Raw genomic sequence first — 70,447 nt, 5'->3', positions numbered from 1 at the left:
TTTTGCGTCGGACTCCCATCAGCAAACGTGCGCCTGTGGAACTGTTTGACGCCTATACCCTTCATCGCCTTTTTACTCGTTGCGATTGCGCCTTTACTTCGCTTGTTTTTACCGTTTTTTATTGTTATTCTGACCTGATACAGCACAATTGTGAAAAGCTCGTCAAACTTCAAAATACAATTTGTCAACAGTTCCACTTGTTTTCAGTTATTAGTTATTGCCAGTTTGAAACTTGGTAAACAAAAGAAAAACTTTCGACTTACTCTGGCACTTGTCACCGAAGCCTCGTCTTCTTGTGCAACGTACTGAGACGCCATTCGCGAGTGATTCTGCAGTTTGTCCTACAATTCTAGTTCGTTTTTTAACCTACAAACGCAGATTTGTGTTATAAAACACATTTTGTGTTATAAAAACAAAGAAGTTAATCCATCGCGCTCATTATGGCAGACGGCCAATTGAAACGTTTATCATTAAAATACGTTTGCCTTCTTGTAAATTCGTTTTCTTTGTTTCGAAAAACAAACGTTTTTCGGCAAACTGGTATCCAAGTATTTCTGACTCGCAAAGGGGTTTAAACTAATATCAGGGAAACACCGACAAGTTTCCTCTATCCGATATGGATAGCCCGATTTCAGCTTATCGCACGCTATTTCTGTTTTTAGGGTTCGTACAGATTTCGTCACGTGCGCGGTAAAAAAACAATTCTACTATTCCTTGAGTCTTGTTTGCCTTTCTGCTAAAATTGAATCAAACGTTTTTATATTTGAAAGTAAGCTGATAGCAACACTATACTCTGGGTTTTAAGGCACATTAAACTAATGGTGTTTAACTTTTCTACTTTGCCGTTTAAACTCCCTTTACCACGCTTCGCAAAATAAACCCTAGCCTACCAGGAGTCCACATCGCGTAAACAGTTCAACCACCTTTAACAACAATCCAAGATGTCACACAGTAATGTGATAAAAAGGTTGAATTTTACAACTCTGCGATTGTCGTTAAAGGTGGCCCGACTAAGACAATTTCAGCATTTTTCAGGCGATCTGAGTTCACGTAAACATGTAGCTAATTCTCCGAAACTGATGGCAGGCATTAGGCGGACCGGCTTCCCTCCTTTTGCTTGCCAACATTTCGATTGACGCTGTAAAATTGGCAGATTGGCAGCAGGGAAACGAAAATCGTGATCTGACGTTACCGCTTTTAACTGCAGTTCATTTACAGATTTACGATTTGAGCAATACGCGACTATTCAAATAACTGTGTAAATATTCGTAACTTGGCATCGATTTGTGTTCAGTTATAATCAAGAATTTTTAAACCCGTGAGTGCAGTTCTCCTAAAGAAATAACCTTCGGTCTTTACCCATTAATATATAGTAATACCGTTTATAAGATTTGGCGACTTTAATTTCTCTTATTATTTATCGTATGATGCGGAGGCGTCCATAAGTAATGGGTAAAGGTTCGCACTACAAAAAACACTTAAAAATCAAAGGGTTCTTGCATACTAGAAATTTGCCTTGACTTGTTCGTTTATAGTCACTTACATTAACCTGTTGGACATTTGGAATGAACAAACAACTCATAACAAAGACCGATCAATTAGAACACGAAAAAAAAATACAAAGTTAACCTACATAAATTGCGTTTGGGGTGGAGTCACAGGAGACACAAAACTTTCAACGTGACGTAGAAAAAAGTTCCCAGGTCATACAAACAACAAGTCAATCTCAAATACTAGTTAAAGTTAGCACACTGCTACCTTTTAACGTCAGAAATGGTGAAATGGTATGGCATACGTAGCACTAAATTCAACTTAAAACCGCTCTGTCGTTGCAAATGATCAGGTACCCCTGTTGTGTAAAACTTTTTTGAAAAGTTGAACACTTCTATTGCTGAAAACAGGTCTGAGCTGCGCTTGATAACTCATTCGATAAAGCATTTCATTATACCTACTGTTAAGTAGACTACGCGAATGTTGTGTAACCTCAAAGTAAATACGGCAAACAACCCGGATGTTATTCGAATATATTTTGTCTCTTTTGGGAGAAAGTGTTTACTTTGTAAAACATACCACGACTTAACTGTGAACCCCTTGACCCGGTATGCAAACATATAAGGCATAGGCCTTCATAATGTAAATATGGAATGTCAACCCAAAATAGTTTAGATAAGTTTCTTACGCTGTCTGTTCACAGATATCCTTAGCTTCTACAGTTGCTAACCTTAGCGAATACAGCAATCTCCTACGAGTGGCTCAAAATGACGTGTTCTTAAACTCCAATTTTTCAAGCTAAACGAATCTTTTTGGGGCATAAAACGCACAAAGCTAGTGCTTCTAAGCGAGGTGTACAGATAATGAACCAGTAAAACACAGCAGTGAAACACATGGAAAAAAGAGCAACGCCTTTTTGGAAAACACTAAATAAGACGGACCTGTAATATCTTGTTCTGTGATTTATTCGCTGGCTTTTATCTGATCAGTCAAAAACTTTAATCTTCTCCACTTACGATGCTGCACTTTCGAAATGTTTACGGTATTTTGCCGGGCTGTTAGTTATACGTGACAGTGTCAATTTTTTATCATTTTTGCTCATGCTTTTGCTGCCTTGCAAGCGCGGAAACCGTTCAAACGGAAATCCCTCACACGAAAATTAGATATAACTTTGATGAATTGTTTGTAAAAAGTGAAACGTGCCGCCCTACCGGACTCGTGAGAACACGAATTGAAATCAACGCGCTTTATCAGAAAACAGGACTTCGCGTTCAAAAACTCTTTACAAAGGATTATATGGAAGCACTACAGGCTCGTATAAACCTGAAGACGACTCTTTGTCCATGGTAAGCTACACCACCACACAGACAGTTGGAAATTTCATTCTGGTAAAAAAGCTCTACAAGTAGGCCAGTAAAAACATGTGTTGGAAAACCGCCACAAAACTGCTGTTACACTTTGCAACTGAAATGAAATTCCATGAATGCTCTTGTTTATGGGAGCGGCGTAAAAATCCAAATAGCCCGAGGCAACAACTACGGATTAAAATAGGTCAATAGTAGAAGCTTTCAAATAGTAAGGGTACCTTTAAATTCGCTTAGGCTAGTGGTTCTCAAACTTTTGTTAAAAAAATACGCAACGGTCCCCCAGCAATTTTTTAATTGCTCACGGTCCTTAAAAATATACATAAATAAACTCAAAATAACACGTTGTTTTTAATTGTATCAATGGGACGGGTGCACTTGCTTCTTTGCTATCAGCTATGTTAAACTCTAATTAACGAATCACTTTATTTAAGTCTAGCAATCACGAACAGTTTTAAAACCGTGCCCACAGTGGCAGCGCAGCAAGCTGTAAAAACGTAATTCTCACTAGCACAACGCAACACTATGACGTCACAATGGACAATTCAACTTCAAGCGTGCAATCACGTTAATGAACAACTAATGAGCTTGCTTTGGAAAGGTAAGTTGCCTGAAAATTTTATTGCACAAAAATGTTTCTTCTTCAGGAGCGTCGTGTTGAATTTTTTTATTAGGTGCTTCGTGGTCCCAGAAGATTGTCTCGCGGACCCCAGTTTAAGAACCACTGGCTTAGACTTACAATAGTGTGTTTTTGAATATTTTCTGTTTAATCTAATTTTACACTTCTACAACTTTAAAAGCACGTCGCTACCCACTCTATAACATTAGATAACCCATCTGCCAATAGTGCCAAAGCTTATTTATCCTAGCGAGTTTCATGGTTTTTCAGGCTGCCACTGGGACAAAAATCAAACGTCACAAAACTGCTATTTTCGATGCCGACACAGAAAAATTAATCTCGCTGTTAACGTTTCTCACCAACGCCTACTGATCGTTTAAAAGGCTTTGTGTCCAAGCGTGTTATAGATAGGCGTTGTTCTCAATGCCTGTAAATATTTGTTTCAAATGAAGGTTTACCAGTTTTTGAGCAAATAGTACAAATCCATAGCATTTCTTTCTGAAAACGGTTTTACCGTAAGCCTCTGGCAAAAAAGAAATTGTTTAGCCTCCGGTTAAAACGAAATTATCCAATTATTTTTAATTTAGCGCAGTTGTTTCCTTCTGTAAAGAAACGACGCATGTCTGTTTGTGCTTGTAATTATAACATGTTCGCCTGTTAAAGTGTTAAATATTTCACCTCAATACCCCTTTCCTTTCCTGGCCGTTCTGGCAAATCCAGCCGGCATTTCGGCTTAGGTAATCCCCAACGCAGTCGCTCTTGTGCTATATAGTGTCACGCGGCTGCTTGATTAAAAACTACAGTCAACGATGCACTCCTTACTGGCTACACATGTTTTTACTGCGCTGTAAGCCATTTTATTGAAAACGAGCTCAACTGAATTATGTGGATGTATAATAAATCTATAAGCGACATGACAGTATGCTACGACAGTTTGTTTAGTTTCGATTTAGTGGAGTTCAGATAGCACGGTGGTCATGTTTCCCCTGTTGAAATATACACTACCGATCAAAATCGCTGTTTTACGTGGCCCACGACCGCCACCAGATGACAAATTATAAATTAAAGCTTTTCATTAAAAAGTTGGGAGTAGAGGTAAAAACATAAAACCATCAGTACAGCGAAATAAAAAAATATTGCAATGCGGTTACTAAACGAACTGTTGAAACTCTAGTTTCTAACTACATACGTATTTTTGGAATATGCGGATTACAAAAGTTCTTTATTGAATTTCGAAACCTGAACGTTTTTTAATTAGCTTCTACAGGCCACCATGTTTTCGCCGTTCAGTTTATGGAAAATTCGGCGCCCCTTATGTAAGAACAACGAGCATTCACACACCAGGAAATAAAATAATAAACCTCGTACACTTTCCGGACTACAGTAAAGCAACAAAAAAAGAGAGAACAATGTCCGCTAAAATAAAATCTGTCTTGTCATTATTTCTCCGGCTGGGCGTGTCCTGGATGGAAATTTTTAGACAACCAAAGCTAATGGGTTTTTGGGCCGCTTCGGCACGTATTTCTCCGCCAGCAAATACAAAACAAATGTAAAATGAGACTTTTATTGTTGGGCGTCACGATACGGCCGATCCATAAAACAAAAACAAGGAAAATGCGAATGAAAAGTACAAAGCCAAGAAAAGCAAGCTTTAGGAGCGGCGTGTTGACCATTTTGTAGGGTGGCAGCAGGTGATTTACACTTTTTCCTTTAGCTGCAAAAAATAACGTAAATTAGTAATGACGTCATAACAACATACGATTCGTGAAAAGGCTGCGATTAGTTCAATGCCATCCATGGTTCGAATTATACTTGTCGGTTTGGACAAGTTGCTGTAACAAGTAAATAATGGATTATAAGTTTATCTTGATTTAATTTGTGATAGTAGATCTACAATGATCCGCACGTTGAAATACAGGCATTTGGCTAGTTATTCTAACTTAGAGCATGGAATAATTTACTCTACTAAACGTTTTATAAGTTAGTCGCTTAACTGTTACCGTAAAAAGATTTTTTTTTGATGGTCTTTTAATTTTTCGCTTTCACAGCCTTTTCATGTCGAACAAGATTAAACACCTTTTACAAATTGTCAATAGTCACTGTTACAAATCTGCTAAACACTGTTAACAGAATCGGTCAGTTAATCTGCTATATTCGTTTTTCGGTTTACCACATTTGACGACTTTCACGATCCCAATGAATCTTGATCCACGACAGACGATGTGGTATTCGGCATTCCGGATGACAGTTTATTATATTTTATGTTTTTATATCAAACATATAGTTCCTTACAGCTTACATTATTACCAAACTCTTAACTACATATTTCTTAACTACATATTACTTTTACCCACTACATAGTGTTTTGGCTTTAAGACACTACCAACTGCTTAAAATTTTACCAAGATAGGTAGGTTTAGGATTAAAAATTTAGTATAGTTTTGGCAACACATTCGTACCATGACCTTCGCGTTTCAATGGTGGTAAAAGAGATATGCCAACTGGCCATCAAAGGACCTAATCAAACCAACGGAAAAAATGTGTAAGTGGAAAATCGTTGGGCTGATAGCTTATCTACAACTGTTACACTCATACTAGTCACTACACACTATAAACCTGTCATAAAAATAGGTTTGCACACTATAATACATCAACTGATTGCAAGGGCTGAAAGCAATGTTAAATTAGAAAGTTTTACAAAGCCCAATTAAGGCGAAGTGGCATTGATTTTGACCCTTGCATCACTTGTAGATTTAAAGAATGGTTATTTATAGAATACAGGCTCCATACTCTAGTTAATATCCAGAGCTAATGAAGTACCTGAACAGTTCAGTAAGGTTTGTAGTTGTTCTGGCTGCCTCTTCCTGCACTTTTAGTTTTGCCACCAGAGTTTTGCTGGGCAGCTGCTGCTCCTGCACCTGCTCCTTGGCCACCTCCACCGGATTGCATTTGGCTGTAATCTAAAACACAAACAAAATGTTTTTAATGGCAAGTAGGTTGAATCTTAATAAAATTTAAGATAACAGCAATCCAAATGAGGTTGTTGCATATTTAGTCCGGGAATATTTTTCAGGGCCATATTTTTTCAGGAAGAGAAATTGGGTCATTATAAAAAGGGTTATCTACCAGGTTAATTCTTATCTACCAGGGTTAATTTCTTTTGGTTTGTTGGTTTTGGGGTATTATATTAACTTGTACTTTTCTTTGAATGGTCTCTAGGATGCATTTTCTGTTATAGTTTTTTTTGTAAAGACTGTGCAAAAATAATTTGTTTCAGTCTAACCAACCCCGCCCCCTAAAAACCTTCTTTAACAGACAAATACATATTTCAACAAAACCTTTTCTTAGCTTGTTTCTGCTTGTAAACAAACAGATATGGGCAGAAAAATTCCTACTTAGACTTATGGCTTGGATTCAAAAGGGATCCCGAAAATAAATTTTTGGCTCATAATAACGGCAAATATCCAATATTAGGTACCACATCACAAAAAACTTAAATAATTTGTTATACAACAAAACTTGTTCAGTAATATTACATCTGTAAGTGTTTGTCTGATAAGGAAAGCCAAGATTATACATTAGAGGTGTAAACACTGTACACAATTTGATAAAACAAATTAAAATATTACAGTAAAATTGTCACTAAAGCTTTTACCTAGTTTGAACAATAGAATAAAAGCTAGTTTAAAAAAATAATTGAACTAAAACTGATTTTAACTATTAGTTTTATGAGGTGTAAAAAGTGTTGTAGGCTGCAAGTCAACTAAAATTAACTAAAAAAAACATCTAACTATACAAAGAAGAATTCGGTTATACAAAAAATGGTTTTACCTCCTCCACTGTAGCCTCCATAACCACCATAGCCGCCATATCCAGTGTAGCCACCATACCCTCCATAGCCACTGTTGTATCCTCCGTAGCCACCATAGCCTCCGTAACCTCCATACCCACTACCATAGTCGTAGCCTGCAAATAAAACCAAAAAGTAACAAACTGCAAAAGAAGAAAATCAGATGCTTAATTGCTGATATACTGTATAATGCAGTGAATCCCAAACTATGTGCCGGGTGTGCCGCAAAACTTTTTGTAATTTCGGAAAATAGAGTATTTGTAATACCAATAGGCGACCATGCAAGCATTTTGAACCTAAATCAGCACTATTCACTACAAATCATTAATTTTTAAGCATTTACATATCGCTTGTCGTGTGCGATAGTCAAATTACTCCATTGTTGTTCTGTTAAAAGTGTGCCACGAAATGGTTACAATTTTTTAATGTGCCACAAACCAAAAAAGTTTGGGAATCACTGGTATAATGAGATAAAGCAAACTGACTTTGTCTGATAAACTCTACATATACAAAACAATTAGTATGCACTATACATTATACAAGTTTAAATAAAAATTAACAGGCATGTTGTGTATACCTCCTCCATAACCAGGAGCAGCTCCATACCAGCCAGCCTGCTGTGATTGTGACCAGGCTCCACCACCACCATAGCCACCTTGAGAATATCCTTTTAAAATAATCAGCTAGTGAACATGGAAGAGTACCAGTTATAAAATCCTCAAGTTAAACTATTTTTTGCAACAATCTAATCACTTCAATAGTGAATTCATACTAATGTTAAAAAAAAGTAAAAAGTGTTAACATTACATCAATAGAACACAGTGGCTTTGCAAGTGCTACAACACAACTATATGGCATTATCAACTAACTTAAAATACTCAAAACAAATGAACTCACCATCTTGGCCACCTGCTCCACCTCTTCCCCTGCCTCCTTGCTTCTTGGGATCACCATCCTTGCATTCGCACTGCAAACAAAATATTGTTGTTAAGAAAGTTAAGGAATTCTGAAGAGGCAAAGGTGCAACTTTACCCAACTTATAGTTCATTTTTGTTTGTCCTATAGACTATAGAGACAGTTATTGGCTGGTCTTCGTTTGTTTCAAGTGAATGGATTTATTTTAGAATTAATTTTCAGAATAATGAGTGAATCCAAAATACTAATTCAAATTATCAAAACTTGGATTGACACCTTAAATATGGAGTAAATATTGGAAACAGTGAAGCAACAAACTGAACGGGTTATACCACATGCACTATGAAGTGTTTCATGTTTCTGATTTACACCAATTTGTTTTCTGGTAATAAAAAAATGGCAATTGACAAAGCAGGCCAGTGATGCCGTAAAAGGCAGTAAAATCAAGTACATTTTTCGCTTCACCTAAAAAAAAATAAAATAAATAACATTATGGATAATGCGGTGCAAGCACAAGATCTCCCAATAAAAGCCAAAAGTTTATTCAGCAAATAACATTTTTTTGTAATTTTAGAAACCAATAATATTCGGGGTAAGTGCAACTTACATACTCCCATCTATTAAAGTCCTGTAGATTTAACAACTTAAACCTGCACAAGCAAAGGAATCCTGAATTTTAAAGTCTAACTTTTCTCTGTTTTAATGATCAGCATTTCATAACACACAAAAATGAAGTGCTTCCTGTAGTACAACTTTTTTTCAATTTGCTACAACTATTTAATAAAAAATGATAAGACCTCTGCTTGTCAATTGAAGGGTTGTTTTACAGTGCTATAAAGTCTGGTTGTGTTGGTCAATAATGCAGTATAAGAGCTTTGACTTAAATACAATGGTTAAAAATGGTAATAAAACTATTTTGAGACCTGTCTTCCATCAATGGTGTGGAACTTTCCATGAGAGATAACATCATGAATGACACCATCTTTGACGAAAGAAATAAAACAGAAACCCCTGTGCTTGTTTGTGTTTCTATCCATTGGCCTTTCAATGGAATCAATCTAATCGAAAATTAGAAAATGTTTTTACTGCACAAGTGAATAAAATTGGTCAAATTAGTAACAAATGAATATAGGAGCAATCATCACTAATCAACTTCATTCTTAAGTTGATAATACTAAGTTTTATCTACCTCGCCAAATGAAGAGAAATGATTTCGGATTGTTTCCTCTGTTGTATCCGGGTTCAGTCCACCAACAAAAAGCTTGGTGTCTTTCTTTAAGGCCTTTGCTCGTTTTGGGTCTATGTGCCTGCCATCAAGCTCATGATGTTCCCCTGGAGAGAGCACCTTAAACAGAAACAAAGAAAAAATATTAGAAAAAGATTAATACCACAATCACTTTAAATGCAAAACCTCAACAGCTTTCTTCACTTTACAAAATAAAAAATGGAGAAATTATAAACCTTATCAACGGAAGAAGGGTCTGCAAATAGAATGAAGCCAAATCCTCTGGAACGTTGAGTTTCAGAATCTCGCTTTATAACACAATCCCGCAATTCGCCATAATTTTCAAAGTACTTTCTGAGTTTGTCTGTAAACAAATGTACATGACACCGTAAGTTACAATCCAAGTTTATTTGCATATTAAAGCTGATTATTTTGTGCAGGCAAATATTTTTTTTGACAAAATTTCTTTAAAACTATATGATCAAAATAGAGTATGGTGATCCCATTTCACCAGCCCAACTGTGTTCCATAATTTGTGGCTGCTGAACATTCCCGGCCATTTTTTTTACAAAAATTGCCAAAAATTCTGCAATATTCACACATTAGAGCCTATTTGGTTTGGGCTACATTTTATAATCCAGTGCTACTGTTTTGTAATGTAGGGCATATAAAAAAATGGCTTTGCACGAACTTAATTAGATGGATTAAATATATAGTATAGCTATACCCCAGTCTGGAAAGTATGGCAGATCTTGTGAGTGCACGGGTGCAACAAAGGTGAAAAAAGTGTAGATACACTTTCAAATTTCCGGGTGCACTTTTACAAGGTTGAAAAAAACTTGTGGGTGCACTTGGCATGTGGGCTATACCTCAATATTTCATTTAAAAAAAAAGTTTATATACAAAACACGATAAAAATATTCGGCGCTGGTCTAGAATCCTACCACAACGTTGAAATGATTATTAAGCAATGCATAATTTGTGGGTTAGGGTGTCGGTTAGTGTTTGGGTGTGGGTAGGTCAAGTAATATTGTTTAACACTATTACTGGACTCACCCAAACCCAAACGCTAACCGGCACCCTAACCCTAATAATGTTCGTTGTGGTAGGATTCTAGACGAGCGCCAAATATTCTTATAACTGGAATTTTAAAATATTAGGGCATTAAAAATTTCATTGCTTTACTTTTTTTATAAGAAAACAAAATTACAATGCAACTACTATAAACATGTAGGCACTCGTCTAGAATCTTATGGACACTTTTTTCACAGTAACAAAACAAGTTGTAAAAATTGAAGTTGCAGACAAGAAATAAATAAAAGAGAATAAAAATAATAGTAATACTAGACCCACCCAACCTAAATGTTGACTCTAGCCCAAACCTAAATAATGCTAGCAATATAACTCTCCTAGACGAAAGTGTGGAATGATTCTAAATCAGCCAAAAATGTATCATCTAAGATTCTAAGGTAATAGAGGGTATAGTTATTTAGTAGTGCATACCTTCAGTTGTTTCCCAGGAAAGACCACCAACAAACATTTTACTGCAAATTTTAAAACGAAAAAGGTGAATGTTTTGTCAATCTTTTATAATACAATAATAAATAAACTACATATAATTGTATCATTTTATGCGGTAAATCAGTGAAAACAAACAAAGATTAAATATAGAAGAATAAATCACATATAATGCAGGCGTTTAATAGTTTAATTAACAGTCAACAAAAACAATATTACTCCTAAATTTATCATTTTAGTTACCCATCGTCATCGGCAGCGTTTTTAATTATGCTTCCGTCGTTAACAGCTCTTTTGCCGGAGCCGTCGTGTTGCATTTCACTTCCGTTTTCGTACATGTTTTTTAGCGTTTCGACAAATTTCTATTTGACACTAAAATTTGCTTCTTCATACAAATCTGAAAAACACGCAAGGAAAGCTGTCGCGTTGCACTGTGGGTAGCATCACGTGACCAATTGAAAATTATCCATTGATTAAATAGATTATAAATAACCCACTCAACCGAAAGTTGCTCATTGGTCCGATGTTATCCCGATAACTGGGTAAGTTAATTTACTCTTAAAAATAATAAATTGAAAATACGAAACAGGTTTTTTATCGTTATCAGATACCGTATATATATATAGTGATCCATTTGCAATAGAAATCAGCCTACTTTATTTTGTCAAAATGAATTTTCGGCCCATTTTAGCGCATAAAACTGCCGAATTTTACAAAATAACCCTGGCGGCTACATAATTAGCATGGCAGTGGAAAAACTGAAATTCGTTACTGTTTTATAGGTGCAGTCAAATGTCACAAAGCAGTGTAAAAACTCATTTCTTATAATTTAGGGCTACCATATTTTCACCACCGAAAAAGAGGACATTTTCTTGCCTGCAAGTAAAACAAAACTAGAATTGTTATGTTTGAGAAAAACGTGCCATATCCACAAGTATTGTATTCAGCTTCGAAATAAATACATCCTTTTCTGAAACAAGGGTAGCCTACTTCTGGCCAAAGAGATTATAACCATGAGGACAAACTGTGACGTAGCCCATTGTTCTACTTTCGACAGCGTTCCGCTCTAGTGCATAATAGTAAAACGTAAACAACTGGGCTTGACTTGTATGTTGGTGAGCTAAAATGTTGGAGCAACCGGCTTATATATATTAAGGTTCGACATTTCTGACAGGTTAAAAGTTATGTTTGAATTAGGTGTCAAACTTTCATTGCCGAGTTTCGTGTAAACACACTTAAAAATGCCCGTAGGGCATACAATATCAGTTGACCATAAGTAGGCCTACTATATAATATGGTTAACACACTCGTTGGCGCGCCAACGTCGTCCAGTTAATGACTGCGGAAACGTACAACGCGTTGCTGTAGAGTAGACCAGTGGTTCCAAACCGGGGTGCCGGAGAGGAATTTACATTTTTTTATTATTACTAGTAAGCCTTTTGGTACAACTTTTTGTGTTTGCTTATATAGTACAATAAACAAAATATTACAATGTTGTTTAAAGTTATTTTTATTGCCCCAGTTTCGTTTATTTTAGCATTACAGTAAAAAACTTAAAGAAAATTAGAGTAGGGATCTTGTAATATATTCAATTATTCTTTATTTTTGGTGTAAAGGAATATTACCATTACACATTTTGGTACTGGATAGGGTTCGGTGAACACAAACTTAGTGTGTAATATTGTTCATTTGACAAAGGAAAGCACTAGATTATGCAGCTTTGTAATCTGCTGAAATTAAATGTAACAATAACCTTTATTCTTTTACTACCAGTTATCCAATCAAGTTATATATATATTTAAGCTGTTTACAATATGTCACCTACTTCTATACATAGGCTTTGATATTCATTCAACTACATCCTCCAGCAGTTAAGCTCCAAACTTTTGTTATCAGCTATTAGGGAGAAAAGAGATGAGAAGCACTCAAGGTAAGAAATACTTTTCGCAAACTTACATTGAAAATGACAAAAAATATCTATTTCAAACAGGGCTGCGGAGTCGGTTAAAAATAACCCGAGTCCGACTCCGGTTAAATGTGGCATTTCATTGAGTCCCGAGTCTGGCCCTGACTAAACAGCCTGTTTAACAATGGATATTCAGCTGTACACTTATAGGGGTGTCATATAATTCATTCACTCATAATACATGGTTGGAAAATATTCCACCACATGCTATATTCCACCTTTACAATTTTCAGTTGGCTATTATATCAGTTTACTGCGCATGTCAGACTTTGGAGTCGGGTAGTGAGTAATATAAGGCAGTGGTTCGCAAACTTTTTTTTTTAAGAATTTTGATTTGCGGCACACTATCAAATTTCGAATTCTACAATCTTTACTAAAATTGGTACACTAAAGCAAATTCATTTATGGGTTTGGTTTACCAAAAGTTTCTTTTTCTGTAATACGCTCTGTAGTGTACAGTGTACAATGCAAAATACCTATATCATTTACATTAAGAAGCTAACAATTAACACCGCCATACAGTTAAGTTTAATGAGTTCGGCACGTTGAGATTAACAACTAAGTGATATTAATTTAATTTATACGCCAATTCGTCGCATAAATCTTAACGTAGAAAGTAACGCAAAAAACGGTCAACAAATACCGCATACCGCAACGGGTTACGGTGGGGTTTGAGTTTAGGTTGGTAGAGCATTATTATTAATAATAAAATAATGATGTGCGTTGCGTTATGCGGCATTTGTAGACCGTTTTTTGCGTTACTTTCTTCGTACCAAATGGAAAGAGCCCCGAAATCAACGACATAGCTCAATCGCGTACATTTTAACAGTAACACGCCTTTCAAAAAAGTACAGTAGGGTCCTAAGAAAGTGTCACGCAACTTGTGATAACCTTGCCTGTCCTACCAAGTCAATTTTGTAAACAGAAAACGGTTTAAATTAGGACTAGGGGTCATTAAACAACAAATTACGCCAAAAGCGTACATTTTTATAACAGGCTTAAATGGGAAAGATGATGTTTTTCTTATTGTTAATCAGACCGTGACGGCTGTCGAAAGTAGAATGCATTGCTTAAAGGCAAAAGAAAAAAGGCAAAAGTGAGAGTTTGTCCTCATGGTTATAATCTCTTTGTTCTGGCGTAGCTCATCAGTAAGATTCCTATTCAGCATTACAATGTATAGCTTATTTTGCTTTATTGTTGTCTAAATTCAAAGAATAATAGTGAAAAATGAAAGCATCCGAGAACCACCTGTATGCTATAGACCAGTGGTTCTTAACCTTTTTTCAGCCGCGCCCCTCTTGGTAATTTTTCTATGTCTTGCCCCCCTCCCTCTCTGCGAAAAGCAAATTGGCATTTTCAATAAATATCACTGAGACAGCTTGGAAATAGTAAATTTAGTCGTCGGTCACGCGAAGCGCGAAAAAAATTGGGTTTTGTTGGCGCTATAAACTGTAAATTCAGGAGGCTTAGCGTTGGACACACAATAAATTGCCCGTGTACTACGAGCTGATTTTTACAAACGTGTTATGAGGGCATTTACTCCACAGTTGTAAGGCTGCGATATCGAGCACAAATAAAAATGTAAGCGCAAAAATTAAACTTTGCGTTATCGCGTTTCAAAAGATCTGATGACACACAATACATCGGCCATATTGCAAAAACATTATCGATTCGCGCAAAAAAGAGTCCCCCTGTTGCTAGCCTGTTACCGTATCCTATTACATAAAACATGGATACAAAATAGTTCGAACGGTGGATGAATTTTATCGTTTATCTATAAGTTAGAAAAATTTTAATTAAATAGGGCCGTTATACCTTCAATGATATGAAAACATGCAATGACACAGGAGATTTTGTGCTAAAAAAAGTTCACATATGTAGAAAACAGAAGATTCTCGCGGATCACGAAATTTTTTTGCCGTTTTATTGTTAAAGTTGGCAAAAACAAAGTTTGCACATCGCTGTAGAAGTGGTGTACAACACAACGAAACCATTAGAATCGCAAAAAAATTAAATATTAACTTAATTGGCGCTAGGGCCAACTTGTGAAAATATCCCTTAAAAATTGTATGCGCCTCTTATAAAAAAATCCTTGATCCGGAATTTTCACGCAACAAGGCAATTTAAATTATGTTATATTAGTGAGGTCCGTTTTGCCCCGCCATGGGTCCCTATCATTCCTAGAGTAACAGTGATTTATTGATTTCTACCAGCACACCATAGGCATGCGCAGCAATTGGCGTTTTAGCTTTAAACGCTGTTTAGATGTACACTGAAAGCCATTGCAGATTCACCGAATCTGTCGATCATTGATGCAAGCAGGGCAGACTAGACAAACAACTAGCCTGCAGTGAGGTTCGAACTCACGACCTCCGGTCAAGCCGGGACCGTCGCTCTACCAACCGAGCTCAGAAGGGAACGAGTCGAGAAACAACCATACGCCAATGCTTTCTACAAGCAGTACTAACAGAGTGAGATTCGGTAAATCTGCAATGGCTTTCGGTGTACTATTGCTATGTAAGCCGTAATCGTTGGTCAAAAAGCAGCTTCAGAAGAGCTAGATCTCAGTTGTTAACACTCATATGTATGTACTTATGTTTCATTGTATGTATCTGTTTAGATGTACCTAGTTATTTTGTTTCTCGTCATAAATGTTGGAAACGATTTATTTAAATTATTGTTACCAAAAATCGTTAAAGTGCCACGAAAATTAACTTGCTTGCGTACACCCGAAATGTCCCTAACCCTGGTTTGAGAACCCTTGCTTTGAATATTAGACTAAGATTTCAGTTTCGTATTACCTCAGGTTTATTTGGGTTAGCCTACGAAAACTTTCACGTTCAAAAAATTATTATACGTTTACACCTGCTTTCAACTTATAGGCTATCCCAAACAGCCACTCGCGTATATAAACGATTTGCAGTGGAGACCTCTTTTAGTAGTTCCACTTGCTCGAACAGTAGAATTGGACGAACAGTAGAATTTTTTTGCGTACCTCGGGATTCGATAATCTTTTCTGAACATCCCTACTTTTCGGAAACTAAATGCCATGGTAACGCTGCATTTTTCTTCTTTTAAATATGCTGCGAATGCGAGCGCTTTAACTACTATTATGGCATATATAACCAAGGAGTGGTCAAATTAATAAATATATTTTAGTCAAGTAGACCTACACTTGCATTTCCTATTTTGCCAAGAGCACCTTATATTCACTTGAAGTCCACGATTGATCTACTGAGCTACAAAGGCCGGCCATATTTTGAAATCTCACCGTTTTTTAGGCTTCCCTGCAGACATGGACATTGGACAAGTACAAGATTTTTTTTTCAATAAGATTATAATAACCGGATTTGCGACAACTAGAATTTAAAACTCTACCTTGACTATACCGGGACAGTCGCTCTACCAACTAAGCCACACATCTTTAAAAGGGGAGCAAGTCGTGAAATAACCATGAAACCATGGCTCTATATTGAAGGGGATTTACACTCCACAATATCCAGGGTAGCTACGGAGAGATACAAGACTCTACTAAAGTCGTTTGATTCATGATAACATACCATAGTACACCGCAAGCTTTTTATTGAAATGCATGGTTATCCAAAATAAATTCAGGAAATATATGGTTGTGTTGCTAAGTCTAAGTATAACTAAAACCTTCGTTAAGTTATGTGAATAAATGTTTCAGTTGTTCTTCTGCAACCCAACTGTTCAATATCTAAACTTGGCTAGCTCTTTAACTTCCATAAATATTTGATACCGAACAGACTGCTGTTTTGTTACGTAATAATAATTCTTGCTTTTAATAGTTTTGGGAGATGAATCTCCGAAATTAGGCGCGCAGGCCGCGATTCAAAACCAAAGGGGGAATTACCGCAATAACAATAATATGCTCGCTTATGTACAAGGCAAAGAGACGCAAAAAGCGCGAGGGAAGAAACGAACAAACGAACGCGCGCGCACACACACGAGTAGGTCGGGTGAAAATGCGGGAACAACAAAAGGTGAAAGAGACGTCGTGCCGAAAAAGTGCGACGTTTCTTGGGTTTTCACTTGAAAGTCCTGGCACGAGTTGAGAAACAAAAATGGGTTGTTTTGCCATTCGGCCACGCGTTTCGCATGTGGCGTAATCACGCAATGCAAAATGACCCCCCAAACAGTTATTTAAGCAGACAGGATACTTTAAACATTAGACGGGCTGGCGTGAAAGGTTTACGTCACAATACAGTGTCGACCCTTTTCGGATTTTATGGACACCCAATTAAAGGAGCATATAGATCTTGGCGTTCTGGGGACCTGGGTTTGCCGCGCTTCGCAGTAAAGCCGTCGCAACGACATTGCCAGGTGTGTACCGGGAGGGCAGGTCTCCTCGAGTGGAATATGTGCGGGTCACCAAACAGGAGCTGCAAATAAAATATCGGGGTACGATTTAAGCGAAAAATGTGCGGACAGCATATTGGGGAAACTGTTTTCGAAGAAATTGCGCAAATACAACGCCGGGGATGTGGAAAAGGGGCTGGAAAACGTTTCGAGCAAAAATGTGCGGATGCCACATCGGTTCTGCAGGGAAGAATCGGGAAACTTGACAGGCACGAACAAAAGAAAACAAATGTACAACAGGTGTCGTTTTACAAATACAAGAATCGTGATGTTGACCGCTTGACGGAAGAAAAAAAGTAATAATTAAAGGTACTAAAGGTATCTCTGAAGCCAGCCTCACTGACAGAAAAAAAAAATAAATTACATGATTTTGGCAACACGGTACTTCCGTTGAAAAAGATGATGGGTGATGATTGGATGAGAATCATGGCTAAAGAAATGGGAAAACACCTGCTGCAGAGAGCACCCTTGGCCGAAATATGAAATCTATGCCAAAGCGCTACTACTGAGCAAAAAACGTAACGTTTTGGAAAGTATGGTGAACGCGAAATGGCGCTTATAAAGCCTACTGAAGAATTTTCGACACGATCGAACGGGTAGCTTAAACGCTGAATATAATTTTGGAAAATCTATTACGGTCGCGGTTTTAACGCTACAGTGAATATTCGCGAACACGGTGGCGTATCGTACGGTTTCAGGAAACTGCATGAAAAAATTGCCTGTGGTTTGAAATTAAATGCTGAGGACAAAAGCTAACATAAAAAGCTGTTCCGATCAGAAAGGGGTGCGGTGGGTGGCATTTTCAATTACAAAAGTGCGAACATCTAGAGTTGATACTCGGCGAAATCACAATACGGCACGACCAAGACGCGTGCTGATCTGTGCAAAAACATCGGCCAGACGGAACAAAATGCAAAAACGCAGACCCGTCCAAAAAGATATCCCGAAGCTATACGCGAAAGAAATCTTGTGGCAAAACTAAAAAATCCGACAAATAATTTTGTTTTTTGAGAGATTTCTCATTCGCGTGGCTGTTTGGTCTAGGTGGCGAAAAACGACAACAAAAAGAATACCACAAGAAAACGGAAGAAACGAGACGGGATTTGCTGCAAGCGGCTTGCCGGGCGGCGTTTTCTCGAGGTTGTATGTACACTACTGTCGATTCTCGTCCGAGTCGAAAGTGCGATGCAAGACGCGGGATGTGGTAAACGAGGAACGGGAGTTTTCGGGCTAGGAGAGAGCAGAGGAAATAGGTTGGAATGCGACGGCGACTTAACGCATCGACTCCTGAAAAACAACGTTACTATGGTTATCTCTATACTTTTCGTTTTTCCAATATTAAGCAGGTGCTTGACTTGGCCACGTGAGTGATATCACGCAATCGCTCGTGGAGTAAGGCGAGCATGACGTCGTTTGTTGATTTATTTTCCAGGAACTTGCATTTAATTGATAGTTTTTCAAATAAAGAAAAAAAAAATTATACAACGTTGCGAAACTGAGTGACAAATTTTCTTTTCGATAGTTGATAGAACACCGCGATGCTAATTCCTAGGCTGAGATCGGAAAATTACCATGCCTTTAGAATATAAATAAGCTTAAAGGTATATACCTAAAGTTAACGTAACCAAATAATCACTAAGTAAAAAAAATAATCACTAATTTTAGCTATTTGTATTAAAAGTAAAAAAGCGCCCTCAAAAGCATTTACTTCAAATTATTTTACCCCGTTGGCAAATGACTTTTAAAATGCATATGCCTACACTACTGTATATTGCGCGACTACAAACAGGCTTTTTGGTATTTTCGAGTACCCACGCATTGACACAACAATGGTCACCTCGCAGCGGACGGTGAAAATGAGCTCCTTAAGCTTCTCTTTGGGCAGATCGTCAAACTCGGCCTCAAAAGTGAAGGGTCGCTCGGCGACCGGCTCGTCGGCCGGGTCGTAGTACTGCTCAAGGTAGGGATGGGCCAATGCGTCTTCGACGTTGATGCGCTTCGATGGGTTGAAAGTCAGCATCTTGTCAAGCAGGTCCAGGGCTAGTGAGAAAAATCGATGATAATTTGGGCGAAACTTTTATACTGATTTAGGGTGGAGTATAGAAATATTCAACAGCTTTGAACTTTTTTTAAACTTGGAAAGCCAAAAAAGTTCACTCCAATCTGGGTCCTATTTCGTATTGGATTCGTAAAAGTTTTTCGTAAAAGTTTTGTCCTTCAAACAAACAGTATATTACCAAAAAGTTTATATTAATTGAACGACTGGGGTTCTTGAAAAGCGAAGGTATTCGAGCCTGTCACGCATGTTACACAGTAGCGAAAACCTATGACCGGTAGTACAAAAACAAAACAGAAAAGCTGTCGATAGTCTATTTATAGTCATTGAACTGTAAGATCTACGTGTTTTTTTAAAGATGTATGGTATGTTGGCCGATAATTTTAGGGCAGATGAGATAAGGGTTGCCTTCTACAGATAGTAGTATATTTTTATAATAAACCACTGAACAAGGCCAAGAGGCAGTGCAGGGTACTCATAAAAATACATTGCATCGCAACTCGCGCGATGTAAAGGGGACGAACACTGCTCGTGCGAAAAAGGAAGTCTGTGCTACCCACGCGGTCAATGACAGCGTTGTCGAATTTGATGTACGCTGGAGAAGCATTTGTTGTTTTAGGTAGTGAAAGTGTCCTCGGTGATTGCGATGTGCTGATTTTATTGTTTTAACTGGGGGAGTGCACACGAAGAAAAAACGTCCGCTTTTAGGTGATGTAAACCGATTTGGTTGGAAAATTTGCTTACAGATTTTTACTTTCTTTTTGACGTTTGGAGGCTTCCAGAAGGCTTGTTATTTAGGAATTACATAGTCAATTTGTCTATATTTTATATAAACTGTCCGTGTACTACTATGCATAAAAAATTAAGAAAACAAAAATATATATATAATAATAATAAATATATGTTATGTTTCTTCAAACATTTGCAAAAGAAAATAACCATGTAAACTAGGATAAATTGTTAAATAACATTATAGTTTATAGCAGAGGAATTTCACGAATTAAGTAATAAATTGTTAGGGTTATGCAGCAGTTAAACTGATAAAAATCAGTAAATATCAAACCGTAAACTGGGCAATGATGCGTCATATAGCCAGGTTGTAAAACATGTTAAAAAGAAAAATCAGGGCGCAATTAATTTTAGCTGCCTGACCATTTTTGTGACGCATATGACGGGAAGTTAAAACGGCAGGTTAATGGCTTTTTATTGGTCGCCAAACGTTAGACGCGTTTTGCACATAAAACCAAGATGCGGTTGCGTGGCATGAGTTTGCAATTAAAATTTCAGCAGAGATCAGTACAACTCAAACGCACAATTTCTCGGTTCCAATGCTCTGTGTAGAGAACATCACTCTTAGCCTATACGTTTGACAACAATAACGCCACTGTGTGTATTTTGTTTTTGGTTAAGGCGTAATCCTTGCATCCCAATTGGACTTTGAATAGTCCGAAAATTAAAAATCAGCATATGAAACAATAAAACAAGGCGATGTGCCATGCTGTGTTGCGGCTTCGTAAAACGGGGTAAGTTATGTACGTTTATCTTGTTGTCAATGAGAAAAAATATTAGACAAAAAGTGAAAAAAATCACAACATCTTTAAATCACATTGCCATTGGGTAACAATCAGAAACTACTTTATGAATGTGTTTTAAAGTATAGGCTAGGTGAGTTGATTTACCAGTTTAAATACAAAAACGATTTTCATATAAATATTTTGAGAAAATTGCGGCATGTGAAAAGCCGAAATAGGTCATCCATGTGAAAAGGTAAAAACAGTATTTTGCAAAACATCCTGACAGTCGGCTAAAGTAGTGCTTTGTCGCCTTGCAACTAGCGCATTTGTCTATTAATTACTTATATGACATTCCTTATTTTATTAAAATGCCGACAATAAAATATTGTACAGATGCCTCAGATAAGATTTTTTAACATTTATAACAAAACAAGGTATGATGAAATTTCCAATGCTGGATGTATATTGCTACTAAATAAACTGCTGTTTTTTTCTTGCAAAATATAACTATTTGTCCCACCTTTTGGATCACCCTTGGGATATAGTTTCGACCAGGCCAGTCGAGGTTTGGCTGGCAGTGAGACCAGGTAGGCTCGGGCCTTTTCGTTGATGATGCATTTCAAGTCGGCATCTGATGGAGAACCAAGGCAGCCTAGAAAGCGTGCACACACTCGTTATTTTTGCAATGCATATTTAGTCAATGTGTGAATTCAATTCTGGCCCATGGTAATGTTATTATGTAGTAAGGTTGAACATAAAATATAGCTTGTCACTCATCTTCAAAAAAAGAAATAGTTTATAGCTTACTGCAAATAATCCTACTACCTAATCCTAATGTGCACTCAACCATGCACAAATCAACACATACATAAATATATATAAGAGTAAAGCTGTGCGTTCATGTAAGAGTCCAGCTGTGTCTTGGTTAGCTAGATGTAGACACATGCTTTGGTGGGAAGTTTAATGTGTTGTCAATACAATTAAAATACTTTTGTTCAGAAGATAGTTTTTAAATAATACAATCTTAACAGAATGATATTCCAATTTGCCAGTGCTCAACTACAGAAAGAGATGACAAACTTCTTACAAATATAAATACCAAATTGAAAAAGAAACAAATAATAATTTTGTGTACTAACACTAAACTCACCAAGAATAAGATTTAGCTGATCCAGATAATGTTTGCCAGGAAATATTGGCTTGTTACTGATCATCTCTGCCAAAATGCATCCCACTGACCAGATGTCAATTGACTTGGTATAACCTTTCGAGTTTAGCATAATCTCCGGCGCTCTATACCACCGGGTGGCAACATACTCTGTAAGAAAGCCGGTGTGATCATGTTCCGGGTCAGCAACTCTTGCCAGACCAAAGTCGCAAATCTGCAAAAAAAGGGGAACAAAATTCTGTAAACATTTTTTTGTTTACAGGGATAGTGCAACTAATAATTTAACAAGAATTGATGAAATATCAAAAAATGACAATCACCAATATGTAGCTCTTGTATAATCTAACTATCACACTTTTCTCTGAGTGAAGTATAAAAGTGTTACTTTCAATGTTGTTGTCAGACTAGAAGCAGGAAATTACAATACAGTTTGACAAAACATTAACTTAACAGAAGATCATATGTATTTAGTGGTTTACAAAGCGTTGTTAAGCAAACACAATTTTACAGCACCTCTACAATAAGCAAAGCACCCCTACAGTAAGCAAGTACGGCAACTTTTAAAAACTATGGCGGTTAAAATTTATAAGACTTATAACAGACCTGGGCAACATACGGCCCGCCAAGCAGTTTAATCCGGCCCGCGGCTTATTTTCAATAAAAAACATAGGCTAAGCGAAAACCAGGGCAAGTTTGACAGATCTTGTCAAGACCCGTCAAATTCAATTTTTGGCCTGTTCTAAATGCTGAAACGGAAATTCTTTTCGCGCTTCGCGTGAATCTCTTTTGTGTTGCTCGTATGTTCCTCGCGATTTTTTGTCAATTTTACAGAAAAATAGCGTCCTCTGCTCAGTGACACTCTCTCCAACGAAAGTATAACAAACTTAGCCTAATATTTAAAATATATATAAATATTAGGCTAAGCTTGTTAAACTTTGTAAAACATCGGTAACTTAAAAGTTTTAAAAAAGAAGAAAAAACATATAGGCAAGTTTTTCGTACAAAATTTTTACGTATTTTAATCTTAAGTTTTGGGTCAACGCGCCCCACAACTTAATAAACGACTTAATAAACCTGAAGCAATATACATTTTTAGTTGGTGCTCAATGCTTCACGTACCATCTAAATTCTAAATCTAAATTAAAGTTTGCATTTTCAAACAAACATAGTTGCAAATTTTTTGTGCTTCGCGTGACGTTTCGTGACCTTCTTTAAATCCGACTTAAATTGCACATTTTCGCACAACTCTAAACGTAATAACAAATTGGTTGATTTTATTTGTTTTACACCGTCAGAGTATGACGTCATATTGTATGTATTTTAGATCCTATATTTGACCCAGGCCACCACAATATTTTAGGTTTCTCATGCGGCCTGCGGCTCAAAATAATTGCCCACCCCTGACTTATAATGTGCTTTACATGCAATTGTTACACAGCACCAGAATGAAATATTATTAGCCCAAGACCAAAACAATCTTAGAAATAGAATATGCTGTGTTGGATCAGATTAGGCATGTATACATCTATACAGTGACTTACTATTGCCTCTTATCTAAATCAAGATACAACAATATTTAAATGTGTATAGAGAGAAGGATGTAAAGGCCAAGAAAAAATATAAATGACACTTTTTAAATACCACAAGAGCACCATAAAAAAGCAAATATGGCGTTCAAAAAACAAAACAATGGAACAATGTAAACCTGCTTGTTCCTAAATGTAACAGCAGGTTGACAGTATGATAGCATAGTTTACAATGATAGATGCATCACTGCACGCACACATAGTTGATATCCCACAGGAAGTATGCAGCAGGCAACACAAACAACAAGACACTCCAGCCCAGTCATCAATTCAAATCATCTTATTTATATAAAAAATCTTGCCGGTAATTACCCTAATATACAAGTCATGTTTTTTTTAACAACCCACATTAATGCTTTATTGCATTGCCAAAAAAAAGTTCATCAAATTCTATAATTTTTATAAACTAATTCCAGTCTAAGGTTCAATTTAGAAAAGTTACCATATAGAATAAAGGTTAACTCTCATATCTTACCATACAAAAAAAGTTATACTTTGTCACATTTGCATCATTACTTTGAGAGAAAAATGTGACAGCATTGTACAGTCTTTCTAAAGCATTGTACAGTCTTTCTAATTTTTACATTATAGAAAAATATTTATATTTCATACAAAATAAACACACCAACAATTTAACATGTTATATATAGAGGGACCAATATAGACATGTTCAAAAGCTCTTTTTTTGTCAATTAGAACCCTACAAACAATTCACCTGCTATACATTGGTGGTATTGCAAGCTTAAATTCGCCTTAAATCTTGAGTTTTTAATGCAAAAAAAAAAACAATTCAATTTTAATAGATTTCATTGATCGTCCCCTGTCAATGTTGACAAGCATCTTGTAGCAAATGGGGAGAGGTTTGATAAACTAAAAGTGAATGTCTTATTTGATATTTAAATCAGTTGTTTCAAAAAGGAGTTGTCATCACTATATTTCTCCTTTTAACTGTTCAAGTTTAACATAATATATGTATTTTGACACTCATCGTTGTGGATAACTGAATACAATAAGCAAAACAAGAAGATACTTCTAATATTAAATTGCATCCGTATAGCAAATGCTTATGGTAGGGTAATGAAGCATCACATGCACTACAATTAATATTTTAATTATTGAAGTAGTAGGAGTAATAAAACTGAGATTTACAAATATAACAGTGTTGTGGCCAGCGTTATCTGATTTTAACTGTTAAGATCTGGTAAAACTAAAAAATATAACCAAGGTTTTTTCTTAGCATCTAGAAATAGATATAAAACAATAGATATATATGGTCTAAGTTCAAAAAGTATAAGAGTTGTTAGGTAAAATCTTGTAATTGGTAACTTAACTTGAGAAAGCTAGACATATAAATGTTTAATTGTTCGCCAACACAAAACAAAATTAGTATAAAATTGAGGCAATAAAAAAAACGGTTTTACCTTTTTAGATAAATCCAATGCTTAAATTTAATCACTATTATAAAGAAATAAAACCCAGTGAACAAAATTTAGCGAAGAATTTTTTGACAACATCAATATCGCAGAATAATAGCAAATGTGATCCAATCGCATGAAATTTCCATGAGTGAATCACTGTGGGTAGGAGAATTTAAATTGTTTCTAACGTACATGCATAGATATAGTTTCCGACACCCACCCACTAAAAGTAAGCAACACTCTCAGATAGTGATTCAACATTTCAGCCATAGAGGACACAAATCACAGCAATTAGTTTTAAGCAATGACATGTTGCAGCTGCAGCATGCAATGCAGACTATTCTTTTATTGTGCAGTAAACCCATTTGCACTTTCACTCTAATGACATGCTATTTTATTTTAGATAACAGCACTGTAATATAGCTGTACAGTGCACTCAAATGAACAACAACATGAAATATACAGCAAGTTGCCCACGACAATGTAAATAATTTAGATCAAATTAGGAAACATCAAATTATTATGTATGCCACTTAATTAGATAAAAACAAAAAATAAAAAAAAACTAAGAAATTTTGTGTTATCATTTTACTGTACGAATGTAAGGTAATCACACTTTAAACTGTGGTAAATTTGCTATGATGTGAGTTAGTTGTCAAACCTAGTTCTTGCTTTTGTTTCTTTTAAAACAAAACACAATATGGGTATTTTGCAAGAGTAAGCAAAGAACACAGGTTACAAATTTTAAACAAATATTTATAAACACGTATAGATTATATAGTACAACATATTCTTATCACATGAATGTGACGCCTTTAACTGCTTAGGTAATATAATGCTTGCATATCACGGAAATTATTTTAAATGTAAGTAATTTACTCAATTTCACCTTTAAATCACAAGTTGTATTGAGCAACAGGTTGCTTGGTTTAAGATCTCTGTGAATGACGTGGGCCGAATGAATGTACTTAAGGCCACGCAGGATCTGATAGAGAAAGTAGCAAATGTGATCATTGCTCAGATGCTGGGTTTTGAGCAGTTTGTAGAGATCTGTTTCCATCAGGTCTTGAACAATGTAGCTATTTTTTTGTTTATAAATGTTAAGAAAAACTTGCGGGGCATAGTTCATGCAAAAATTAAGCATATTTAAAAATGGCGTTAGGCTTGCAACAAACATTTTTTAAAATACTTAAATATCTCTGCGGTTTGTAATGTTATTTGATTAACCAGTTAAAAAACAAGTTTAAACAAACATTTTCTAAGTTTAAAAATTACCAAAAAGTTAGGCCCATTATCTAACATACATGATTCAAATTAAATGATAGTTTAGCCAGAAAATGTGTCAAGGATACACATCGCGCATCATATCAAGGGTGGGTGCACGAAGTATGTCTTTGATTGAAATGATATTCTCATGATTGAAGTTAAGAAGAATTTTTATTTCTCTGAGGGTGCGCTGGCAGTATGTCTGATGCTCGAATGGACTAATCTTCTTAATTGCAACTTTCTGATTAGTTTCTTTATCCATAGCACAACTGCAACAACAGTTAAACATCATTATAAAAAAACAATTTATTGATTTGGTGTTAAAGAACACCCCTTTTGGCCAATAAAAAACATACATTTGACTACGCTTTGGAGTTTGAATTTGTAAATACACATTTTTTTATATATGTTTGGATTTGGAGTTCCAACATTTGATTGGAGTTTGGAAAACATTAATTAATTTTAGAGAATTCAAAAATAAAACAAGAAGGCAAAGGTTTACAACTTCATTTTCCTGATCATCTCTGGTGATATACTTCAAACATGTGTTAGTGTTTGTAAAAGACCAGATATTTTTTCTAAAGAAGTTCTGGATTAACATATTGTGCACATAATTTTCGAAAAAAAATCTAAATTGGGAAAATTGCTGAGGTAGAATTCTAGACCAGCCCCCTAAATTGTGGTAGGTTTTCCAACCCCCGGTTAAAAGTAAGGCCGCAAACAAATAACGTTAATACAGCCAGGCAAATTTGGACGTAAATGTTATTACAGCTGCGCAATTTCAAGCAGCAAAATCATCTAAAAATCCAAAGTTTAAAATCTGGTTGCAACCCAAGGTGTCCAAAAAACATAATTGCACACCTTAAAATTTGGTTTGGTACACCCAAGATCTTGGTGTTAAGTGCCATGATAGGCAGACTAGGGTTTCTCTCCGAGAATGTTTCGCCGGGAAATTTTTGGGATCTCAGTTATTCGGCAACATAGCAAAACTTTAAAAAAGCTTGTCGTTTTGACTGATAAAAAGATAAAAAATATTACCAAACCTATTACAGTCATTGCCTGGGTTGAAAAAACTTATTAAATTTATTATAGCAATAAAAATGCGCCCTGTATGCATTTGTTTTCTAAATTAAAATAAATATGTAAGGGTGCAGCCTTTAATACAAGGTCTTAAGATTGCAGAAGCAATATACAGAACATAAATGGGCGCTGGTCTAGAATCCTACCACAGTTATTAAATCAATGCACAATATTTTGGTTTGGAGCAAGAGACTAGTTCCAAAATTATTTAAACAGCTTGCCAGCTCTTTATGCACAATCTATTTCAAAATGTAACTTACGCCACCATTCCATAGGCACCCTCGCCAATGTAGCTTAGATTGGTATATCGTGGCCCAACATCAAATGCTTGTCCTCTTATCATCTCTGGAGGTGGTTTACCGTCAGACATCGTGCACGTTTCAGTTACAAATCACACAAAGGCAATTTGAAAAACAGCAGGTTGAATATCGATTGAAATTGCACAGAATCAGCTTTAATTTATAGATTAGGCAATCGTTTTAACACAAAGCAAAAATTTATATAAACGACTCTACAAATGGAAACAGATAACGTTAAATAGGGAACTACAGGCCTCTTGACATCCTGCAAATTTAAGTTTTGTGATCAACTTGAAAGTTTTTCGCCTTTTTGCAGAGAAGAGATTTATTTATTTTTATTCACAACGTTTCATGTTAATTTATTTTTTGACTTAAGGTTGTTTATTACACTGATATAAGGGCATCATGATTTTTTTATTAACACTACCTTATTAAAACCAAATCACATAATTTAACAATTAACTCGCTAAAACAACCTATTTGTAAATTATATAGAAACTGTTTCTTTTTACTACAATTTAAAAAAAGGAACTATTTCGAGTTCCTTGTTAGTCGATGAAGTATTCACTGGCTGAAAACTTACAGAATTTTTTTACTGAAACTTACGCCAAATTATACAACTGTTTTTTTATTGCAAATTTAGGTAAACCAATCCGTTAAAAAATTGGTCATGGGCCTAGTGTAACCAAATTTAAAAACATTTTTTTAAATCCTATTTTTGGGAGTCAATTTAATTACTGCAATGGGAGCATATGTCTAATTAACAAATTTAATATACGAATAAAAAAAACATATTGGCTGCTTACATTAAATTGTACATTGTATGGGGAGGTGTACCCTTTTATGGCCAATAGGTCTTAATGGTAACCCAATTAAAGGTTAGATGCTCATTTTGTTTTAAATGGTATAGATCAGTGACATAAAGGACATTTTCTGAAGCAGAACTTTCCAAACGCGAATAGTTTAAAAATAAGTAAGTATACCACAGTGTTGTAAACAAGTCATTTTGAAATAACTTAAGTCCCAGTCAAGTCATTCGTAAAATAACTTAAGTCCTAGTCAAGTCTTTTTGAATAAATAACAAGCCAAGTCCCAGTCCAAGTCATCGGTTGCCCAAGTCAAGTCATAGTTAGAGCAAGTCAACTTCAAGTCTAGCCACAAAAAAATAAAACTTTAAATTATGAAAACGGGAAACTTCTCCAAATATGAGCAACTCAAGTCAAAAATAACGTAAAAGCAGCATATTACAAACAAATTTTTTATGTGCAAAGATTGGGATAAATAACGCAATTTTATAAATAATTGCTTAATTAAAACAATTTATTTTAACCCAAGTCATTTGTCCAAATGTCCAAATGACTTAAGTCAAGTCAATTCATTTGCCCGAAAGACTTAAGTCAAGTCAAGTCATTTTGCTCAAAAGACTCAAGTCAAGTCATTTAAAAACAGTGACTTAAGTCAAGTCATTGACTTCAGTCATTACAACACTGGTATATCAAGCCTACTATTGTTTCGAGGTTTTTATATCGACCATTTTTTAGCTGAACGTTTCGCGGAGCACATTTTCTATGGTACTATCCCACTATTCCACAAATAACGCTATTGAAATACCCAGTGTTGTAAACAAGTCATTTCAAAAAGGACTTAAGTCCCAGTCAAGCTTTTTGTAAAATAAAGTCCAAGTCAAGTCTTTTTGAATAAATAACAAGTCAAGTCCCAGTCATCAGTTGCGCAAGTCAAGTCATAATTAGAAGTCAACTTCAAGTCCTGTCCCATAAAAATAAAACGTTAAACTATTAGAATTTTTAAACTCGCATGAATACGAACAATAACTGAACTAAAAAAAAATAAGGAAAACGGAACATATAGCAAGTAATTTGTTTTTTGGGCCAAAATTTGGACATATAGCTCACTTTTATCAATAAAATACTTAAAGAAATGCTTTATTTCAACCCAAGTCATTTGTTCAAAAAACTTAAGTCAAGTCATTTGTCCGAAAGACTTAAGTCAAGTCAAGTCATTTTGCCAAAATGACTTGAGTCAAGTCAAGTCATTTAAAAACAGTGACTTAAGTCAAGTCATTTCTATTAATACAATTTTGGGCAATAAAACAAAATAGTTTTATTGATTTAGTTTTTTTTGGTAGTTTTATTGATTAGTCGAAGGCGCTTTTCAAGTAACTTTCTGACAGACATAACGCCCCCAAAAGAACCAGAAACGCCACCCAGACTATATTGAACGAAATTTGAGTCCAGACTATATTGAACGAAATTTAGCAATTCTACACCGGGTAGTTTATTGTCGCAAAATTTCCTAGCATCGACACAGAAAACTGGAAAAACGACCGAACATCAACTACAGCATTATCATAGCGATAAGAATTAAGTGAAATCCTTGACACAATAAAAATGTTATGCCAAAAGTATACATTCAAAGTATTATAAATCTGTAGGTTTAACGATTTAAATCTTATTTTCAATTGAAAACTTTACTGAATATAAGAAATGTTTTTGGCTTGGATGGCCGTTGTTTACTGCCAACAAGATCGCAGTCTAGTAATGCGTAATCGTTATCCTTTCGTTCAGTGTTTCCGCTTGGAAGAGGATCCCTTATCGCTCTTGGCGAGCGCCTTGTAGATCTTCTTCTTGCTCTCCTTGTTCCGGAAGCGCTGTTCGATCTCGAGCTTATCCATCTTGCGGCGATGCTCCTGGACCTTTTTCTTTTTCTCTTCCACGGTCCGGATGCGCCGGTCGCGGTGGATCGTGTGAAGAGCGCTCATCAGCGCCGCGATCTGCAAACAAACGAGTGTTCAATGCACACATTACACAGAAACACACAATCAAGACCTAACCTAAAAAGCAACACTACCTAAAGCAGAAAAATCTATAAAACCATAGAATTAAAAAAAGAAGATCGAAATCGTCTGAATAAAACCTGAATCTGCCGGAATACGCCCTAAACTGATTCGGATAAGGCCTAAATGGTCAAAATAACACCTGAAACCATAGGTAGAGGGTATGGGTCGATCGGGGGCAGTCGGTCTGACATCGGCCGTTTTAGTGACGACGTTTGGACGCCCAAGTTTAACCGGCGCCGTTTTGGCACCAGAATTTTGGTCCTGTTTAGGGTTATTGGTGGGTAATGGGTGGCGTTAAATGGTTTAAAATGGGTTATACGGTTGAACTTATTAGGGGAGTTAATGGCGTACTTCGGGGTGGGGTTTAGGGTAACTAAAGTGTTGTTTAGGCCTGATCTGACCATTTAGGTCTCATTCCGACGGATTTCGGATTATTCCGATTTAGACCGTACTAATACCATTAGATATTAGTCCTAATATTTCCATATTCAAAACTGTGTTTTATTCCGACATTGATGTTGTTCTTATCTCGAGTCCCATTGCACAAATGGATGCCACAAGATAAAGCGATCGGCAAACTTAGGCCTGTGGGTTTACTTCTTCTGGCCAGCGGCACATTTCTTTAAAGCAATTAAACTATACGGTCGACGGTCGTTAATATTTATTAAGATGAATGTTTGTCAGATAAAAATATCAACTAAGTTTTAATAAAATTCGAAAGTAAACGATAGTTTTACAAAAGCTTACTACCACTGTACATTTTCCACAAAATGTTTTATTTTCTTCAATAATATTCAATTTGATGAACTGGACAAAATACTGTATATCCGGTAAGCGATCTTCGGACCTTGCAGTTATACAGCTCGCGAACATCGCTCTTTTAGGTAAGCGGCCATTTAAGCAAACAGTTTTGTGACGCCTTAAAATTCTTAAGTACGGGCCTTCAACAAGAAAGATCTGCTTTTTGGTTCAAGTAGTTGACGTTAACGTGAACACACTGAACAGCAACGCTGCGTTACCTTTTCCGTAATTTAAATAAAAATATTTCTTTATATAACAGAACGATTTTCTGGACATCAAATAAGGGAACGTTTAATTTGCAAAAATTTCTCTATTAATTGGGCAATTTGGATAGATTGGCCAAGATGAAAATATAGAAAATGAGTAAAATATAGAATTTTTGAAAAGAAAAGGGTCAGTTATTATTTCATAGTTACAGTTGAAACATTTTAAGAAAAGGGTCCACATCATTTAAATATTATTCTGCACTTCCTTGGTGCATAATTTCTCTTTGTTACAAAAGCAAAGCTGTTAGGCAATTATTTCAAATTTATTAAGGATTTCATTCAGACTTAGTCTATTGCTGTCAAGCGTGTAAAGGGACTGTGAATGACTAATAGCCAACAAGATTAACAAATTATATAAGCTAACGTACAGGGTTAAAAATGATCAACCATTTTTCGGTGATAAAAAATAATGTTGTAAAGCTAAGCCAGCTTTTAAAAACTTTTAAATTTTTCATCATTCCTTGGAAGTTGAAGAAGATTGTACTTTGCCAGCTCTCAAAACTCTAAATAAATCAACACCAACTTTGCCTTAAACGCTATATACCTGTCTGTCCTTAGGCTCTCGCACGACGGCCTTCTTCATCAGCTTATCCTTCTTGCCCAGCTTCTTGGCCCGCTCGAACTTCGGCTTGGACTTAAAGGGCAAGGCCTTCTGCAAGGCTCCTGGAACTGTCAAGCCAGTGAACTGTCGGCCCTGGGGCCGCACGATTGGCTACAAAAAGAATAGTGAACCAGGTCAAGCCGTTTCACTTACAGGTACGAACCACAAAGAACAGTATCTGAGTTAATAAATAACTATTACATTTAAAATTGTTTTCTAAATGGAGCGAAGCCTATAAGATTTCAAACAAGTTATTACGAAAGAAAGCGGTGGGGTCTATTACAAAGCTCAATTGCTTTTCAGTAGGTTCTTGTCGTCAAAAAAAGGACACAATAAAGGCATAATGTCTTAAAAATCAGGGAGTACTCTTGCGTTAAACTAGATCAGTGTTCCTCAGCCTTTTATGGCTTGAGGCACCCCCTCGGAAATAAAAAATAGATTGCGGAACCCCTATAGAAATTTTCCGTATAGGTAATTTAACAGAATGTCACAATAGACGGAACTTGAACAACACACATCAACTCTACACAACGTAGGAGGTTATAGTTGAACTCTACCACTCTAACCTTACACAAAAAGTTGTAAGAGTTGAGCAAAAATCAGATTCTGAAAGATTTCAAATATGTTTTGGCCCCCTTGAGGATTAGAACCCCAGGGTGCCGCGGCATCGCTGAACTAGACAAAGTCATTAAGGGAATAGGAGTCCTTCTCGAGTCGAACGTTAAAGTTTGTCAGTATAGCCTTGACACAAATGTCTAAACATATCCAACTTCAGGGAGCACTTTTGCATTTAAATAAGCAGTAAAATGTTCTTACTAAATATTCGCGATAATAGGAATCAACCACCTCCTTTTCCAATCCATATGTTTTATGCTTTGAAGGGTTTGTTAAACCACCGAACATATTAAACTTAAACTTAAAAAATTCAAGAAACGCTGGTATGGGACCACCAAGAGGTTGTAACACTTTTAATATACAAAGTTGACGCTTGACAAACCAACCTAATTTTGATTTGACGTCCTACCTTATAGAGCGAGTCGCTTTCCACTGGCGGTTTTATGTTCTTTTCGAATCGCAGTTGCCCGACCGTCTTCATTCCGCACCAGGAGTCCTTTACTTTCAGTAGCAGGTTGTTGACCACGATCTGAACCTTAGGAATCTGAAGTAAAGGTAAATTTTCAGCAGAAACTGAAATATCTAACGAAAAACAATGAATGTGTAAAACGTAGGAATATACACGTGTGAACTAGCAGTTGTTGTGAAAAGATCAATGCTCTTCAAATTATTTGGCGGCGCAAACAAAAAACAAACAATAAAAACCCAATAAGCTAATCGAAGTGTAAGATACATAAAGGGAGGAAGCCAGACCACTCAACCTCAAGCTATAATTTTTGCCAAGTTTTACCACGTAAAGAAATCGAATTTTGTGAGAAATTCTATCCGTTTTACGAACTTGTGAGAATTTCTATCCGTTTTGGCCGTTTTTAGAAAATCTATTTATCCCTAAGGCGGTATGTATATTTTGGCATGTTGCGCAGATTGAATAAACTCGTTAAACTAACATTTCTGTTAATTTAGACTATTATTCCCCTTATTTATCGCAAAATACGGATCTCGTTAGTGTTCTTAATGCGTTACGTGTCCTTTTAAATAATATTTAGCCAATTTAAACCAACTAAACGCATTTTTTTTGCTTCGTGTGATTCGAACCCCTTTCGGTGGACTTTTGTGCACGAAATTGCTTAACAACAATTGTATTGTAGAATACCAATCTGAAAAAAAAAAAAAAAATAGAAAAAAGACACCGTAAAACAACCTACCGGGACCGGGTACCACGTGCGGCAGAAGATGACGTCACTCATTCGCACTTTGTCCTCAAACATGGCGCGGAAGGCGCCGGGCGGCCCGTGGTTGCCCTCGCTGTTGGTGCCGGTGACGGCTTTCTTGACCTGGCCCCGGATCCCGCTCACTGTGCGAATGGCGGCGCCCTCAAATTTGGCCACTTCCAGTGGACTGTTGAACATATCCTGGATGACAGAGGGGAGGGTTGGACGTGTGTATAAAAATGTGGTTATACTTTTGTTGTACACGCGGTAGGATGACAATTTACAACTAAGATTTGCGTTTAAGCTTTTGTTTTGTTCGAAGAAATATTAATTAAACAAACTGGTATATTTCGAGGAGTTTTGGGGAATGTGAATTCGCTGATTTCGTGCTATGTTTTTATGTGTCTCGCTCTACTTAAAGCCTCACTAGTATCCTAATAGAGCGACGGCTGTTAGTGTTTAATTATGTCTTTGCCATTTCTGCAGATCGCAGTAATAGTTCCGTGTAGTTTAGCGTTATAAATCCAATTCTAGTCCTTTTTTATCGTCCTTTTTCTGCCTTAAGCTATTTACCAACAGGTATTAAAAAAACCTTAATATCAAGAATCATTTTTGTTTGCTTTGTAGCATAATATTTGAATGTTTTGGCTTGAGTTAGTAGCACTATCTAATCCCATATAGAATAGGTAACATTTTAAACGTTACAAATATAACTAAATATACTTGGTGTTACCTATACTATTATATGAGCTTTGATATTCTTACATTTTTTTTGCTTATTTAAATAAAATGTTTCACTTTTCGTAAGGGATCTGTATCCTTTATATTTAGTCTTTAATTTTCGGTATTCCCGTTAAGATTGTTACGCGATAAATGTTTTCAGCGTTTTTTTTTTTTGGCAAAACCCGTAAAGACCACAACGATATAAAGGCGCATCTTTATGGAATCCAAAACCATTGGCAGCAGGTTTCTGCTTGTCGATCACTGTTCCGCTGACGAGTATATAAACAAAAAGTTTAAAAACACAAGTAAAACCTGGATCAGACATTTCAGGATCAGACACTTATAGGAACTGACGATGCCAGTATAAGCGAAATATATATTACTTCAAAAACTGCCTGATGCTGGTTTTACTTTTTAAATTTTGAGTTTTATCGTAGACTATACAATAGGGTTGTTCAAAAAACAGTTTTTCTTGAATTTCAGTTAATGAAAACATGCTAAAAAAAAAAAAGAAAAAAAAGCTGTTTTTCGTATAAAACAACCCAACAAATGTTGTAGAAATGTGACGTTTATACCACGAGAAATCACTTTTAAACTGTAAAGCAGGTTTATTTATAGCTATTTCATTGTAAAACATTAAAAAAACCAGAAAAAAACATTTAGGCGAAGAATAATTTTCTTTTTTAATTTTAACCGAAATCGGAATTTTCAAATTGACGTAGCACGGTCAAAATACAGAACCAAACGTGTTCAGATTTGGTTTGTGGGGTTTTTGGCACAACCCGACAATTGCCAATTGAAATTCGAGAAAAAGGTGTTTTTTTGAACAACCGTACTATAGAACGAAGCAGGTTTCCCACCTTGACGAAACAGGTGCTCTTGTAGATCTTGTACGGGTGCCCGACCAACTTGAGTTTCTTGACGAGCTGAGTGCTGCAATCCGACTCGAGAATGGTGCCGGTGGCGGCGATGCGGAACGCCGGGTTGCTGCCCGCTATAGACTGCACACCGAGAAAGCCTGTGCCCTGGTTGATGCAAGTGTGCGTGCAATGTTATTTGCTTATTCGCTTTATGTAGGTAATAAATAGGTATTGTAGTTGGATAAATAGTATGGGGTATTGTAGTTGGATAAATGTTTTGGCCCTAAATTAGGGGTAAATGATGACTTGCTGCCCTTAAATAAACAGGAATATAAGGCCTGAAATGCTAAACAATTTAATAGAGATTGTATGTTCTTCTTAGTGTTCTGATTGAAATCCGCCCCTTACAAGTTATTTACGAAAGATTTGAACAAAAGGTGACTTTGTTTTAAATGTCAGTCAAAGGTCCAAAGCATCGAAGAGCTTTACAAACAGAATAATTGGTTTATTTCAAACTGATATAAAAGTTTTGGCTAAAGAGAGAAAATTGGCAAATGAAGGATCGCGAAAAGCTAACCAAGTTTTTCAATATGCCCTGCCAATATAAATTGACCCAATTTATTTTTTTCCAGTCGAACCCCCCAAAAGGTGGGCGATTAAATATATAGCTATGTATTCTTAGGTTATTCCTAAATTATGTTAGCTTACTAAAACACTAAATTCGGTATGTAGCCTAATAGTAAGAAGATAAAATCTTTGCCCCCACCTGGGGGGTGATCGGCCCCCAAAAGTGAGCCCAGCAGTGCATATTTTCCGGGGTGTACTTGAGCATCCTCTGGCGCATGTTGTGGTCCTCCATGAAATACATAGGAAGGGTCTGGTAGCGGCGCCAGCCAATGGACACTATCAGGGGATCTTTGGTCTGCAACAGAAAATACATTTCAGTTTATTGACAGAAATAGGAGACATCAAATATAATTTAATAAATTTTTTATTATCTCCAATTTACTTAGGTTTATCAGGGGATTTCTGGTGTGCAGCAAAAAATACATTTCAGTTTGTTGACAGAAATAGGAGACATCAAACATAACTCAATAAATTTCAAATTATCTCCAATTTACTAAGGTTTATCAGAGGATTTTGGTCTACAACAAAAACACACACTTCAGTTTGTTGACAGAAATAGGAGACATCAAACATAACTCAATAAATTTCAAATTATCTCCAATTTACTAAGGTTTATCAGAGGATTTTGGTCTACAACAAAAACACACACTTCAGTTTGTTGACAGAAATAGGAGACATCAAACATAACTCAATAAATTTCTAATTATCTCCAATTTACTAAGGTTTCAAACAATGTGGTGTAAATAGTTTTGGAAAGGCTGAGATGACACATCGAATTATCCAAACGTTACGTTCGAGCCACGAAACGAGCAATTTAGCAAGATAGGATATCTGATGCCTTTAGCACACAATCAAGAATCGCGAACTATTCGCTCATTTGCATTTGTCAGGATGACTTTTTGAAGGCCATTGGCCCCACAGCTTTATCTGCACAGAAACGTCCCCCAAATGCATTTCGGTTTCACGATCCCAAGTTATTGTCAAACACTCCACTGGTGTGTTCAGCACACTTCTAAACGATTTTTTCTACTTTCAGCTTGGTTTTCTGCGCAGACATTTAATTCTACGTGATATAAAAAAACATACAAAGTATGGATGATGAAAACGGATTAGACAAAGTAATTTACAGCAAAACATGTATTACGTCAAAATCGTCAATGCGGTGTTGATGTTGACTTGAAATTAGCAACAAACATCAACGAAAAAAAAAGCGAATGCAAAATGCTCAAACTGTAGCTGCAAAAAAAGTGAAGATTTTTTTAAGTGAAGATTGTGCAATTTGTCTGGTGTGGCTGCGCAATTAAAGGGAACACATTCTGTAGTCATGTAAAAAAAGCCACGTTGAAAAAACTGAGTTTCATGAAATTCAATATGAATCTACAGTACGAAAATTGCAAAAGTACATGTGTCCGGTGAAAACGACGAACGTACCTTTAAGATTCGTTTATACCATCTGTGTCGCTTGATCCTGGTTTTCAAGTAACCCATGTTGCCTTCAGCAGCCAGCAAGCCACCCACAACTAGGGGTGAGTGGGGTGAAAAGTGGGTCACGAACTCGTGGGGCAGACCACGGAGCTCGAGACGAACATAGAGTCCGGGTCTGGAAAACAAACGAAAGTGTTTGTTGTGATACTGAAAACATCCCACACAATGAACATTAGTGTTTTAAGTTCACCCACAAACACTCAATATAATCAATATGCTAATTTACATGAGGATATTTTTAAATTAACGCAAGATATATTTTGCGCTAATAGAAACAAATTCATTAGCAATCAGGTGACAGTTTGACCAGAAAGGAGCAGCCGAGATACACGGGAATTTTTGTGGTTATAAACAACTACAGATGTTGTACTAGTGCAATGTTTCTCAGCCTTTTATGGCTAGCGACCCTCATCAGAAATAATAAATTGATTGGGAACCCCTACAAGATTTTTCCGTTGGTAATTCACTACAATAACAAACCATAAACGAAACTGGAACAACTCACTCTACACAACGTACGAAGTTATAATTCGATTTGTTCCACTCTACTCTTACCCAAATGTCACTCTTACCCAAACGTTTTAACAGAAAAAAGAGCAAAAAATCTGAGCAAAAATCAGATTCTTAAAGATTTTCAAATATCCCTGGGCAACCTTGAGCACTAGAAATGGCACCCCAGGGTGCCGCGGCACCCCGGTTGAGAACCACGGAACAAGTGGCTCACCTGAAGCCCTCATAGTGTATCCGAGTGACGTCATCCATGTCCTGGAACTCCTCCCGGTTCATCTTTGCTTGTTCGTCCAGGTCTCGCTTGACCTCGTCGAAAAGCGGGTCCTCCCCCTGAAAAAACAGACATAGAAGCGCTTAACATTGCTCAGGTTTTTAACTGCTCAAAAAGGTTAATCATAAAGGCTGGGTTACTAAAGGGATAAAACGTATTTTAAATTGGCGTGTTCTTCACCGTTCTGATATACTACAGGTCACGAAAGGCAAACCTCTAACCTGAAGGTCATAAGTTGACCCACCAGATATTTTTTTATTGATCCCCTTGTCTCTCTAGAACAGGGGTGTCCAACTCAAACATGCCGGCGTGCCAATTTTTATCTTATAACTTCTTCCCGTGCCAAAGTTTCGTAACCGAAACAGTTCCTTTTAATCATAAAAGCGCTTATTTTACCAAAAATAAGAACGTTTATTTAAACTTGAAAAAAAAAACTGTCTAGTAAAAATGCGCATCACTACATCAAAGTGTCTCTCGTTGAGCTGACTTTTGTTTGTTCACACCAAGCTATATAATATTATGTGAATGTTAGCCTCCACACAGTATAATGTTACTATATCAAAAGTAGTTGTTGGTTGTCGTGATTGCCGCGATTGTTTTATATTGTGAACAAACAATGGTATATTGTGAACAAACAAATAGGCTGTATAACAAACTTAGTATTTTCTGACAATTTGCTGAATAACAAATTGAGCTTTTTTGGCAATTGGCTAAATAACAATTTAAGTATTTTTTGGGGAGGGCTTGCGTGCCATTTTTTATTAGCTTGTTGGACACCCCTGCTCTAGAATTACCTAAAAAGTGTGTTGAAATTAAAAGGATATTTGTACCTACCGTGAGTAGCCCTACGACGTACTAGGGCGTAGGGCATACGTTAACCTCACTTTAAGAAAGGCTTGCAGAAACGCAGACAAATAAAAGCGTATTGCTTATCTCTTGTAAAACGTAGAAGCGTGGCGAAACCTTGGGAAACTAATGAGGCTCTAGGCCCGTTTACACTACAGCTGCACTGAGCTGAGCAAAGCGTAATTTGCATTTAAATTCTATTGTGGCGAGCGTTTCAAGCTTTGCTAAACTCAAGCCCCTTGCAGCAGCTGCAGCTAGCTTAAAAATACGCTTTGGAGAGATTTTCACGATTTGCTAAACTCAAGCCCAGTGCCGCTATAGAAACACATTACGTTTGGAGCGATTTTTACGCCCAGCGCAGCTCACTGCAGCTGAAGTGAAAACAATTTCACGCCCAGTGCAGCTCAGTGCAGCTGTAGTGTAAACGGGCCTTTAAACTAAAAAAAACAAAAGCCTTGGTTAAAACCTTGCTCAAAAGCTACCTGCTGGTTTGATTTAAAAAGCAGTACAATTAAAATATATCAATAAAAACTGGTCTAAATAACAATAGAAACATGGTGAATCGATGTAACCTCTATAAATGTTTGAACAATAATTATAGACATAAAATTCACTCTATCTAAGTTTATCATATAAGTTTTATATATCTAAGTTTAGCCTAATGAATCGATCAACGAGAGCGGCAGGTGTGGTAAAATTGGAAATTAAACAGAGTATTTACGAATTTTCATGAATAATACAAAATTAAATGTAAAAAAATATGTAAAAATACAGTAATATCCCCGTTAAGTTCGCAACGTGAAGCGTTACATACATATTGTTACATAATACAAGGCCCAAATAAGCCAAACTGAGACACGGATCTTTAGGGCTAATGCTGTGTTTATCACGTCCGAAAATAATTTATTCTAAAAAAAAGTGTACAGAGTGATCTCGTGCGACAATACAACTGAAGTCAGTTGTTATCGCAAATCGCGAAAAGTTTTGCAAATATTTGGTATAAAAACTTTAGTTTGTATAAACATTAATTTAGAAGGAGACTAACGGCCGCATAGAGAACATCCAATAACATTAGCTCAGTTCTAGATGAAATGCGTATGAACGATTTGGTAAAGGCTTGATTACCATGGGCTGTATTTTTTTAGATGTTTGATTAAATGCAAATATCAATAAATTGTTAAAAAAAGCTGAACCTATAGATTTTGTGATAGTGTTTTTTGGCAACCTGAATTGGGACGCGAACTTAGCTCACTCAATGGTATAACATGCCGTTGGTATTTGCAGGGAGTCGCAACGTTTGACTTTTTCGGTTCAGGTTTTGTTCGGGTTCATGGATTTTTTTCATAATCCGGTTAAGTTCCGGTTGGATCATCGTTATTACAACCGGTTCAAACGGTTCCGGTTCGGATACAATATAAATTGTGTTAAATCTAAAAATGTGGGTCAATAAATGTAGAAAATAATGAATTGTAATTCATTTAATCTAAGTTACGTGACGTATTAAAACAGCAACTCGTATTGAAAGATCTGAAAATATAAATATCAACGTTGTTTTAATCAATATTGGTATAGCTAGACTTTGTAAAATACAAGTTGTGACGTCATGCCGGAGTGAACCGCTATTGTGGACAGATTCGGGTTCGGTTAAGGTTTATGTTCTTTCAAAGTATTTGGTTCAGTTCCGGTTCGGCTCCTTAAAATCTTACAAAAAACGGTAAACGGTTCAGAGGTTCGGTTACAATTCGTAAAAAATTGGCCCAAAACCGGTTTATAAAGTTCCGGCTCGGTACCGGTTCGACCCCCTGGGTATTGGTTAATTTGTTTACCTTCGCGACCTTTCCCGACGACTTCTCTACGTCATAGTCGCGATCGAAAGCCTCTTTCATCTTCCTCTTGCGCTCCATCCTCTTTTCCCGCATACGCTCCTCGCGTTCCTTCTTCGACTTTAAATAATAGTAAAGAGTAAACATTTCTTCATTTTTTTGCAGACCCTTTGTGGACCACTAGTCAAGAACGTACTTTTTGAAACAAAAAGAACTACGATGTTTTTCCGTGTAAGTTCATCTAATTAAGCTCAACTAATAAAAACAGTTGAAATTACACAACGATAAGAATATCCGATACAACGCATTTCATTCCTGTACCGATAACCGATATTTTGTGGAACAAAATCTGACAATATACCAAATGGGTTCATCATTTTAGTAAAATAACCAAAATTACTAAAATTGTAACGTAAAACGTAATGTTTTCCATTTTGCTCCACCAAAAATTACTTTAGCTATAAAAAACAAACATTATTAATATAAAATTTTCTAGAAAAAATATCTTTCCAAAGTGGAAAACAATTGGTTAGAACGCAAAGCACGGTGGAAATGCTCAAATAATTTGGTATAGGATCAGTATCGATACCAGCCTTATCGGACAAGTACCGTTTACCGATACTACCAGTTGGCATCGCGTATCGTATCTGATCCGATATTATCGGACATCTCTAGACAACGGAGAAGTTGGGAAACAGTAAGATGTTACCTCTCGTTTGTTCTCAGGTCGCACCTCTGCCTCCTCTTCCTTTTCAGTTTTGTGGCTTTCGCCTGTCTCGAGGTCTTCAAAGTCGCCGTACAGTTCCTCGTCCTACACGAAAACCGAGGATAGGATTTAAAGTGTATATTTAGAACTAAACGAGAATCTGCCGTGATTTCGAATTTAGAAGCTTGGTAAATCGTTGGAAAGCTGGTGTTGTTTTTTGTCATCAAGCGGCCAAGGAAAGCATTTAATACCAATGAAAAAAGGAAATAAGACCGGTCAATGACCTAAAAAGGATTTCGATTATCATTGGACAGCTGGTGTGGCTTTTTGGCATTAAGCGACCAAAGAAAGCATTAAATATCAATGAAAAAAGGAAGAAAGGTGAGTCAATGACCTAAAAAGCATTCGATTTGAACGGGTTTTTGAAGCCATTTAAGTTTAAATGGTTTAATAATTATCAAACAAAAACTCTATGAAATACAAACTAGGAACTCCGCGATCTTTTGCGCAAACCAGTGTTGTCAGGACTTATTGACTTAAGTCACTGACTTGACTTAATTCTTTTGGGCAAACTGTCTTTTGGACAATAACTTAGGTTAAAATTAATGTTTACGCCCGATCAAGCAATTTTTTTTTTTATAAATTAGGCTTATTTATTTTATTTTTGCACGTAAAACAATTTGCTTGCTATATGTTGCTTGCGTCTCATTTATTACTTGAGTTATTGCTTATAAACGGAAGAGTTTTTAGATTTAATTATGGTTTAATAAAGTTTATTTTTATGACAAGAACTTGAATTAAAGTTGACTTGCTCTAAGTATGACTTGAGCAACCGATAACTTGGTCTGGGACTTGTTCTTTATTCGAAAAGACTTGCCTTGGACTTAAGTGATTTTACGAAAAACTTGACTGGGACTTAAGTCATTTTAAAATAACTTGTTCACAACAATGATGCAATCACATTTAACGGTAGATCAAAAAAAAATAGACCGGTAAAAAAGTATTTTCCGACCTGATCCAGCAGAGCCTGGGCGTCCTCGTCCTCGCCCCACTTTCCCGTCACGAAGCGTGACATCACGCTCTCCCTGCTTACGTCATCTTCTGCCGTCCAATCGCGGACGGTGGCGCTGACGTCACGTGAGCAATCGCGAGCGTTCAACTTGTGACTGTAGCAAAAAGGTAAGCAACAATGAACGGTTGGCTATGTAAATTAATAAACACGATATATTATAGTCCCTGTTCGGGAACGTCAGAAAATAAACTGAATAACAAGCAAGAAATTATCAAATTAAATAAAGTTGAATCAACAGTTAATTTAAATTACATAGGAATTTAGATCTATTGGAACTTTGATGTACGGATTCATACGTCTCGTACTATATTTACGATTCGCATGTATCTTTTCAGAAATACTACTAACAAAATACTAACAAAAAAAAGTTAAATTGCATTGAATTGTTTTAAGGAAATGACAGTTTCACGAGGAAGGTAGGCAGATACGTTTTTGACCTATAGAAAAAGCCTCATAAGCCTCGTTAGACGATTTCAGCACCTGGTTTCGATCTCTTGCTCTTGCTTTGAGACTTTAAAGAGTCCGCCGGCAAGATCCTGGTACTCGTCGTCTGATTCGTTTTCCCGCGTCTCTTCCTCCGTGATTCTCGCGCTTGGCTCTTCCGAGGCGAGTCCGTAAACCATCCGGCGGAGGTTGGCCGAAGAGTTTTGCCGCTACGAAAGACAAACCAATTCTCGGAAAGCGAAACTAATTTTGGTTACACTATGCACGGATCTGTAATGTAGCTTGATAACAATTAATGTATTGTAAAGCCAAAAAGGTCGAGCAGATCGACATCATTTTGTTAAGACGTTTCGATAGCAGCTTGTATTATCTTCAGTTAACTTGTGCATCTTCACATTAACTAAAGGTGACACAAGCTCGTATCGAAACTCTTAATCAAGATGCTGTCGATTTACTCGACCTTTTTGGCTTAGCAATTTATTATCAAGAAACTATATTTGGCATACAAGTTTAGCATTAACACATTGTGTTTCGAAAATAAAACGCAGCAAACTATCATGAAAACGTAAGGTGATGCAACTGACAAGTATGCAGAAATAAAACACGTGTTATGAGATATTTCGGGTGTGCTTAAGGGCTTAATGTGTAGAGCAGTTTGGCGCGTATGGTAGTTGCGTTGATGAACAAAGCAGACGTCACAATATTATTGTAAAACTAGTCGTTTATGTTTATGCTATTGTTCTGGGAAAATCGCTATAACAACACTCAAGAATAGTAAAAAACATCATACGTCGTAAAACGCCTGTTCGGCCTTCTTCTTTAGGTTTACTTTCCAGTTGAGTGAAGAGACGACAGGGGTCGTTTCGTTCTCAACATAGGAATTTCCTGTATATAAAGTTATCTTAATGAAAAATTCCCTTATTAACTAGAGACAGGTCGATGTATCAGTTGGCCGATAATACCGGTAAACGTATAGGCCGATATTTTAAGTCGAAAATATAATATAATTCTTTTGTACAACAAACAACTTATCCATATGTTCATCAAAAAATGGGTTTAGCATCACGCCAACGTAATATGTAAAATAAAAGCTTAATTTTCAATATTGGTATAAACCAGGGGTTCTTAAACTGGGCTCCATGGACCCTTGGGGGTCCGTGAACTAGTTTTTGGGGGTCCATGAAGGTCTAATTGAAATATTAGTGTTTATTTAAGAAGTAATCAATTTATAAAAGAAATCAATTTAATTAAAAATAAAACAGTTTTGCACTGAATGTATTTAGACTACATTTCACTTTCACAATTTTGGACCAAAATCAGTAAATTTATTAAGTCTATTTGTATTGTAACGTCAATTTGTGACGTCATTTTTTTTTGCCTACAGTGGTCCACGCGAGATGAAAGAAAATTTTAGGGATCCGCGGTAAAAAAGTTTAAGAACCCAACTAAAACGTTGTTTGAATTTTATTTTCAATCAATTCAAGTTTTGAACATTTCCCAGGTATATAAAAAAAAATTGGTATCAGGTATCCTTCTGCGTGAATTTTAAACCAATGCACTTTTTGGAATTTTTAATTCTGGTTTGAAAATTACGACTGCATTTTAATAAAGCCTTTAAATGGAGTCCACGAGTTGGCAACATTACTTCCTGATTGCTTCTAATACTTAACAAAAAATGAACTAGAACGTTAAGGTTGATGTATTTCGCTAACCTTTTACCAAGTTCATTATTTATTTTATTGTACGTTTGTATTCATTTTCATACTCATTTTTTTCTCGTCAGACTAAATGATGCAGACTTGCTTCATAAAAATTAACAATACCACGTTAGGTTTTTATTTTGATTTGCAATATCCTTACCCCCTTCCACGTCAAGGTCCGCATCTTCGTTTTCTGAATCTTCATCACTCTCATCCTCAAGTCCACTATCCTCTTCACTATCATCATCTTCCATCTGCTCCTCCTCATCATCGAAAACTGCTTTCCTCCGGCTTCTTCCACCAGTTACAATTTTCTCCTCTTTAGGCATTTCAACTTGGATGAAACTGAAATGTAATCTTAGATACATTAAGGAACAGTTGGAACAACATATACATAAAAGTTTTAGCACTGTAGATATAGACATGCTTTACACTTTAATATAATGTATTTTTTACCCTTTAGATAAAATATGTTCAACTTACCCTATAAAATATGTTCAACTTACCCTACTACATTCGTGTAGCTGTGGCTAGTTACATAAGATTTTAAACAACGTAAAATATATTTCCAATCATGGTTTTATTTTAGTTAGGAAAGGCTATGGTACACCAAATTGCTGATGCAAAACACTAAAAATATGCCTAATTTTATCGCCAACCAAGTAAATCATGTAAACATTGCAATCGTTCAATACACACAAAATATGTAGTAGTCTTTTGGACTCCAAACAAAGCTTAAACGCTCTTTTTCCATTTTTCAAAATACAAATCAGTTCAAAGACATATGTGCATTTTTCCAAAACTCGCAGCGTGTTGTCACAAAATTTAAACAATCTCAGAAGCACTAATTACAAGGTTGAAGAAGGTGAATAATGTTCTTCAGACTCAATATACACAGGAGGCCTAGTTGTTTAAAAAAAATTGTATTCTCTAAAGATCACAAATCTGTCTGTAATATTACAGTCTGGCCTTTCAGTGACTTTTAAACAATTATTTATAAAACTGAAACAATGTTGAGAAGATTACCGTTCTGCATCCTCATTTGTGAGAGCTTGATGACCTTTTAACAACGTCACACCGGATTCAGCCATTTTGGAATCGATAGTCTTTGTTGATTCAACTAGGGACACCATCATAGGGTCTGTAGTTGATTTTTCCACCTCCTTAAGATAAAAAAAACTTCTAATTGATTTTTTTTAATCCAATAAAAAATTGAGGAGCATTTTTATACATTAAACAACCTAACTAGTATAGAAAGTATTTAATAAATTTCTTAATCAGGGTTTTCGCAGGTACAAATTTTGAAACATTGCCAACCCTGCTCTTACCCGTTTTCCAAACCTCTTAGCCAGCATAAAGAAAAACACAAATACCTCCGAATCTTCTTGTGATACTGCAGGTCCTTCCACATCAATATAAACTGCATCTTTATCATAGACGATTCCACCCACACCTGACATTGGGGCATACATCACACGCTCCTGAACGTTAAGAGATCTAGGCACAGAGAAAAATTAAATTTAGTTAACGTCACAAAGATAATGCTACTTTATTGGGTGGGAAAATCCCTATTAAGCAGAAATTCAACAAAAGTTCAGTTGTGGTTTTGGTTATTGATAAGTTTAGAATTAATGCATTCTTGCCTTCATGTAGTTTTAAAATATGTAATACAAAGGTATACATGGAATAATACAGTTTTCATTATATAGAAATATTCCACTAGCTACTGCAACACAAAAGTTTAACACACCTCCAGTTTGAGGTATAATACATAAAATATAAAAAAAAAAAAAAAAAAAAAACGAAAAAAAGAACTAAACACAAATTGCCACCTTCTTCGCTTTTTGTCAACGGACTCAGGGAGTGGACAAGGATCAGAAACAAGTGTAACATCGCTTAACTTGTAATCACCCAAACCTAAAATACATGAATATATATTTGTTTTATAACGCAGCAACTGCTAAGCAGACATGAAAAATAGAGCATGGAAAAGTAATGGCTTGTTCAATCTTTTTTTATTATAAAAAATCTACATAAATACACCGACAGAACTGGTAAAGTATTACTAAGTATTGTTCAAAATTAATCCTGTATTATCAAACTTCGTAATATAAGAGATAAAAACACCTGCAATATGAACAGAGGTGTTACTTTTGAGATGAGTACCCCGGACATAACCATACAAAGAAATATTTCTTTTAGTTTGTGGATCAGTGCGAAGCTTCTCAGGATCTGTTATGTCTTCCATTCTGCAAGAAAGTTGTGAATTGTTAAGGGATTGTAAGTTAACAGAGGTCAAGGGGTAGTCACCAATTTTGCAAGCTTTTGCATCATTTTGAATGGGTGTTTACAAACATTAAACTTAGCGAATTCAAACTTTAACCTTAATACTTTATCTTGAGAAAAGAAAAGTGCATCTTTTGCAAAAATAAGTTGTATAGTAAAAATAGCATCAATGCTTCTAAAAATACAACAACAGTAAACTTGAATTATTTAAATCTACAAAAAAATACCTGTCAGCAAAAATGTAAGGGTGAGTTGTTCTCCAAATAAGAGGTCTGAACTTCATGACACTGATAAAGCGACACAGGTTCCTGACCTCTGTCTTTTGATACTCACCAAACTTCATACCATTTAGGTAAAACAACTTTGCCCCCTAAAAATGCAATCAAAATAAAACATAATAGTGCAGGTAAAACACTGGACATAAATCAGCTGTTCAATGCAAATACATGGAAAGTAAGGCTTTTATTTCCATTATCTATGGCAATTAATTCACTGTAACTATTTTATTGCTGTGTGTTTTTTGCGTTCTTATTAAAAATATAGAAGTACACGTTGCAATAACCTAAACAACATAATTATACACTAAAATCTATCAAAAAATAAAGACTGTGGTTTATGCCAAATTTGTATGCTGTAACTAACATACTCAACAAAAGTTTGTATTAAAAAAATTTATGGCAAATTTAACCAAAAAGCATGACACTAGAATGGATGATCAATGGAATTAATATATCAAATATGTTTACACACACAAATTGGCATACAACTAGGTTAACAAGATATATAACTTAAATCCAGGGCAAATGTGTGTTATTTTATGCATTTTGTAACTTTTACCTGGTATAACTCAGTCCAAAACCTATTTTTTAAGCTTTTCTTGGCTTTCTTGAGTGGCTTGGCTTGTTTGAAACTGTCAAGGTGTGTCAACACTCCCATCACCTTTGGAAAGCCGTGCACCTGACAGATGTTGAGGAATTCAAAGGTTTCCATTTCAAATCCAAAACTTCCATCAATCAACAAAAGAACCTAGGTAGAAAATTTAAATATAACACCCAAGATACTTACTCATTAATATTTTATATATCTAACAGTGTAACCCTTAGCAAAACTTACCAAGTCAGCAATTTTAGCAATATCTATCATTGAAGTTAAGTCATTGTTGCATTCAACGATAGTTAGTCGTCGTTTCTTGCCTGATACCAGTGTGACAGGTCCCTGAAATAACGACATATATATACAATGGTGAACATAATCATAATAGAAACTTACATATATATAGGTGGGCTTTTGGCTTTGTAGACTGTTGTTTTTTATTTTTTTGTTTTTCGTTTTACAGTTTTGTTTTCATCTTTGTAGACTGTTAATTTTTTTTTCAAATTAAAGGAAAAACCAACTGAATCAAACTTGATCATGGAAACCAATTTTTTAAGCACTTTTAAACAATCTCGTTATTAAAAATTGCAATATCTGAAATTCCCAAACTAGTAAGGTATAATCAGAAGCATCTTACCTGGATGTTTGATAAGCGTTGTCTTGTGTAATGCTTGATAATACACCTCATTAAAGTTGTTTTCCCCACTTTTGGTGGACCAACAATTGCAACGACAACTGGAGGTGGTTCATCAGGTGTTCGATTTACAACTGGAATGTGGTGCTTCTTTGATTTTAAATCTTGAGCACTAGAAGGGTAAAGGAAAGACGTTTTGGCAGCTTTAAATTCCCTGCCTTTAATAAAGTTAGATATAAAATTTGTGCAACTGTAATAAAGTTACAGTGAAAATTGAAGCAGCTATAATAAAGTAAAGTGCTAAACTTTCACAGGCTGTAATAATGGCTTACTGCTAAAAATTGTGCAGCTGACCTAGAATTATTTATTTAAATTGAGTGGTAGCAAATAAAGCAAGAACCGCAAACAGTTCCGGGCGACTTTTGGACACGAAGTGCTTTTCACAGCAATATTCCATGTAACGAGCTTAAACGGCCCAGCCTACAATCTGTTAAAGGTGTTCAGACACAAAAACATGTTGGAGCAACTTGTGTGCATTTAAAAAAAATGTGAACTGTGGTAGAAAACACCTTAAAATTTAGACATATACTCCCTTAAACTGGGATAAATTGGGCTGAGAGTGTAACAAGCCAAATTCGCCAATCAGGAGTGCGTCTACTTGATACCAATTACTGGTATGAAATGTACTGAACTAATAATGGATAACAGAATTGCAAGTTTTACTCACTGGCGAAATGCTCTGTTAAGTTTGTTAGTGCTTTGAATTGCAAATGCTTTTGGGTTCCTTTGCTTTGCTGATGTTGGATCTAGAACACCAGGTTTATTTTTCTTCTTTTCTGCTTTTCTTCCAGAATGACGCATTCTATGCGACTTTGACGGCACATCTTCCATAATAATGGTAAGTTTAATCTGAAAATGGAAAAACATAACATTACACCTGCGCAGGCCAAACTTTTTAACCTGACATTCGTCACATTCACAGAATAATCAGTGACAGACAGAATAATCAGTGACAGAAGAGCATTTATAGCAGTTAAAGGTAAAACGTTTATATTTACGTCATAGTATCCTAGGTTAAGTTATTTAGAAAACCTTACAATAGTAATTAATCCAAGGATTATCTATTCAAAATGTTTGCTCTAGCATGTGCTTTGAAATGAAACAAGATAATGCAGTAAGATAAGTGCTGTTGTATGAACAGTAACAGTATGAAATGACCATTCTATAAGATACGGTTGAGTGAACACAGATACGCACGTGCGTTTTTGTTAACATTTTTTTTAACACATACTTCAAAGGTTTTATGTGTTTTTTAAATATATTTTTTTCTATTTGTAATTGGTCTATTCGTTTGCAGTGTCAAATAACTATCATATTAAATAGCTAACAGTTACATTAGACATTTCAATGTGGGGAATTCCCTGAAATAAAGCTGTATTGCTGATTAAAACTGGCGAACTTAATAAACCATACAAACTCATCTGCATTTGATTAAGTTTCAGGTATGTTTAATAAAAATCTAAAAATATTGTAAATTATTTGTTTTGTTACAGTTTAGATTTTTTTATTGGTCGAGTGAAGCTAAATTAATCGATCATATATCTTAAATTTATTTGGACCAATATGCAAAATTGCTAAATCTGTTATTGTAACCAAGAGCTAGCCAACCTACATAATCTCGCCCTATCTCATCCTACAATTTCAAAGGCAAAATAAACATATTTATTCAGCACCTAGAAACAAAATATTTTACAACCACACTAATACAGGTCTATATTTTAGGAATATCAAAAAAAAATTAAAAATTAAAAAAAATATTAATATTGAATATTAATATTCGCCGAATATTAAAATATAAAAACATTTGCCAACCGTTTAACCAACAAATTGGAGTAGACCTTGAACACACCTTTCCAACGATACTACACATGATGCCACTGATATGGGGGATAAGGGTTTAAATCAACGATAACCGATATTTATATTCATAAATAACCATGCGATATAATCGCCATTTTTGCTCCCAGTAGCATCCCCTCAAAATGAAGAGAAATTTTCACTTGCCAACCGTTTAACCAACAAATTGGAGTAGACCTTGATCATACCTTTCCAACGATGCTACACATGATGCCACTGATATGGGGGATAAGGATTTGAATCGACGATAACCGATATTTATATTCATAATTAACCATGCAATATAATCGCCATTTTTGCTCCCAGTAGCATTCCCTTAAAATGAAGAGAAATTTTCACTTGCCAACCGTTTACCCAACAAATTGGGGTAGACCTTGATCACACCTTTCCAACGACGCTACACACGATGCCACTGATATGGGGGATATGCTCATATTCAATTGTAAAAATGAAATTTTCTAAACTTTAAAATTTTTCGAATTTTCTTTTTTCATTGGTCAGGTACGCTAGACTTAAACGCCGTGCTGAAATTTCGCCCAGTTCCAATGCGAACTGTGTGAGCTACAGGCGTTTTACGATTATCGCGATCGGTTATGAATACGAATATCGGTTATCGTCGATTTAAACCCTTATCCCCCATATCAGTGGCATCGTGTGTAGCGTCATTGGAAAGGTGTGATCAAGGTCTACCCCAATTTGTTGGTTAAACGGTTGGCAAGTGAAAATTTCTCTTCATTTTGAGGGGATGCTACTGGGAGCAAAAATGGCGATTATATCGCATGGTTATTTATGAATATAAATATCGGTTATCGTCGATTTAAACCCTTATCCCCCATATCAGTGGCATCATGTGTAGTATTGTTGGAAAGATGTGTTCAAGGTCTACCCCAATTTGTTGGTTAAACGGTTGGCAAATGTTTTTATATTTTAATATTCGGCGAATATTAATATTCACTATTAATATTTTTTTAAATTTTTATTTTTTTTTTTGATATTCCTAAAATATAGACCTGTATTAGTGTGGTTGTAAAATATTTTTTTTCTAGGTGCTGAATAAATATGTTTATTTTGCCTTTGAAATTGTAGGATGAGATAGGGCGAGATTATGTAGGTTGGCTAGCTCTTTGTGTTATTGTATAGTGACTACTGACGGCTAATAGAGTTTCTTGATATTTTGATAGGGAAATTCACAATGTCAGAAAAGTTGCAGCGAATGCGTGAGAAGCAAAAAAAGCGAAGAGAGTTGCTTGCTCAGCAGGTATGAACTTTTATTTGGATAATATATAAGATTGTGGACTCTCGTCCAGTGGTATAGAATCCTACCACATTTTCTTTTGCAATAACCAAACAAGTTGTCAAAATTCAAATTTCAAGAAATAAATATAATAATACTACTTGCCCAAATAATGTTAGCAATATAAACCAAGACTAGTATGTGGTAGGATTGTGGACCAGCGCCAGTTTATGCTTTTAACAGCATTGTAAAAAAGTCATTTTGACAGAATTGCTATTTGCCAGGCAACCATGTAAACCTTCAAACTCAAGTCATAACAACACTTGTTTATATTACCTACGTTTACCAAGACAAAAATGTAAAATATTACTTCTAATTGTGTAACTACAATAAGGCAAACCAAATGACAAGCTCTTTTAAAAGGCCAGTTGTGTTCTCTTAGCTTGGCGTTGGAAGTGCTGACAAGTTGGGAGATGCACTGATGAGTAAACATGATCTGCAAATGAGAGAGACAGAAAAAAATTCTAAAGTAAAAGCCAAACGTTCAAGTGAAACACAACAGCACAGTGTGTTGAAGCAGCCAAAAACAGAAAATCCAAAGCCAACTGATTCTAAAGTATTTCTATATTAAACACAGTTTGTTAACATAATATACAAATGTAACTAGAGATATGTATGATATATATGTATAATAAACAGCTCAATATATTTTATTAGAAGAAGTTTCAGATGGGACCTTACTAAGGATGTTCTGTCATTTATATTGGACATAGGAATTGCCATAATTTTTCATTTTAACATGGATGGTTGCGCCTAATTGTACATATGCGAGTGAAAAATTTGGAAAAAAGGCCTGCCGCTCACATGTTTAGTGCTTGATTTAAATGTAGTGTAGTGAAGCTTTTTTACATAGTACCTGCTTTTTGTATCAGGTTTCATGTTTTTGTTTGTATTTGCTTTTTATGTAGTAATACCCCGCTTTTCAAGTTGTTTAGAATGTTAACCATTTTGAAGCTTATTTTGTTTACAATATATGTATGTAAGCAATTTTTTGGATGATTTGCTATCACTTCAGAATATGTTATGCCCCCACCCCCCAAATAAAAAAGGAAGAATAATTTAATTAATTAAAAATATACTCGAATTCAATATTCTGGATTTGTTACCCTACTATTCTGTAATCCCCTAGAATTCTACTTTGGGAATTCCTGATGATTAAAGTTAAAACTTCAACAACAATAAATGTATCAGATATCAATCATTTTTTAATGTTATACAGCAGGACTCTGATGATACCCATGATGCTGTATACAAAGATTCCAGTACGTTTTTGAAGGGCACACAGAGTCTCAACCCCCACAATGACTATTGTCAGAACTATGTGGATACTGGACAGCGACCTCAAAATTTTATAAGAGATGTGGGTTTGGCCGAGCGGTTTGGGGAATACCCTAAGCTGAAAGATCTAATTCGACTAAAGGATGAAGTTATTCGCCAAACCAATACGCCGCCGACTTACATGAAGTGCGACTTAAAAAACTACAGCTTGTATGATTTGGGGTAAGCTCTTTATTATTTTTCAATAACATTTCAGGTTGTGATAATATATGTCAAGTACTATATAGTTCAACATGTGTAAAGATCTATTGATTACAGTTGGTTCTATGTTTGAATACCAATATAAAATTTAACAAAAATTGTTCATGTCAGCAACTTGACATTGCTTGCAGAAAAAACATGTCTGGCTCTGACTTTGTAATGGTTCAATCTAAAATTTTACTTTTCAGATAAATTTTGTCTTCTTTTTGTTCAGAATAAAGTGTGATGTAATTTTGATTGAGCCGCCTTTAGAAGAATACAAGAAGCAAGCCGGACTGCCACTAACAGGACAAGAAACATCCTGGGAAGATGTAGGTTGATGTGCTGAACTGATAATTAAATCCAACATGGCAGTTATATTTGAGTATTAAATTGGAAACATTGTAAGAAAAATAGCAACATTTTTACTTCCTTGTTGCATTTTAAGGTAATAAACTTGCAAATTGAAGCTGTCGCTGCTCAAAGGTCATTTATATTTCTCTGGTGTGGATCTTCAGATGGTCTTGATCATGGACGTTTGTGTCTTAAGAAGTGGGGCTTTCGGCGTTGTGAAGACATTTGCTGGATCAAAACCAATTTAAAGCAAAAAACAAAGACCCTGATAGATGATTCACTGTTTGTACGAACCAAGGTCAGATTTGGCATGACCGATAAATAAAAATGTACTTGCATCTTAATATGCCAAAGACTTCTGACCCAGGCATAAGAGACATTTATTTGGCTGGAGTCAGACTTAGACTCTAGTAAGATCACTTGAAACTATGACACAAGCTCTTTAAGTAGCAAGTCCAAAACTTTTAAAGCAGGGCTGCGAAGTTGGGACTCGTACTCGAGGAGCCGTTTTGTTTTGTCGGACTGGAGTAAGACCACGTAAAACTACCCGAGTCCTAAGTCCGACGTACGCAAGTGATTACCAAGTTTTAAAACTGATATGACCGCCAACTGGAAATTGTAAAGATGTATTAGCATATGGTGGAATATTTAGGACCAGGCTCGACAAAATCACACATTTGATCGACTTGAGACTCGGCTTTATTTTTTCGCCCGTAGTCTGTCTCGGATTATTTTAACCGACTCCGCAGCCCTGTTTTAAAGGTTAAATAGTATAGGTTGTACTCTTTTCTAGCTACCTATTTTGCATTGGTAAGTTATATGACATCCCTCGAAGTGGATTTCCACATCTACCCTATTTTAGTTACATAAATTTGAATAATTCAGGCTTGCAATGTTAAAGCCATATTATCTAGAGTCAGATTCAGAAGTCGAATTTAAATTGTTTTAAACCAACCCTGTAACCCGGATTACCACTAATATTTTTGATGTTTTTAACGTTTTTGTATATTGTTATTTAACAAGGTGTATGCACTGGGTAAAGTTTAATTTATTAGTCAATTAAAAACATTTGCTTTTCAGGAACATTGTCTGATGGGAATAAAGGGAACAGTAAGACGAAGTACTGATGGTGATTTTATCCATGCAAATGTTGACATTGGTAAGCGGAATTTGATGTTTCTTTTATGACAACTGATACTATTATTGTCGTTGTGGATATATATAACATGAAATCAACTCTGGATTTTAAGTGTTTTTTTTGTTTTGGTTTTTCTTTATATTTTAAAGATCTGATCATTGAAGAAGAAAAAGAACCTGGAAGTACAGAAAAGCCTGATGAGATTTTTCACATTGCCGAGCATTTTTGTTTGGGCAGAAGGAGACTACACTTGTTTGGAAAGTAAGATTTTGTGTTACCCGTCCTAAAATTAAATAATTTATTTTAATTAGGGTATTTTTATAGGGATACATCTATCCGACCTGGGTGGCTGACGATTGGCCCTGATCTAACTAACACAAATTTCAATGCTGAAACCTACAATAATTTGTTTAAAGCTTCAGAAGAAACCCCACATGGTCATCTTACAGGTACTCATCGAATGTAGACAACAGACATACACAATATACATTGCCTAAAAGCATGAACAGTAAAATGCTTTCAATCATCTCAAGTATTCTTACGACTTAGAACCAGGGCTGCAGAGTCGGTTGAAAATAACCCGAGTCCGACAACGGCCAAATGTGAGGTTTTGTCGAGTCCTAAGTCTGGCCCCGACTCTACCGTTAAAGTTTACTAAAAAAAAAAAAAAAAAAAACGTAACTAAAAAAACCTGGATATTAAGTATCATTTCATAGGGTGTGTCCCACTCACAATGCATGACTGAAATATATTCCACCATGTGCTATTCCGCCTTTACAATTTACAGTTTCGAAATTTGATACTGCACAGGTCGGACTCGGGAAGTAATAGTTAAGTCCTTAGTTTGACTCCGCAGCCCTGCAGAACCCTTTTACTTCCTTGATATAATGGAAGACCCCCAAGATTTTTTAATCTAGACATATATATATATGAAAACCGCTCGCCAATGCGAGTGAACTTGCTCCGAGCGAGTGCTTATTGACACGCAACCGACTGGCGAGGTTCTCAAGCAAAAATTGGTGGTGCTAACAGTTCTACTGACATAAATTTTTTGATCTGCTACAAATGGTGTTAAACGCTTAACACTGAAGGCCAATTATTGCGTAAATTTCTTTAATTACACGCTTGCGCATCTCATTTGTTTAAAATTCCTATATCAAAAAAAGCCCGGGTAAATTATCCATTAAAAACAATTGTGTATAGGACAGAGTTTTGCAGACGGTGTGTCGGAATGTCTGGCCAGTGGAATTTCGTTTGGGCGAATGCTGATTTAAAGACACTGGCCCGACTAGCACGCTTTAATTCAATATTTTTAAACCAGTAATACGTCGTTCAGTCATCATATAATTTATTACTAATACATGATGAAAAGAAGTTGTAACTTATAATATTGTGTATTGGTCTGTTAATGTAAACCATGTTCTTAAAACTTGCTTGCTTACATACCCCAAATGGTTCACAGCTGCCACATCCTCAGAGATTCCTTAAGTTTAAAACCCACGGCATTATGCTGAAAAACACGGCCCAAAACACTTACCGCAGAAGCAGGGCTGTGGAGATGGTTTAAAGCCAGTTGAGTTAGACTCCGGCCAAGAAAAATAGAGTCAAGTCCCGATTTCAACACATTAACTGAATTGGTAAAATGTGGTCCCGACTCAACATCCCTGTTCCACCAAAATACGATAATATGAAGCACCTTATTCGTAGGGCTTTCATAAACTCACCCAGTTGCAATACATGTTTAGAAACATTAAATCCTATCTCATTCATCCCTCACAATTTACATTGTGCCACCTAGTTGGTTCTTCAATTGGGCAGCAGGGCATTGGACTCCGATAGTCTTACTCCAACTCGAGTCCGGAGTTCAAAATTTAGCTTAATAAACCAGTTGGGAGTACCTGGTTCCACTCCGCAGCCCTTGTCCAAAGTAAATATTTAATGAAAATTAAATTAAAATAGGATGTACTGATGAAATCGAGCGACTAAGACCCAAGACACCTCCTCCAAGGGACAAGAAGACGGATAGAGGAGGCCACAGCGGTTCGTCCAACCGTGGTAAAGGCAGGGGTACCGCCCAGTCACGCTTAGGAGATGCTCCAAGAACAGGGGCGAACTCAATGCCCATTGCTGATGTAAAGACAAGAGACTCTGCATCAGTGGGCGGAACTTTGGGGTCCAATCAGCCCCACTCGTTTCATGAGACGCGGGGTGAGGAGGGTAAATCGTTTCGTGGCGGCAGAAGTGTGTCGTGGAACAGTAGGAACTCTAACAGAGGATGGAAGGATCAAAATCGTAGAGCACAAGAGCACAGGCGTGGTTCGGATAGGAACAATTACTGACAATGCTGTTCTGTTTTTGGATGGTTTCATTTCTTGATCGTAACCATTCCTCAGCGACAAACGTCTTTGCCGATTTTTTACCTGTTTCATCTTAGTTTGCCTTAAAACGTTCATACTATAAACGCTTATCACAGTGTTTCTCAAAATATGCGCTTTGAGAGATTCTTAAGTATGGCGCAGAACTGTTTGTTTTCTTTATTATTAACTAGGATGAATATTTTTTGACTTGCGATAAAAGGTCAATATTTTGTTGAAATTTAAACGTTATGTCAAAGTTGTTTACAAAATGCACAAAAATAGTGTCAAAATTTAGAAAAACTATTGTGAGCTTTTTGAAATTGTCGTTTAGTTTAATTTTTATCAAATTTAGTTTTGAAATGGCATCTAACAACACTTTAACTGCAGTATATCTATGTTTAGGTCGAACTTTTAGTTGTGTATCTCTATTTTGAACAGTATTTTGCTCCAAATCTTTTCACCTAGTATTTCAAGCAAACTGTTTGCTTACCAATTTTCTAAAATACTCAACGACTTGTTAATCTTTGGCATTTCTATATAGTTGTTTGCCTTTCTAAATAGCCAAAAATAACAACTAAGAATTTTTGCATTAAACTAATCAATATGGCCATTTTTATTTTAACCTAAAAAAAGATTTTTTTAACTAAACTTTTGTCAAATTTTAATCTAACGAAATTGCTTGTTTGTAGAGGCCACAGTTCTTCCTTGACTTGATGCCAGTTACCCAAACATACTATTTTGTCGCAAAGTCAAGTTGTTTTATTGATTATAAAAAGGGCATCGGGTTTTTTGGCGATAGATTTAGCTTGCTTAGGCATTTTTGTATTACAGAATGTCAGTAGGGTATTTCTAAAATTTAAATTGTTGATCTTCGAAAAGACCACGTTTATGAAGATAATGTGTTGTATAAGAATTATTTAAATTCGTAACAATAAATATAAAAAAATGGACAATTTGCGATAAAAGTTACCGCTGATCCAAGTGGGCATTGTGACATATTTACTGCGTTTATGGGTTAATATGGTTTAATTGTGTCGCAGTTCCTGATTTACAAACAATGCTTCCACGACGATTTTTATAAAAATTACTCTCAAGAAACAAACAAAATTTGTCAAAAGCCATAATTTGACAATTTTGACTTTTTATTAAAAAAATTTTTTTTATTTGTAAATTTAAACTTTATTTTAACCTATAAACTTCTTAGAAACAGTCCCCTAGGTGCTGAAAACAACTTTATTCTTTGATTCGTGGACAGACGATCTTAAAATTTTTTAACTTTATTGACTTTTGCGGGCCCTACTAATCAATAACTTATTTGTATTCTAGCGGTGTCATTGAAATGACGGGCTGAAATGTTTGTCCAAAACGAAGTTTTTTGGTCATAATTATAATTTTATAGGTCAAAGTATAATTGTCCTAAAAACAACCTATTTGTAGTATTAATTGACACGCAGACAAACAGGTGAGGTTTGAATATAAACCTTACACTGTTATACAAATGGTATCATGTATGGTAGTTTATAGCCGTGACTGCAATTGCAATAAAATTCCTTCATTTGTAGAAAGTTTCCGAATGAGTTTGAGGACCACTGGTTTACACAAAAAAGTCCTAAGCTTAATTATATTTTATTCCTATATTAACTAGTACGTGTATAACTGTACAGACTACATTTTTATCGAAAGGGGGCATAACTAATGGCGATACAAAAATTATATTGTTTTTTTTATGTAATATTGCTTTTGTTCTATACCTCTTCAACCAAGCTGCTGCGAATCACCACCATAACATATGAAAAAATTATTGTACCAGGAGAACTAGTGTTGTGTTTCAATATATTAGCTGCAGTAAAACAAAACGGACTCCAGCCATAATACCGAAATAAGAACAACATCAACGTCTGAATAAGACCAAAATATGATCAATACCTAATAGTCATAGATTAGAATCTGTTTAAATCGGAAAGTCTTAAGCCCGTGGAAATAAGGTCTAAATGGCCAAAAGCAGGAGACTATACCACATTTTAACTAACCTCATTAAAACAAGCGCGTCCAAACGTCGACATCAAAACGGCCGATGTCACACCAATGGTCCCGGATCGTCCCATGTCATCTTCGCTACAGTTTCATGCGATGTTTAGGCCTTATTTCGATGAATTTAGGACTTATTCCGACAGGTCTTAATATGTCTTATTCAAACGATTAAGTTCTTATTCTGTCGTGGATATAACTGTGTATTTGGCTTTATTATGGCGTTGGTCCTAATACTTAGGTATTGTTGCTTTTATGTTTTATTATGTGTTCCCAACAAAATATTTTAAATTCCATACATTTTATATGCTTCTGTTAAAAAACGCTTAATTTACAGTGCATTTCTTTTTTATTGATAGAGAAAAGGCAAACTTTTATCATTTTAATCTTGAACACCTATCAAAGCAAATCCGTGTTTTATAGTTCGCCCAAAAACAATACACAATGGGAACAGAATTTTCAAAACGTTTTTCTAAATAGCATGCATAACGAACTTGTTATTTACTATCAAATTCCACAAAATAATGCAGAGAAAACCGCGATATTTTTCAATTTTTTTTTTCTATACAAGAATTTTGAACTTGTTTATGAAATAAAGTAGTAAACAACAACAGGAGAAGGTCAATCTCCAAGGTAAACAAAAATCATATTCATGAATCAAAACCTAGCAGGAAAATAAAAACAAAACAAATTAGATTCCCAACATTAAAAAGAATGGCCCATTACCATATGAATGACAATTATGATACACAAAGCAAATACGTCTGGACTTATAAACAATCCACAAAAAGGTTTGTTTTGCAAGTAATTTGCCTTTCAGTATTAACGAAATATGGGCTCGTTTGAAGTTCAGCAAAGTATGAAACCAAAACTTCGCTTGTTGTGCTTTACAAGTTGTGTTGATGGAGCCGGTGCTATATCTGAAAAATATGTGTTAAAGATAAGAGTTGCACTTCCAAACATATGACATTAAAGTGATGGACTCTTCCTGGATAAATAAATCTACCATCATTATCTATGCATGCTTTACAATTTTCTTTGCTGGTGATTTCAGGCATCTTTCTAAAAGATAAGCCTGTTTCTTCCCCTAATAAGTTTTGTCATTTTACCAAACTTGAAACAATGATTTACTAAAAAAGATACCGAGTTTATTAAAATTTTAGTTTTACGTTTCCCCTTCCATTGTAATGTTCTGAGTAACTTTTTTTTACTTGATTTCAGAAAGAGCAATTTATTACTAAAACTATAATAAAGTTTCCAAATATGTTAAATAACACAAGAATATGATAAACAAACTAGCATTAAAGTCGTTTTACCCATTATAATATTTAGTGTCATTTAAACATTTGAAGACATGTTGGCAAAGAATAGGATTTTTCAGTTCAGAATAATGATGTTGTTTAGTACTTAGGTGTCTAATATAATATTAACTTTTATTTAGTAAGAAGTTTTTTGACAGACTGCATTCCATACCAAAGCAAAGAAAAATTAAACATGCCACCAAACTAGTGCCTAAACACAAAAGAAGCAACTTACATCGTCGATGTCTATCCCACTTTTTAACTTTGTTTGTTTTTGTGAAGCACTGCTCTTTTGATATGAAAAGTCCTCCTCTTCTGAACTCTCTATGTCCGACTCCTCACTGCTCGAGATTGGATCAGTGCTTGGGTCTGCACTGACATTTGTTGCCCCAACATCATCAAACATGATTACGTCGTTTTCATCGTCTTGTGCAAATGTGTCATTGATCTTGGCTGTAAAAGATTAGCAGATGCTATTTCATATTTGTTGAGCACAAAGAAGGCTATGAATTGCACCATTTCAAATAAAAAGATAATATTGTTCACTTTATCATACAAAATTGTCCACTTGATACCATTTACTGCAGATTTCTAGATTTTTAGGACATTTTGTTTACTCATAAAACTTTGCAAATTAGAAAATACTTTCAACAATGTAAGGGTTAAAACCTAGTTTCTAAATATGCTTTGACAAATTTAATTATTACCGCTGTCAGGAAGCTCTCCGTATAACTTAAGATTTCTTGCCTCATCTGCAGTGTATTTCATGATTACATCAGCCTTGTGATCTTGATAGTCTCGCAAACCAATTAATATGATGTCGGACTGATTTATCCAAACCTTAACACAAGAGTTGATACACATAACTGCAAGTCCATGACATTTCAATAAGGCAAATGGGTCTTAGAAATGCAAACTTAAACAATGTATAAATATAGGTATTTTCCAGTTATATTGTATGGTTTAGCACCTTTTCGGTTAACTAATTTAGGAGGTTAAATGATGTATTAGGTAAAAAAAGGTTTGTCCGTTGCTTAATGTAATACAGCGTTCCAACAAAACTGGGACAACGATTTCAAACAAGTTGTAAGAGCATTGACCCAACAGTTATATTGAATTGTAATTTTAGCTAAAAGTCATGTGTCAAGCGAAACAACATGTAAATGAAAACGTATAGGATGGCTTTTGCCCCAATAAAATATTTAACAAAAATAAGATAAATTGTTTTAGCACCATTAATACAATTAAAAACACAAAAGTAAAATTCCTAATAACAACCCAGTTGAGAATTTTTGAATTAGGGAATTGGCAGTGTTGTAAACAAGTCATTTTAAATGACTTAGTCCCGGTCAAGTCATTCGTACAATAACTTAAGTCCAAGTCAAGTATTTTTTTAAATAACAAAAGTCCCATTCCAAGTCATCACTAGCCCAGGTTATAATTAGATTAAGTCAACTACAAGTTAAGTAAAAATACCATCCACGTAACATCTAGCAAGGAAATTATTTTATGGGAAAAAATTAATAGAAATAACCCAATTTTATGACAAATAACCATAGGCACCGAACTTTAAAAAAATTTCAGGGCGTTATTATCTAACCCAGTGTTTCTTAACCTTTTTTACTTGGTGGCGCACCAAGAGACATTTAAAAACGTTGCGGCGCACCTTGGGAGCGAAGCGAGCGCTTAATTTTTTAGGTGTACCGGTATTTCTTTAAAATTGCTTGCAATTTTTTGTTATATAGGCTTTATAGTTGCATATCTTTAAAGGGACTCTACTAGCCTTGAAACCAAAATAAGAACAACAGAAACTTCGGAATGAAAGACAGTTAGAAAAAAGGAGAAAATAGGACTACATAATAGTCGTAATAATGACGAAATCGAAATCAGACCTAAATTGCCAAAATAATGCCTATAGAACCTCTTATCTGACCCCAAGCCCCACCTAGAACTGTCACTCCCTTTATATTTTCAACCCTAACCCAAGCCCCAACAGGGGCAAAAAATCTAGGGCCAAAACAGCGGTAGCCCACGGTCGACAGCAAACGGCCAATGTCAGACAGGTGTCCCCCAATCATCCCATACCCTTTCCCTACAGTCTAGGACTTAATGTTGTCCATTTAAGTCTTTTTCCGATTAATTTTGGACTTAAAATTTCGACATGTTTAGGTACTTATTCTGTCGTGGTTATTGCTACGAAGTTGGCGTTATTATGTCGGCGGTCTTAATACTATGGTAGTATACATTATCTGATTTAGATGCTGTTGCTTTGAAGGTCTTATTGTGTTTTCTACCTAAAAGTGCTGTGGAATCAATGAGTTAAGCCTAATAGGAAAGTAAAATATCACAATATTTTTCCTTTTGCTCGCGGCGCACCTGGCAACCTTTCATGGCGCACCAGCCAAGGCGCACTGGTTGAAAAGCACTGATCTAACTAGTACAATATTGCTTATCAATTAGAAAATGTGAACTCTTGGATAACAGCTCTTGCACCTTGCGCAGTTGCATGTTATCACTGAAACAATCCATTTTGACTTTACAACTTTTTAATAGCGCCTTTAGGCTACGCCCCGTCAGAAATTTAAGGAGTCCAAAAACGATCTGCACACCTACGTTTGACGCCTATGCAAATAACTATATTCTATAAACGTTATGTGGAAATATCTCTTGAAAATAACTTACTTTTTTCCGAAGTTTTCCTCTAATGTGACATAATCTCTTTGTACCATCAAAACATAATGCTTCTAATCTCCCATTCCCCAACATTTTTATGACCTACATGGGAAATTATAAGAGATACCAAAGTCAAAAATCACAAAAGCAATAACATGTAAAATATCTATACAAATGATTACATAAAAGTTATATACTTATATACAATGTGGTTTATATATTAGTTAAAGTGTCATAAAACATTTTTAAACAAACATAGTTTATAACCATTGAGCTTAACAAAAAACGGTGAATTAAAGGTATTTACATATGAACACAAACATAAAAGTTTCCACTTTAACCTGAGCATATTCTTGGCCATCTTCCTTAAAAACAAGTTCTCTCTTTTCACGGTCATTTTCATTTTTACCACGTCTTCGATTTTTTCCTCCCTTTCCTAAAACAGAATTTAAAGTAAACTGGGATACATGGTGGTTTTCTCGTTGAAGAACAAAAAGTTACCTTTATTCTTTGGCATGGTTATGAAAACAGGAAGATTATAAGTCAACTGGGATAGAAACCTTAACAACACTAAACTTAACTAGTTAAAGATAACTAAGAATTCTGCAAATCAAAAATTGTTGTTTACTGCTAAAATCTAAAAAATACCACGATGTAAACCAGTGTTTCTCTACCTATGGGTCGTAACATAAAATTTTGTTGTTATTTGAATTTGTTGGGTTGCCCACCGCCACAGCAATACTTTACATAGTTAGATTTATTAAGATTCGTTCTTTACAAGACTTCTCTAAAACTGAAGAAAATTGCTGAGTCAATAAGACAAGGCTTATATTAAATAAATTTGAACATATTTATACCTCTTATGCTTGCTTAATAAAGTTCCATGAAAAGAAGCCTTTGTTTTTATACTTAACGGTATAGTTTTTAGGTTGTCGCGAAAAGGGTTGAAAAACATTATGTAAACAAACAAACAATGACAAATATGTGGAAAACTACTTTAAAATATGATTTAAAAGGTATCATTTTGAAAAATACTTCTTTTAAAAAAACTTTCTTTACTACCATGCATTGTTTTCTGAAACACAAACATTTTACTATAATTACCAAAACTTAAAGTTTAAGGCTTGGTTGTTGGTCTGATCTGCAGTTTTGACAGAAGTAAATTTTTGCGTTGCGCAGCTAAAAAAACAGCACGAGGGGTGCAACAAAAGTCTAAAATTGGCCTCAGTTGTGTAAAATAGAAAAAAAATGGATGTGCATTTTAGCTTTCAGGTTGGGTATGTTGAAAAGCTGCGGGTGTGCACCTGCCATATTTTGCCTGTAACAATTGTTTGTTTGCATTACTCACAGAACAAAACAACATTTGGTAATATGAGCAAGAACAAAAAGCAACGCTGGTCTATAAGCATACCACAACGAACATTATTTAGGTTTAGGTGCGGGTAAGCGTTTGGGTTGGGTTACGCAATATCATTAAATAATAAATATAACAATACTTGACGCACCCTCACCCAAACATAAAGCAACACCCTAATGTCAATGTCCGACCCGAATATTGTGCGTTGCTTTAATAATTATTTTGAACGTGGTAGGATTTCAGACCAGCGGCAAAACTCCTAATGTATTATTTTTTGTTTGAAGTGATACAGTAGGTACCGGTACCGGAATATCGTAATTCGTCAAAAACACGCAAGTTGCCAACTCTAAACAGAAAAGCATGATCTTCCAACAAATTGCGCAATACTATAGAGTTCTTACACTGCAACATTCGAGTTCTATGTTTTGACAACTATTAGTTTAATTTTAAAACATTGCCTTTTGCCTTTAAAAAAGCAGTTTAATCCTGTTGTACTATAACTTTATTTCGAAATTATTAAAGCTTTGTAATACTCGCATTGCCTAAATTTTATTCGTTTTAAGTATTTTATTTGAGCTAAGTTTTGCTTACAGCAGTCTGCAGCTTGCTCGTTACGATAACTGGCAAATAGTTTAGAGGTGCCTGAATTTTTCGTAAATGCTTCTCGTCCGAATACTAGTAAAATCCGTGCCGATTTGATACCAAACTTATAATAGCATCAAGGTATGGTTTGCGATACAACGCAACGTACGTTAGATTTAGAAGTGCAGGCCTGCACCACTCAAAATAGTAGCCCTTACAACCGGCACAGCAATCAATAAACAACCATGTGGACCATCTACTGAAAATCACAAGCGAAAAAAGACAGCAAATACGGTTCAACACTTTTGTCCAAACAAAGTTCAAACTGAACCTAATTGGATAAACTAGGTTTGAGTGGTTAATTCTGCCGGCTCGCGTATACCGTATTGCTCTAATGGAGATATAATACAGTTAAAACGTTGTTTAGTATAAATCAAAAATACATTTGATGAACAATTTTTTTTAGGGGGGGGGGGGGGGGGATCCTTCCCTGACAATACATAGTTCCTCAATAAATGTATTGGCTCTAACGACAAAACTGGATAATACCTTTTACCTTAATTACATTTTCGTATTATAATTAAATACACGCTAAGGCTAAACAAAAAATAAATAAAATTGAAAAGTAAACTGCTTTGATTCGTGTTTTTGTGAAGATATATTTTATAGGTTATTCTTATATTCTTCATTTCAGCGATGGCTAGTGAACCAATATACTCCTATACTTTTTGAATGACCCTTGTGGTCGGCCGACTTTTTTTCGTGGCCCAAGGTACTCTTTTTACAGCCATTGAAGGCCCAATACGCCAAACCACTAGTAAAGAGTTTGCAAATTTCGATATTTAATTTAAAGGTGAAATATTACACGGCGCCTTGGTGCCCTAAACACTGCCATTCCACAATGTAAAAGATACTATAAAACGAAGAATATACTCGCGAAGCGCGAAATTTTTTCGTTTACATATAGTTAAAGCAAAAAAAATGTAGTTCGACAGGCTCTCAGGACCACATTAGGCACGTCGGCCTTTCCAAGCTGAGCCAATTTAAAAATTCTATGCCACACCAACTTAAAATAAAGTGCAATGAAATGTACGGCTATGAAGCGGCCCACAACTACATAACACTGAGCTATAATAAAAAGTAACCTGCCCACTAAAAATGGCTCTGCGGCCCACAGTTTGCCGAACACTGACTTAGACAAAGAGCTATGAGCTAAATCATTTGAAGTACGCAAATCAGTTAGAGCTGTTTGCAACAGAAGACATGTCCCTTAAGAAAACACGGATTAAACTCATTGCTCAGTGGTAGACAAGCGCCGGAGCTTTTTCCCCATCTGGGAAGGAATCTGTATTTGTTGAAGTGGTTCAAGCAAAGCCTTATGGGGTTAACGCTGTAGTCGTTTCCCATCATGATCCAGTCGTTTTCCGAATTTCTGAAATTCAAGCAGGGTTTTAAATCCTTTGAGATAACACCTATAATAAAGCCTAAATAATACATAGTTATTATTTACAGCACTTAAAAGCCAACTCACTTGATCGGGGCCCATGTATCACCGAACGCAGTAACAGTAATACGAATGTTTTTGTGAGGGCAAATCTGACTTGCGGTGCACAAAGTACGGTTATCCGGGAAGCCTTGACAGTAAGACCGTGCAGTATACCAGGTTATATTGTACGACAGGTACGTGTAGAAGATGTTGAAGCCGCCGGGCCTGTTGTAAGCCGCTTTAAAACGGGGAAATGTCAAGTCGTTACCAGATAAAAAAAAGATTGTAATTAAACATCGTATGAAAGCGTTATACCTGTTGAATGGTAGGCTTGCCAGTCGACTTTTATGGCTGTAGAATTCCACGCTGTAGCGCTATATGTACGGTTCAAAAGAGCCTCAAACGAAAGAATATTTATCGTGTGCACCATCATCGAAAATTTGTAGGGCAAAGAGCTGTCAACAACCCTGGTCCAAACTCCAACGTGCAGAGCTGGCACAGTGAAGCAAGTCATGTACGGAACGGTCACGTTAAGCTGGGATTCTGGAGAAGCGGTTTGGATAGTGGTCGAGCCGTGATATACCGACCCTGGTAAAAAAAGAGAGCTGGTGTTGCTTGTGGCTCTATAGTATTAACATACAAAATTTTAGGGTTTTTTATAGAAGCCAAATATTCATAGTTAATTGGTTGTTTTCTGCGCTCTACTTCACATGGCCGGCATTTGATGAAACTAAACAAAACAGGACCTCGCATACCGTGTTAGATCACTGCAACGACAGATCGCTACTAGAAAATCAGACTACCTTAGAAAATATTATAGCTTGAGTGATAAATGTAAATCTGCATACAGTATGGCTAACACTACGAAATCCTACCGAAAGCTACCTGTAATTTGATAGGCAAATAAACTTGGTTGTGAAATATTGTATTGCATCGTTTATAGTCAACAGCAGCTCCAGAGGTGGGATACGAGACCATAGCACTCTCCCCCAAATGAAAGTTTTGCCTAGTTTTACTGCTTAAAGGCAAACGTGCTATTTCTTCCACGTCAATCTAGTTTTTGTAATTTTGTTTTGTGCTTTGCGCAAGTGTATATAACGTTCGCATTATGGTCAGCTTATCAAAAACACTTCTTCAGCTTAAAAGTTTAGCAGGATAAACGCAAGCAATGTTTTTTCGGGCTTTGCATAAATCTGTTCTGTACATCGCCATTGTATCACAATTATAATACCTCTCCAACTTTAAAATTTAATAATGTAAATGCACAGTATGTTTTTCGCATTGCGTTTGATTATAATTTGACAACATTTCAGTTGGTCCTTTGCGCACAAATCAAAGCGGTAACTAAGAGTTTCTTCGGATTTAACTTTTTATAATAACATCACGTTATTACGTAACTCTTAAAATTATCATGTCCAACCCTAAATAAAAACTGTTGTACCGCCCCTTCTTTAGGGTCAATCGAGATTGAAAGGTTGTCGCAAAACTTTGGGAGTACCTTAACCGTTCTGTGATAATTACGATATGCACCAAAACATCAATTGCACTAAAAGCAATAGTACTTTATATATTTTTCAACTATGTTAAATCAGGATTATTTCTCACAACTAGGATAGATGAATGCAGGGAATAACAGTAATATTTGAATGTTAACCTATTTCATAATGCAGCCTCGGTATCATTTTAATCACACATCCGAAAATAATTAAACGCTTACCTTTAACTTGTGTTGTCAATAGAATAGCAGAAACAACGAAACTAAGATACACCCTCATTTCAATGTTTTAGCATCACTTTTAACCATCCAAAAATACTGTTTTGTGGGCCGTCTGACTTGCTTTTAACTAAAGTTCCGAGATTATTTACAATTGCTTGGTAAGTCTACTCTAGGGTGTTGTAACTTCCTGCATTTAACGTCAAAAACACGATTTATATTACAGTCACACAGTGAACATATATTGTCGTCTTGCAAAACGCACACAAAACTATAGCTGCGCTTTAAGCACCAGGTTTATCCTTGCAAAGGAGGAATTGTTTTACGTTCTTAAATACTTTTTTTAAATAGCATTTCTTAGGGTTAAAAAATATAGACTGATTTCAGATTGGCAGAAATTTTTTTCTAACTTGCTACGGCTTTGCTACGTAGATGTAATATTTTGTAAAGTCAGCGTTTGACTAACAGTAGCCTATATATCTACGATACTTTAGACCTAAAACAAAAAGTAATGAGTCAATATTTACTAAATAAGTGGAAATAACGTTTCATTGAAAAAATAATACAATAACCAAATGCTGTGAGCACTTTTCTGTCAAAAACATGTGTCGCAAACGCTTGAGGGATATTTTTAAATTATGAATACGATAAAGCAGCAGTGTTGTAATAACATAAGTCAATGACTTAATTTAAGTACACTTAATTCACTGATTTTCAAATGACTTGAAACTTGACTTAAGCCTTTTGGAGAAATGACATGACTTGGAATTAGGTCATTGAGGCAAATGAACTGGGTTAAAATAATATGTTTATATTTAGTATTTTATTATACAATTAAGCTGTTTATCTTAACTTTTGCACGTAAAACGTTGGACTGGTACCGTTATAGTGTTCCAGTTTTAGAGAACCTGCTTGGCAGTGTTTTCGAAGACGAGTGCTAGTTATTGCAAAATAACATTGAGTAAAGTACTGTAACAAAATAGCTACCGCATGATAAGCAAAAGTGTGTTAAAATGGTCCTAAAATCCTCATGTTTATTATCAACGGACAGAACTGTCGACAATTATTAAGACAGAATTGCCTTGTCTTGACTTTCTGACCAAATAAGATGTTTATCAAAACAGTTTTGGCAAATAATTTGTTTGTAAAAGCAGCTTTACGATTTGATTTTATTAGACTTCGTGTAAGCTGAACTACACGGCGCTGTTGGAGAATTCAATGTTGACATACGTATCAACTGGGCTGTCCAGTTCGTTTTGAAAGGTTTGGACTTCGCCATGTAGGCTGCTCGTTTCCGCCCTCTCGCGGGAGTTTATTCTGCGAAAACTCGTCGCCTGAACGTTGTTTGAAGATTTTTCTTGGCCCCGAAGATTCACAAGCACAGCCCTCGTTGCAGCTTCTTGTTGAACACTCTGCAAAATAGCAGGAATGCATGTTTATACATCATTAGGCTTGGAGTGTAGTTTTTGAGTCATGCAGTAAGTCTTACGGATGTTTTAACATATGAACAGTGTCGCGATCAACTTTGTCCAAACCATAGTCGTCTGTCGCAGGCAGGCAAGTTGAAATTTTATAATAAATTACAAGATCAAAATAAGACAAACAAGTTTTATTGTTCAGCCATTATAAAATTTGACGGATGAGCAAAAACATTGAAAGCAAGTGTCACATTAAGTGTCCAATGAAATAATAGTTTAGTGTTGATTTAAAGTTTAAACAAAAGTTTGCAAACTTCTAAACCATGTACTCCAATGTGAGACTTAATTCTTCACTGTTTTAACCCTGTGATTATGGTTATGTCT

At 35.7% G+C, this 70,447-nt stretch overlaps 6 protein-coding genes across 10 annotated transcripts in view; 1 reads left to right on the top strand and 5 right to left on the bottom strand.

Annotated features, from left to right (window-relative positions):
• LOC146137910 (uncharacterized) overlaps positions 1 to 363 on the bottom strand; it is a 1,711-nt gene extending 1,348 nt beyond the window's left edge. The window contains exon 1 of the mRNA XM_083394194.1: positions 264 to 363. Coding sequence (XP_083250320.1) covers positions 264 to 317 — 54 coding nt within the window. The 5' untranslated portion in view covers positions 318 to 363. The remainder of the gene's footprint in view (positions 1 to 263) is intronic.
• Positions 364 to 4,698: 4,335 nt separating this feature from the next.
• LOC146137909 (heterogeneous nuclear ribonucleoprotein A/B-like) lies at positions 4,699 to 11,394 on the bottom strand. Of its 4 annotated transcripts, none has more exons than XM_083394190.1 (10): positions 11,226 to 11,394; positions 10,968 to 11,008; positions 9,701 to 9,828; positions 9,429 to 9,584; positions 9,163 to 9,297; positions 8,222 to 8,291; positions 7,902 to 7,991; positions 7,306 to 7,440; positions 6,295 to 6,434; positions 4,699 to 5,991 (listed from the first exon to the last, which is right to left on the bottom strand). In XM_083394190.1, the coding sequence occupies exons 1-9, from the start codon at positions 11,318 to 11,320 to the stop codon at positions 6,304 to 6,306; spliced, it is 981 nt and encodes a 326-aa protein (XP_083250316.1). In that variant the 5' UTR covers positions 11,321 to 11,394; the 3' UTR covers positions 4,699 to 5,991; positions 6,295 to 6,303. The 4 variants fall into 4 exon arrangements, with proteins under 4 accessions (XP_083250316.1, XP_083250317.1, XP_083250314.1 ...); XM_083394189.1 differs by having other exon boundaries at positions 4,704 to 5,188; XM_083394191.1 differs by having other exon boundaries at positions 4,700 to 6,434; positions 7,902 to 7,979.
• A 5,339-nt stretch (positions 11,395 to 16,733) lies between these two features.
• Positions 16,734 to 27,922, bottom strand: LOC146137908 (mitogen-activated protein kinase 1-like). The gene is made up of 7 exons (XM_083394186.1): positions 27,677 to 27,922; positions 26,423 to 26,605; positions 25,960 to 26,149; positions 22,049 to 22,280; positions 21,419 to 21,550; positions 19,166 to 19,368; positions 16,734 to 18,615 (listed from the first exon to the last, which is right to left on the bottom strand). The coding sequence occupies exons 1-7, from the start codon at positions 27,784 to 27,786 to the stop codon at positions 18,601 to 18,603; spliced, it is 1,065 nt and encodes a 354-aa protein (XP_083250312.1). The 5' UTR covers positions 27,787 to 27,922; the 3' UTR covers positions 16,734 to 18,600.
• Positions 27,923 to 30,066: 2,144 nt separating this feature from the next.
• Positions 30,067 to 50,101, bottom strand: LOC146137907 (ribosome biogenesis protein BMS1 homolog). Its single transcript, XM_083394183.1, has 24 exons — positions 50,024 to 50,101; positions 49,654 to 49,835; positions 48,930 to 49,098; positions 48,533 to 48,634; positions 48,257 to 48,445; positions 47,647 to 47,789; positions 47,261 to 47,382; positions 46,966 to 47,050; positions 46,507 to 46,630; positions 46,160 to 46,296; positions 45,294 to 45,478; positions 44,224 to 44,318; positions 43,470 to 43,642; positions 42,930 to 43,083; positions 41,921 to 42,022; positions 41,215 to 41,331; positions 38,486 to 38,601; positions 37,708 to 37,876; positions 36,416 to 36,571; positions 35,650 to 35,814; positions 34,061 to 34,267; positions 33,265 to 33,399; positions 32,184 to 32,351; positions 30,067 to 30,506 (listed from the first exon to the last, which is right to left on the bottom strand). Exons 2-24 carry the CDS (start codon positions 49,815 to 49,817, stop codon positions 30,297 to 30,299), a joined length of 3,387 nt encoding a protein of 1,128 aa, XP_083250309.1. The 5' UTR covers positions 49,818 to 49,835; positions 50,024 to 50,101; the 3' UTR covers positions 30,067 to 30,296.
• Positions 50,102 to 50,300: 199 nt separating this feature from the next.
• On the top strand, positions 50,301 to 58,722 carry LOC146137906 (N(6)-adenosine-methyltransferase non-catalytic subunit METTL14-like). Of its 2 annotated transcripts, none has more exons than XM_083394185.1 (10): positions 50,301 to 50,428; positions 52,025 to 52,101; positions 52,520 to 52,693; positions 53,360 to 53,637; positions 53,891 to 53,987; positions 54,104 to 54,307; positions 55,090 to 55,168; positions 55,297 to 55,408; positions 55,472 to 55,596; positions 57,107 to 58,722. In XM_083394185.1, exons 2-10 carry the CDS (start codon positions 52,036 to 52,038, stop codon positions 57,484 to 57,486), a joined length of 1,515 nt encoding a protein of 504 aa, XP_083250311.1. In that variant the 5' UTR covers positions 50,301 to 50,428; positions 52,025 to 52,035; the 3' UTR covers positions 57,487 to 58,722. The 2 variants fall into 2 exon arrangements, with proteins under 2 accessions (XP_083250311.1, XP_083250310.1); XM_083394184.1 differs by having other exon boundaries at positions 53,357 to 53,637.
• Positions 58,723 to 59,899: 1,177 nt separating this feature from the next.
• On the bottom strand, positions 59,900 to 64,127 carry LOC146137905 (eukaryotic translation initiation factor 1A, Y-chromosomal-like). Its single transcript, XM_083394193.1, has 6 exons — positions 64,008 to 64,127; positions 63,848 to 63,942; positions 63,516 to 63,608; positions 61,541 to 61,673; positions 61,069 to 61,286; positions 59,900 to 60,452 (listed from the first exon to the last, which is right to left on the bottom strand). The coding sequence occupies exons 1-6, from the start codon at positions 64,021 to 64,023 to the stop codon at positions 60,447 to 60,449; spliced, it is 561 nt and encodes a 186-aa protein (XP_083250319.1). The 5' UTR covers positions 64,024 to 64,127; the 3' UTR covers positions 59,900 to 60,446.
• Between the last annotated feature and the right edge of the window lie 6,320 nt (positions 64,128 to 70,447).

The sequence above is a fragment of the Ascidiella aspersa genome, chromosome 7 (assembly GCF_963924565.1).
Source record: "Ascidiella aspersa chromosome 7, kaAscAspe10.2, whole genome shotgun sequence".
NCBI lineage: Eukaryota > Metazoa > Chordata > Ascidiacea > Phlebobranchia > Ascidiidae > Ascidiella > Ascidiella aspersa.
The sequence above is the reverse complement of the archived record's forward strand: the minus strand, read 5'-3'. Positions and strand labels throughout refer to the sequence as shown.

What these genes read in the sequence shown, in the direction of transcription:
- LOC146137905 (XM_083394193.1), bottom strand. An exon ending in ATGGCCAAGAATATGCTCAG is followed by an intron (nt 63,609 to 63,847) that starts GTTAAAGTGGAA and finishes TTTCCCATGTAG; the next exon opens with GTCATAAAAATGTTGGGGAA. An exon ending in CGGAGAGCTTCCTGACAGCG is followed by an intron (nt 61,287 to 61,540) that starts GTAATAATTAAA and finishes AATCTTTTACAG; the next exon opens with CCAAGATCAATGACACATTT.
- LOC146137906 (XM_083394184.1), top strand. Translation starts at nt 52,036, where the DNA reads ATGTCAGAAAAGTTGCAGCGAATGCGTGAGAAGCAAAAAAAGCGAAGA. An exon ending in AAGAAACATCCTGGGAAGAT is followed by an intron (nt 53,988 to 54,103) that starts GTAGGTTGATGT and finishes TTGCATTTTAAG; the next exon opens with GTAATAAACTTGCAAATTGA. An exon ending in CCCACATGGTCATCTTACAG is followed by an intron (nt 55,597 to 57,106) that starts GTACTCATCGAA and finishes AAATTAAAATAG; the next exon opens with GATGTACTGATGAAATCGAG.
- LOC146137908 (XM_083394186.1), bottom strand. Translation starts at nt 27,786, where the DNA reads ATGTCTGACGGTAAACCACCTCCAGAGATGATAAGAGGACAAGCATTT. An exon ending in ATACAACTTGTGATTTAAAG is followed by an intron (nt 22,281 to 25,959) that starts GTGAAATTGAGT and finishes CTTTTTTTGCAG; the next exon opens with ATTTGCGACTTTGGTCTGGC. An exon ending in TCAGCTAAATCTTATTCTTG is followed by an intron (nt 21,551 to 22,048) that starts GTGAGTTTAGTG and finishes CACGCTTTCTAG; the next exon opens with GCTGCCTTGGTTCTCCATCA.
- LOC146137909 (XM_083394190.1), bottom strand. Translation starts at nt 11,320, where the DNA reads ATGTACGAAAACGGAAGTGAAATGCAACACGACGGCTCCGGCAAAAGA. An exon ending in TTCCTGGGAAACAACTGAAG is followed by an intron (nt 9,829 to 10,967) that starts GTATGCACTACT and finishes ATTTGTTTACAG; the next exon opens with ACAAACTCAGAAAGTACTTT. An exon ending in ACCCTTCTTCCGTTGATAAG is followed by an intron (nt 9,585 to 9,700) that starts GTTTATAATTTC and finishes TTTCTGTTTAAG; the next exon opens with GTGCTCTCTCCAGGGGAACA.
- LOC146137907 (XM_083394183.1), bottom strand. Translation starts at nt 49,817, where the DNA reads ATGGAAGATGTGCCGTCAAAGTCGCATAGAATGCGTCATTCTGGAAGA. An exon ending in GGTATAAACGAATCTTAAAG is followed by an intron (nt 36,572 to 37,707) that starts GTACGTTCGTCG and finishes TTTCTGTTGCAG; the next exon opens with ACCAAAGATCCCCTGATAGT. An exon ending in AGAGCACCTGTTTCGTCAAG is followed by an intron (nt 34,268 to 35,649) that starts GTGGGAAACCTG and finishes TCTGTCATCCAG; the next exon opens with GATATGTTCAACAGTCCACT.